Consider the following 72089-nt stretch of genomic DNA (forward strand, 5'->3'; position numbering starts at 1 on the left):
GACAGGTGCATGGTGAATGGTCACCAACATAACCTTCCTCCCGACCCTAGAGTCGTGCAATGGACAGCGTCCCTGGCCATGTGACAAACAGTCACCGGGGTCATACACCTTGGCCATAAACATCTGGTCGTAGACCAGGCAAGCGCTTAATAGTTCTTCGACCTTAGGGTCGGTCTGGCATTAATACCATAGAGCCATTCAATGCATGATTCTCGTCTTAAGCTTGATTAGGACAGGTGCAAGGTGATTAGTCACCAACATAACCTTCCTCACGACTCTAGAGTCGAAACTATGGACAACGTCCCTTAGCCATGTGACAAACGGTCACCGGGGTCATATACCTTGGCTATAGTCATCTGGTCGTAACCAGGCAAGCGCTTGTAAGTTCTTCGACCTTAGGGTCGGTCCCGCATTAATGCTATAGAGCCATTCAATGCGTGATACTCGACTTTAGAGTCAGTCCCTGACTAGTCAGTGTCTTTCACTAGTAAGACATGCCACCAATCACATATCACATATTCCATATCCATAAACGAGGTATTTAGCATGCTTACTAAACAAGTATTAGTACTATTAGGGCCATGCATCAACACAGAGACTCAAGCTCTGAATGATATCATACTCAGTATATAAAGCATGTCCCAATCACATGTTTCACATGCATCATATGCAATATCCAGCAATCTAACATGCATCAATAACAACCATGCATGTCACGTTTAGTAATCAACCAACATGCATCAAGAATAGCCATGCATGTCATACATAATAATCAACCGACATGCATCATATAATAACCACGCACGTCATACTCATTAATCAACCAACATGCATCATAATAGCCATGCATGTCACATATACACAGGGTGCAGTTTTCTTACCTCAGATTCGAGCTAGTACCGATATAAGAACGATCCTTGAGAACGATCAACCTTAAAGCCCTTAGCGGTCACCTAATCATAACCAAATATGGAACATCATCAATAACATGATAATAAAAGGTTCCACACCAATATCTAGCCCCCAAGAGATCAATCCAAACTAATCCAAGTAGTAGGGACACTCCCGAGGCCCATAACTAAGTTCCTGGGGTCAAAACGAGCAAACGGGGCGAAAACAGGGCAAGGGCTGCGGCCCTAGCACCTTGGGCCGCGGCCCCCAGGGTTCTCTGAGGCAAGGGCCGCGGCGCCCTCCATCTAGGGCCGCGGCGCCCAGCAAGGTTCACTTTCTGACACCTGCTTCTTCGAACTAGGGCCGCGGCGCACAAGAACAGGGTCGCAGCCCCCAACCCTGGGCCATTCCCAAGCGTGTTTTAAACACTCCAAATCCTCCAAAAACATACCCAAACATTCCCCAATCATCAAATCAAAGTTCCCAAGCTTCCCAATACTCCAAAACCCTCAAAACCCAAAGCTCAAACCGACCAAAAACTCAACAATCAACAAAGTCCAATTCTAAGCTTTAAAACTTTAAAAACTTAAAACTTCAAACTTAGATTACCTTCGATTGGGTTGTTTCTCGTCAAATCCTTCGGTTAAGAAGCTTTTAATCTTTCCTAGTATCGCTATGCCTCGACCCTCGCTTGATTCCGACTCCCAGAACTCAAGATTTCCTCAAAAAGGCTCAAACGGTAAAACGGACTGTTTTGAGAGAGAACGAGAAGTTTCTAACGTACGTTCTTATCTGTCAAACTACTTCAAGCTTAAGTAACCTTATATAAAACCTAGTGCTCGGGGTCCCGAAAACACCCCCGGGGACACTATAGTCAAAACTTCCAGAATTTCACCCTGATCTCAAATATTCCCAATCTATCACCAAATAACATTTCTATTACCCCAAAATTGACCCCGTTATGGTAAAACCGCTAACTCATAAACTAAGATCGTCTCATGCCACATAGCTCGAATATATCTCCATAATAATGAAATCTCATTCACATATTACAATATGCACCCAATTTACAAATATGCCCTCAACAGGCCAAATTACCAAAATGCCCTTATCATTTTAAATACTCCCATACGCATGCATTTATCATCATATAATAATATAATTCACATTAACATGCATATATTCATTTTATAACATATTAAATCAAGTATGGCCCTCCCGGCCTCCTAATCAAGGTCCTAAACCTTATTAGGAAATTTGGGGCATTACAGGCAGTCAGTGTACTCAGAGAAGAAATGGCTGAGCTGTCTGCCAAGGTAAACCTGACCATGCGAGCGGTTGGGAATGCCCCTGTAACAGGGCCGATAGGTATGGAATATGGCCGAGCCAAAGTACCCGAGCCGAGGCCCTATAATGGGGCCAGAGACGCAAAGGATTTGGAGAATTTCCTCTTTGACATGGAACATTACTTTAGAGTCGTGCGGGCCGATTCGGAAGATGGAAAGGTCGCCATGGCTACCATGTATTTGTCGGGGGATGCCAAAGTGTGGTGGAGGACCAAATATGATGATATAGAGAATGGCAGGTGTACCATCACATCTTGGGCGGACCTGAAGAGGGAATTAAAGACGCAGTTTCTGCCAGAAAATGTAGCTTACATAGCTCGTCGCCAGTTACGAGAGCTTAAACAAGTCGGGACAGTCCGAGAGTATGTAAAGAGATTTTCGGGACTGATGCTCGATATTAAAGACATGTCCGAAGTGGACAGGCTCTTCTGCTTCCTCGAGGGATTGAAACCATGGGCCAAGCAAGAACTTCAAAGACAGCGGGTGTGTAACGCCCTAGCTACCCCAGAACAGTTACGGTGAACGGTGGACCGGAAATTTGACTCATTGCCTGAGTCCTTTGGTCAAAAACGTGCTCTAAGTATGATTAACAGGTTAAGGTACAAAACTAATAAAAAGGAAATGGAAATTTTATTACAAACTGCTCTGCAGAGCTAAACAAAACATTTACAAGAGGTTCTCAGTACAAAATGGTCACTAGTGTTTGAAATTTACAATCCCGCCGACCTAAGCGGCAAAAATAGGGTAAACCCCCTAGTTCCTCTGAGAACGCCTTGGCCGTGGTGGTCAAGCGGCCGCATATGTACACAACACCACATCAGCTCTCCACTCAAGGCTAGGTGAGCTTTTCTTTCCCTTTACCTGCACCACGTAGCACCCATGAGCCAAAGCCCAGCAAGAAAACATAACTTTTCTCATAAACATTATCAAATGATTATCATTATAATCATACTGAACATAAAGCTTTCAAACAAGCAAATGAACATCACATGATTTTAGCGGGAGAGTGGCTGTTGAGTAAGCCACTAGCCTCCAAGCTCTCTTTTCTAGCGGGAGAGTGGCTGATGGGTAAGCCACCAGCCTCCAAGCTCTGTTTTGTAGCGGAAGAGTGGCTGATGGGTAAGCCACTAGCCTTCAAGCTCTGTTTTCTAGCAAGAGAGTGGCTGATAGGTAAGCCACTAGCCTTCAAGCTCTGTTTTGTAGCGGGAGAGTGGCTGATGGGTAAGCCACTAGCCTCCAGGCTCTGTTTGTTCATCGACCCTCAGGGTCGGTCAGGCATTAATGCTCCTTGAGTCATTCAATGCTAAAGGTCGATTAGATCTAATCTCTGTTGGCTTGCGTGATTCACGCTAAGGTCGTTCTGACAAGTAAGTCAGCGCTTCCTGACCTGTGTCCAGTAACACTGCCGAGCATGACAAGTAAGTCACAGCCTCACAGCTGATACTAACACTTTTGTCGATTCTGTATTCAATCCATGTCCATATTTATACAATCAACATGCCTCACAAATATCCATGCATGTCACACTTTGGGTGCAGTTTTCTTACCTTTGATTCGAGCTAGAATGAACAAAAGAACAACCTCTGAGAACGGTTTAGCTTTTAGTCCTTTAGCGGTTACCATTAATAATCAAGATAATCAAGGGTCTCAAACCATTATTTAACCTACAAGAGATCAATCCAAGCTAATCCAAGTAGCAAGGACACTCCCGAGGCCTAAAACTAGGTTTCCGGGGTCAAAACGAGCAAACAGGGCGAAAACAGGGCAAGGGCTGCGGCCCCCAGGGTTCCCAGAGGCTAGGGCCGCGGCACCCTTCATCAAGGGCCGCGGCGCCCAGCAGGCACAAGGCCTCCACCTGCTTCTTCAAAGAAGGGCCGCGGCGCCTCAAGAACAGGGCCGCGGCACTCCACCCTGGGCCATTCCCAACCGCGTTTCTAACACTCCAAAGCCTCCAAAATCATCCCTAAACATTCCCCAATCATCAAAACAAAGTTCCCAAGCTTCCCCGTGCATCAAAACCCTCAAAACCCAAGGCTCGAACGAACCGAAAACTCGAAAATTCACAAAATCAATTCAAAGCTTAGAAACTCGGAAAAACTCAAAACTTAAACTTCGATTACCTTCAATTGGGTTGTTTTCTGTCGAATCCTTCGGTTAAGAAGATTCTAATCTTCCCTAGGATCGCTATGCCTCGATCCTCACTCGATTCCGACTCCTAGAACTCAAGATTTCATCAAAAAGGCTCAAACGGTAAAACGAACTTTGAAAAGGGAGAACGGAAGGTTTTCTATCGTATGTTCTATCTGATAAGCTACTTCAACCTTAAGTAACCTCAAATAAAACCTAATGCTCGGGGTCCCGAAAACACCCCCGGGGACATTATAGTCAAAACCTCCAAAATTTCACCCTGATCTCAAATATTCCCAATTTATCATCAAATGAACATTTCTATTACCCCAAAATTGACCCCATTATGGTAAAATCGCTAATCCACTAAAAATAACCGTCTCATGTTGCTTATCTCGAATATATCTCCATAATAATAGAATCTCATTCACAAATCAAGTTATGCACCCAAATACACAAATTACCCTCAACGGGCCAAATTATCATCATACCCCTGTAATTGTAAATATGGACTCATATGCATGCATTTCACATCATATCATAATATAATCAACATATACATGCATTTAATCGATTAATAACATAATTAAACAAGTATGGCCCTCCCGGCCTACTATTCATGCCGCTAAACTCCTCGGAGAATTCGGGGCATTACAGGGTGACTGATCTAGCCACCGCTCAAGCTGCTGCCGAACGCTTAACAGACTACACTCCGGAGAGTAGCCTGCCGAAAAGGGCTACCCCTCCAGCCAGCTCAAGTAGCGCCGGGAGTAAGAAGTCTGGGAAGTCCTGGCAGGGTAAGAGTGGGGGAGAGAAGAGGACAGCTGAGTCCAATTCTTCCAGTGGGACAGATACTGCTGTAGGGAAGAAGCCGCTTGCTTGTTGGATTTGCAAAGGTCCACACAAGTCGGCAGTTTGCCAATTCCGGGGCAAGATAAATGCCCTCATTGGCCAAGAACAACAGGGTGAAGGAGAAGAGGAAGAAGAAGAGTACGCGCACATGGGCGCTGTCCGCTTGTTGAACGCTCTCAAGAAGCATGGCGAGAAAGGGAAGAAGACCCTGGGGAAAGGGCTAATGTTCGTGGATGCCGCTATCAATGGCAAACCTGCCAAAAGCGTGATGAATGATACTGGCGCCACCCACAACTTCATCTCTGAACTCGAAGCAAAGCGACTGGGACTAAAGCTGGAGAAAGATGCAGGCCGCATGAAGGTGGTCAACTCCAAAGCCTTGGCCACATCTGGCGTGACTAGAGGGGTAAAAGTGAAGATCGACACGTGGGAAGGGCAGACTGATTTGGTGGTCGTCCATATGGACGACTTCGATGTAGTTTTGGGAATGGACTTTCTAACCGAGAAAGGTGCCATTCCAATTCCTGCCACTGGAAGCTTACTCATAATGGGAGAGACTCCTTCAATGGTACCTGCAAAGGTGAAGCCACCCCCTGCTGTGAAGCTTCTATCAGCTTTACAGTTCAAGAAGGGTGTGAGGAAGCAGGAGCCGACTTATGTAGCTGTACCCACCGTGTTCGAAGAAGTAGTGGAAGAAATTGTTCCACTAGAAATTACGAGGGTCTTGAAGGTGTATGGGGATGTGATGCCAGATAAACTCCCCAAAGCCTTGCCACCAAAGAGGGGGATTGATCACCAGATAGAGCTGGTGCCTGGAGCGAAACCTCCAACAAAAGCGCCATACAGAATGGCACCCCCTGAGCTAGAAGAATTGAGGAAGCAATTAAAAGAGCTATTGGAGGCAAGCTTCATCAGACCGTCGAAGGCGCCATATGGTGCACCAGTGCTATTCCAGAAGAAGCACGATGGGAGCTTGAGACTGTGCATTGACTATAGGGCTCTCAATAAGGTGACAGTTCGCAACACATACCCCATTCCTCTAATCGCTGATTTGTTCGACCAGCTAAGTGGAGCCAAATACTTCACGAAGTTGGACTTGAGATCGGGCTATTATCAGGTGAGGATTGCAGATGGGGATGAACCAAAGACTACGTGTGTTACTCGATATGGAGCATTTGAGTTTCGAGTAATGTCGTTTGGGTTGACAAATGCACCTGCTACCTTCTGTACACTAATGAACCAAGTATTCCACGGGTATCTAGATAAGTTCATGGTGGTGTACTTGGATGACATCGTGGTTTATAGCGCCACGATAGAGGAGCATCAAGAACACTTGGCTCAAGTGTTTCAGAAGTTGAGAGAGAACCAGCTATATGTGAAGCGAGAGAAATGCTCGTTTGCACAGGAGAGCATCAAGTTCTTAGGCCACGTGGTGGAACGTGGCCGTATTCGTATGGATCTGGATAAGGTGAGGGCAATCCAGGAATGGAAAGCCCCCACAAACGTGAAAGAACTCCGCTCCTTCTTGGGCCTAGCCAACTACTATAGACGGTTTGTGGATGGATACTCAAGAAGGGCGACACCCTTGACCGAGCTTCTGAAAAAGGGTGTGATTTGGGCGTGGACTGACAAATGTGCTGAAGCGTTCAGAAGTTTGAAAGAAGCCATGATGAAGGATCCTGTTCTTGCCTTACCAACTATTAGCAAGCCCTTCGAAGTACAGACAGATGCATCAGATTATGCCCTGGGAGGGGTACTAGTACAAGAGGACCACTCGGTTGCATACGAAAGTCGCAAGCTGTCTGAAGCTGAGAGGAGGTATACTGCCCAGGAGAAGGAGCTCCTCGCAGTTATACATTGCTTGCGAGTATGGAGGCATTACTTGCTGGGGTCAAAGTTCGTGGTGAAGATGGATAATGCAGCTGTGAGTCATTTCCTTACTCAGCCGAAGCTGACCCCTAAGCAGGCTCGATGGCAGGAGTTTGTGGCGGAATTCGACTTCCGTTTTGAGCACAGGGCGGGACACTTGAACCAGGAAGCTGACGCCTTGAGTCGCAAAGCAGAGTTGGCGACTCTAAAGATCATGGCTAGTTTATCGGCTAGCGTGGTGAACACTCCACTCAAGGAACGCATTAAAGAAAACCTAGAGAAAGACCCAGTTGTCAGGACCATCCTGAAGCTCGTAAAAGAAGGCAAGACTCTCCAGTTCTGGGTGGAGGATGACCTTCTGTGGGCTAAAGGGGGGCGCTTGTATGTTCCAAAAGCTGGAGATTTGCGAAGGACATTACTAAGCGAGTGTCATGACACTCTGTGGGCAGGCCATCCAGAGTGGCAGAGAACCCATGCCCTCTTGAAGCAGGGATACTACTGGCCACAAATGCGGGACGATGTAGTGGAGTACACCAAGACCTGTCTGGTCTGCCAGCAAGACAAGGTCGATAGGAACAAGACACCTGGGTTGTTGGAGCCCTTGCGAGTCCCAAGCCGACCGTGGGAGAGCGTGTCGCTTGACTTTATCACCAGTCTTCCGAAGACAGGAGATTTAAGTGCGATCTTGGTGGTCGTGGATAGATTCTCGAAGTATGCAACATTCATCCCAGTGTCGAAGTACTGTTCGGCAGAAGAGACAGCCAGACAATTTTTCAAACATATTGTCAAATATTGGGGAGTGCCCCAGAACATAGTCAGTGACCGAGATGGAAGATTCACGGGGACGTTTTGGTCCGAATTATTCAATCTCTTGGGGTCACAACTGAATATTTCCTCGAGCTACCATCCGCAGACAGATGGGCAGACAGAAAGATTCAACGGGATGTTGGAAGAGTACTTGCGCCACTTTGTCAATGCCAATCAGAAGAATTGGCCGCAACTACTCGATGTAGCTCAATTTTGTTTCAACTCTCAAAAGAGTTCTTCGTCGAATAAGAGCCCTTTTGAAGTTGTTAATGGACAGCAGCCACTGTTACCCCACACAGTGGATGAATATCGCGGTCGAAACCCGCGAGCCTTTCACTTCACAAAATACTGGAAGAAAACGACAGAGATTTCCCGAGCTTATTTAAAAAAAGCATCGAAAAGAATGAAGAAGTGGGCTGATCAGAAGCGCAGACCACTGGAGTTCAAAGCAGGTGACTTAGTGTTAATCAAGCTGAGGCTCGAACAGTTGAGATTCCGATGGGACAAAGACATCAGACTCGTCCGCAAGTACGAGGGTCCAGTCTCAATCATCTCAAAAGTTGGCCTAACATCATACAAAGTCGAACTACCAGCCTGGATGAAGATACACCCGGTCCTTCATGTCAGCAACTTGAAGCCGTATCACGAAGATCCAGCAAATCCAGCGCGCAACCAGTCAACCAGAGGAGGAGTCATCGTTCAGCCAAGGAGCAAGCGTCAACCTGAAGAAATCCTGGCGGAAAGGACGGTCACCACTGACCGTAAAAAGCATAAAGAATATCTGGTAAAATGGAAGGGGCTCGCTGACGACGAGATCAGCTGGGAAAGGGCGGAAGACTTGAAGAAGCTCACGCAGAAGATTGAAGATCTACAAGCTACTTCGTCGAGGGCGCCGAAGGATTGAGTGGGGGAGAGTGTGGCGTGCTGCCCCTTTGGCACACCCACATGGGGCCATTTTGTAATGAGCATGCCTTGGTGCTTGATCATTAGTCAAGTCTTGCACCAAGCAACCTCATGGGATAGGGTAGTGGCAGTTTTGTAATATTGCATATGTCTCCCAGACAAAAATCATATATGTTCCTGGGAAGACTTTATTTCCCTAGAAGGCTCCTTAGGGGGAGGTGACCTGGTGACTTAGGGAAGCACCATGGCCATCAGCAGATAGGGGCCAAAGCTGTGTACTCCCTTGCCCTATCAAGGCTATATATTAATGAAATAACATTTATCCATACTTGCCCCTGTGTATTTCCTTGTTGCTTATGTGTTACTTGTTTGTTACCTTCGTTGGGCCTTTGTGTGCCACTTGCCTTGTTGTATGCTTTGTGTTGTGTGGACGTTCCTAGGAATGACTTGCTTTGTGCTTGCTCATACTTCGTTATTGCCCGTTGCATGTCCGAGATGTGTATGTGGCTAACCGCTGAGTCTGTTTGCCTGTAGGTGTGTGTTGTAGGCTGACTTGCTAGCTTGAAGAGTCTGCAAGTGCCGCACGTTCCGTCTAGTTGGAATCCCCAAATAGCCGGCCCGTGACATCAGGCGTCCCGCGAGGCCTATCCGCCTCGCGTGCCTAGCGTCTTGCGAGGCCAAACCTGAATGCCTCGCGCACCAGGCGTCTCGCGAGGCCCCTTCGCCTCGCGTGCCTAGCATCTTGCGAGGCCACACCTTAACGCCTCGCGCACCAGGTGTCTCGCGAGGCCTCTCCGCCTTGCGTGCCCAGCGTCTCGTGAGGCCACACATGAACATCTCGCTTGCCCATGCGTCCTGCGAGACCCATCCATCTCGTACGCCCCCGCTGGCACGCACACGCCTCGTGTGCCCAGGCGTCCCGCGAGGCCCATCCATCTTGCACGCCCCCGCTGGCACGCACACGCCTCGCGTGCCCATGCGTCCCACGGGGCCCGTCCGTCTCACGTGCCCATAGTGCCTCGCGCCTCGCGCCCATGTTGCTTCGAAGGTGTATATGACACCCTACGCCTCGCGGGTGCACATGGTGCCAGGACCTCCCCACGTCCTCGTGAGACCTCACTAGCCTTATAACATGCTATACCCACCTCGTAGAAAAGGCCCTACGTCACTTGGTGAGGTTAGGGCCACCAACGAATTGCACTCCATTCAATTAGCCAGTAGGGACCACTTATAAGAAGGCCAACCAGATATGTCGTTCAAGGTGGCCCACAAGAGGCAAAGAATACAAACAAGGTACCTCTAAATAGGCACGTACATGCCTGTAAGGATTAAGGGACAGACCTGACACATGTACCCGACAAGTAGTGGCGGTTAGGAGTAGTACGAGAAATGGCAGCACCACCTCCACGTCTCTGACACGCACCAGAGCCGACCACCACTCTCCCAACACCACTACACTTGATACCACTCTCTTGAGAATGTATTTGTGTACCATCTGGTCCCCTGGACCACACTGTATCAAGGGTCATTAGAGCCCACTATAAAGGGAACCCTTCTTCAACACTGTAGGGGGTTGGAAAAAAATATTGTAGCACTACACCATAAGAAATACAATTTCAGTTCATCAGTTTTCTTCTGCAAGTGTTCTTTGAGTTTCCAATTAGATCTTTAAAGTTTTTCTTTTGATAATCTCTACAATTCTGTTTTTCTAACTTAATTTGGTTGACGAGTTCTCACCGTCAACAATATGTATGTTTTTTCTTACAAATAATAATTAAATCCTTAATAAATAAATAAAAAATTAATTATCAACAAATAACTTTTTTTTACTTTTTCTTTTACAATATTAATTAAAACTATTTTAGAATGAACATTTAAAATAAATAATAAAACAAAGAAAAAAACTTTTAATTAAAAAGGTGGACGAAAGACTTAAATAAATAAATAAAAATTTTAATTTAAGAGGAGAACAAAGGGGGAAAACTTTGTTTTAGGATTTATTTTTTAATTTTTATATTAAAATATATTTATTTTATATTGTAAAAGAAAAGAAAAAGTAAAAAAAAATTATTTGCTATTATTAATTAGATTTTTATTTTTTGAGTATTTGAATTTTATTTAATTAATTTGAAACTTTTAGTATTGATTATTTTCTTAATCTTTTGAAATGATTTTTTTTTAATTTTTAATGATTTAATTATCAATTTAAAAAAAATTAATCTTAATAAAAATGGTACAATTTGGTAGTGGTCAAAGTTCGGGGGCAAAATTTCTAATTATTCTACACATGGTACTTTTATATCAAGAGACAAAATGCTACATCATCAATCCGTTAGCCACTTAGGACGAAATCTAACAGAAGTTCCATATTTTAGTAACGTGCATAGTTCGGGAGAATTTTTAACATCACAAATTATTCGGAGAACACGATCATACAGTGGTCATAGTTTAAGGGCAAAAATATTATTTATTCTAATAATAATAAAGACTACTAAGGATACATACTTAATGTCACAAATCCCTCTAGTCCTTTGTCCACCCAATAAATATTTGTCATGTTGCTAATACTTCTGAACTTGTAATAACAGAAGTCAAAAAACATTATTTTCCGAGCTTGAAAAAAGAGAAACAAAAAACATTTTCATTGCAACTTCTATCCTACACCTTTTTCTAAGCCAATAATTTAGATTTTTGAATTAAGATTATATATAACCTTGAATATGATTGATTTTAATTTTTACACATTCAATTTTTATAGTGTGTGTAAAGTAAATATTGGCCATATATATACACATACGAATGCGTGGAAGTAAAAATGATAAGTTGCAATCATTTCTTCTTCTTTTTTAAGTGATTACCCTCCCATTTTACTAATAATAGTTACTTACATAACGAGAAAGATAAGTATGAGTAAAGTTACAATTTACAAATTACAATCATTTCTTTAGTATCTACAAAACTTTAACTATTTATTTGTTTTGAATAGAATATCATTTTACCAACAATAATTAATCATTTATTTCCATTAATGTTGGCTGTATATATTTCTTTTTTAATCTTGATGCCTAATTGAGACTATAAGATCCACAATACAAAGAAATTTCAGGTTGGTTTCAGCCACGAGTAATAATACGTGCACTTAAAATATGCATCTAAATATTACACACAGTAACGTGGCAGATTAAATTAGTCAATCATATTTATTAAAATTGAAACCCACTATTTTAAAAAAATATTTTAACGTCACTGTGTGTATAATGTTTGGGTGCACATATTATTATTTCTCAGTTTTTTTTTTTTTTGCATTTTTAGTTTTTTTTTTAATTTCAATAATTTTATTTTATTTTGTTTCAATAATTTTTTAGAAAAAAAACTCTTATTTTAATTTTTTTTTGTTTAATTTTTTTATTTAAATATATATTATTTATATGTATTTTTTTTAGACTATGACAAAGAAAAAAAATAGAAAAATACGAGTATAGATTGAAAAAATGTATACCATATATTAATTTTTAATAAAAAAAATAACGTCTCTTAATCAAATTTTGAGTGTAAAATGAAGAATAAAATTGAGGAAATTATATTTTATATAGGAATTTTAATAGAGTGTGCAAAAATATGATTTTTTTCAAAAGAAAAATTAATCTATGACTTTTTATAAGAATTTTCACTTTTATGGGTTTATTTTCTCATATTTTTGTATAAAAATTTGTTTATGCAATAGTTTTACTCTTAATCAAGTTTTATTAATTTCTGAGGGTATGTGTTGTAATTTGATTGTTATTTTTTTACCTTGTTCGTTTTTTTATATTACTAATTTTATATTATATTTTTCTTTGGTTATTTTGCAATTTTTTTTTTAATATGAATTGTGTTTAAAATTATTTTTTATTTATTATAAACATTTTTTTTCATTTTTTTAGATTGTTTGTTTCTTTTTTTGAATCCTAGGTAAGGTAACCAGTAACCAGTTATCCTAATAGGAGTAACTTTCTGTCATAAGAGCGGCAACCAGTTACCATAAGAGGGGTGACGGGGTACTCATATTAAATATGAAAATAAACACCAAATTTGAAGGAAAAATATGAAGAACATTTCATTAAAAAAGAAGAAAAAGTAACTATGATTTTAGTACCATTGGTAACCAGTTACCATAAAGAACCCAAAAATATTCACACACATCAGAAAGTGAAGGTAACCAGCTACCTCCAGAAATATATACACAAAGAACGTGAATGTAACCAGTTATCCCCAAAAATATACACATAAGGAACAGGAAGGTAACTAGTTACCACAGATCTTAAGATAGAAAAAAAAAAATCAGATCCACCCTCTTTCCCTTCTCTCCCATCCTCTTTATATAATTTTTTTTTCTAGATTTGAATGTTCCCTTCAGGGTAACTGTTTACTCATTCACGTTTTCATATTTTTATTAATTTTCTTTCCGAATTTTGGTGTTCCTATATAAGTGTTACAGTAAAAGAAAATACTGAAAAAAATTGATTTGAATTTTTTTATATATTGTGGAAAAAACTATAAAAAAATTACAATAATAAAAGATAATAAATTAAAAAAAATAGTAAAATAATTATGTAATGTTAAAATATGTGTAAAAAAGGAAAAAATTGAATGAGAAAAGAATAAGTAAAAAAATAAAGAAAAAAGAAGGAAAAAACTTAGGAAAGAAAACTAAAAAAATATGAAAAAAAAACAAATAATTGAATAAAAATGAAAAGAAAAAGAAGAAAAATAATGAAAAGTTGGAAAGAAAAAAAATATGAATGAAAAAATTGGTAAAAAAAATGAAAAAAAAATGGAAGAAAAAAAAACAAAAATTTTCATTTGTGAAAAATGAAAAGGAAGATGGAAGGATAAAATAATAAATACAAAAATGAAAAAAAAATAGAAGGAAAAAATGAAAAAAAAATTATTGAAAAAAAACAAAACAATGTAAATGAAAGAAAAAAAAATAGATAAATAAATAAAAATAAAAATAAGAAGAATGGAAAACTAAAAGAAAAAAAAATTAAGAAAAAAAGTAGTAGAAAAAAAAGAAATAGGATAAAATTGAAGAAAAAATAAAAATATATATATTTTTAAAATCAAAGAAAACATATATAAAAAAATACAATATTTTTATATTTTAGTCAACTACTAATTATATTTTTAATATTTTAATTTCTTTTAATAAATTTTCCGGTAAGAATTCTATATTTTTTTAGTCATGTTATAAAGGACATATTTTAAAAAAATTACCAATACGAGAATTGTCCAATTACAGGGGTCAAATGCCAAATTAAACTTATTAGAACACGTGTATGTCCAAAATCACTCTCCAAATCCGCGAGGCTTCCAGACCGTTCTGTACCTTTGCGCTCTATTTTTCTGGAACTTTCCCGATTCTTACCACTCATCTTTTTATAAAGAAATCTCTCGCTCAATTTTCTCGGCCACCAAACAGCATTGCATGCTTCTACGTACTGATCACTTTTACTAACACTTTCTCTTGCTTCGCCACGCGAAATCGTCGAGCACTTTCTGTTCTTCTTCTTTGGTTTGTTGATATAATATAAGAAAGAAAATGAGTAATGGAGTCGCAGATTCGAGCGTCTTCAATGGCGACTTGGGTTCGGCGGTGAATCATATCTTCCATTTTCCGGAGACCATTGAGAGACTGATATTCCCTTCTCGAGGTCAAGAAACCCGTGAGACCAAAGCCTTTTCAGCCATCCCTGTTGACATTTTGGATACTCCAAAAGACTATATCTTCTACATGGACGTCCCTGGTTTGTCCAAGGCTGATATTCAGGTACTTCACTTATTCTGTATTTTCAAATGAATCGTGATCGTATTCATTTATGATGAAAAAGAAGTCATGAAAGTGGATTGGAGTGCAGGTGACGGTTGAGGACGAGAACACTCTGGTTATTCGAAGTGGTGGGAAGAGGAAACGTGAGGAGGGTGAAGAAGAAGGCTGCAAATACTTAAGACTGGAGAGGAGGGTTCACAACAAGCTCTTGAGGAAATTCCAGTTGCCTGAAAACGCCAATGTCGCAGCTATATCGGCCAAATGCGAAAATGGGGTTCTGACTATAGTGGTTGAGAAGCTTCCTCCGCCTCCTAAGCCCAAAAAAGTTGAGGTCACCATCTCTTGAGAAGGAGTCTCCTTCTTGGTGCTGGTATCTTTTGCTACTTATGTACTCATTACTATTATTATTAAGCTTGTAAAGTGGTTAGTTAGCTCACTGTTGGGAGTTTCATCGGGTAATTGTAATGAATGTCTGTTTAGATTCAACAAATTGAGTTGTCTAAACATGTTTGGCTTCCTATTTCTCCTTTATTTTACGGCTGCCAATGCCAATGCCAATGCCATCCGGACAATTTAAAACTGTCAAATTGAATCAGTGACTCGCGAACCCATAACAAAACACAGACTTACGCTGGAATTTGAGAATCTCTGTTATATCATTATTGGCAAAATTGTATATTTTTAACTAAACAAACCTGATAGTTTAGCTGCTGCTCCTGCTGCTTCTTTTTATCTGGACCCATGGCTAGTGTTTATGATGAATAAATAGAAACTGGTCTACCATGCCTTTCATTAGTGTACACATCGAAAGCCTAATAAACAAACATCACCTACTTTGCAAAGGCAGCCACACGCCTCAAATTTACATCACTTTTCATCGCTCTGAGAAGAAGTCCAGCAAACATTTCTGCCTGAAATAAGCATTATTCACGTTTTCCATTTTCATCTTCACCTTATATAAAGCATGACCAAACACCATTAACATTAGAGTGGTGATAATACACATTGCACTTGCCTTTGAAGAATTCATGGCGGCAGGAAGAAGTAATTTCGCGTACAAGGCCTGATAAAACATGTCACTTACAACTTGATTCTTAGATGAGACCTTATCAAGAAGCATTAACGCTTGAACTCCCACATTAAAATTGTTTGAATGAACCTGCATCAGATCATGTTAACACTTAGTATACGTGTAAAGTGCCTTGAAAAAGAAAAAGGAAATTGTATAGACAAACTACAGAACTGGACAGAGTCCTTGAAGCATAACAATTATCAAGGTTTGGGGTTACCGGTTGGAAGAGCATTGGCGTTTGGGTCTCTATAATGCCATCAGCTTCTGTACTTGAGACATATGGAAATGCTCTACTGACTCCCTGTGTAGCCCACGATGGATTAGCAACAACAAACTCCAAAGATAAAAAGCATAGCCAAAGCACAACGGGGTCCTCCAATTCAACGGGGGATTCTTACAAATTCTTTGCTTGGCCATGCTTATCGGATTTGGAAGCTTTTCCATCCCCTTGTTTGTCACTCTTCTTTTTCATGACCAATCCCTGCCTCTGTAATCAGAACCTGAAAATTGTGATTTGTAAGACCTTTCTCTCTTCCTTTCTTTTCGTTATTTTTCGAAAATGAAAATCAAACTGATATTTTGATTTTTGCTGGTCTCTTCAAAAACTGCTCATCGTACTTAACACCATCGTACTTGACACCAATATAGAGAGCTCGCAAGTGTCTTTAAGAAAAAGTACATAAAAGAATACAAATAGAGACCAAAATACCTTGAAAAGTGCAAAATATACATCCATCTCCTTTATGAGTGAGAAGAATATGGGTCAAAAAGTTAACCTGCATATGCATAAAGGACATTTTAAGTTTACAGGTTGGGAAACGTTAAAAACAGTTGCAGGCAACATGTAGTCACAGAAGTTTTGAAATTTAAACATGACTAAAAAGGCTTAATATTTTGTTAAATTCCAAAATCCATCATTTCTATTAAAATAAATTACACTAAGTAAGCAAGCACCAGTATTAAAGCTACATTATGATTTCATTATCATAAGAATACCATCAGTAAAGATGCTGAAAACAAGAAAAATGCGACAAACTTACTTCAAATTGACTAGAAAAGATTCAATTATATGCGTGTAAATTACAGAACTTACAGCATGGTACTTGGCTCGTAATACCAAATGAGACCGAAAGAGAAAAGAGTCCACCATCAATCACTAGAACCTGTGACAAGGAGCTGTTAATGAATAGGATACAAAGCCTCCACAAGAGTATTTAACATCTTCATATAGTCATCATTTTCCCACCATCATTGATATCATGTAGAGTGATGGCACATCAAAGAGCTAAGTGCTACATGATGGCATGATCCATCCGTAAAACCAGCTAACCAAATGGCTTTAAATTTTAATAAAATATAAGTACAATCACAAATATAATGCACAAGAACACATACGAAAAAAGAAAGGCTTAGATGTTATGGTCAGACCGTCATATCTGTGTGGTCAGGCAAAACTTTTGACAAGTGATAATCAGCATTGGAAGCGCCCTTATTTTCTGGATCCCCTAACTATAAAGAATCTAAGTATATGTAAAATCAGATATAATCAAGGATGATAATAGAGTAGAAACAAGAATTTCTGTAACCTGATTGTGTAAGAATTCATGGTGAACTTACTTTGTTAACTAATGCAGAGTAATCTGCGCTATTGTTTCGATTTACTCTTCAGCAATAAATAAATAATCTGAATGCAATAAAAAAATATGTTAGTATAGATGAAAAGTTTCACATCATCAAGACAAAGCTCAGACACTCAGACACGAATACAAAAGAATTACATGTAGAAATTTTAAAATTTGTTATGCAACGTTATCATGCATATCCCAAAAGTGTTTCAAGAAACATTATTAAGTATAAACTTCAATAAGGTTCAGTAAAATGGGAAAGAAATTATGGTGATTACGGATTGGGATGGAGGAAAAGGAGGGCAAATAACATAACCTTTAATGCCTTGTCTTTTAATACAGGTAACATATCTCTAGATGCTTCCTCAAGTGCAAAAACAAAACCTTCATACCTGAAACATTACATAAAATCATTAAGTATCTTGATGAAAAGACCATTTTTCGTTCAAAATTTGAACAACTTAGGACGAGTAGAGCAATTGATTATAATTACCATGTTTGAAACATTCTTCCCAATACCAAAATAGCAAGAGGGAGTAACCATCTTTTGTCTCAGGAAGATGATTCAATGGTCGCTGTATTAAGCTTTTGATCAGGCAATAAACTAAAACAGGATGCATGCATGGAAAATCAGTGAAAACGTATCAAGTATGAAGGGATCAAGTCTATATAACGTCAAGCCGAAAATGTATTAGCTTCTCATTATAAATTTTCCTATCATTGTAGTAGCTTCAAAAGCATTTTATATGATTTGTACTTCTTCCTCCCTAAAACCTAATATTTTTGGATAGGTTTGTTCGGTTGTTTTCTGTACACTGACATTTGGATAAGAGGTTGGTGATTTTTCATTTCTGATTCAAATTATTTATAACTGAACCTCGTTTCGTTTTTACTCTTCTTCATCCCCGCAAACTGAAGCCTTCATGCATCAAGAGACCACCAAGTGATCCGGGATAATAGCTTTTAAAATAAATAACATTGAAAAGAGAACAAGTGATGAAATATTGACCAGGAGACAAACAACTCTTCAGTGCTTCAAACCCTGTAAATGCATGCCGTCAATGGACCTCAAATTTGCCATGGGGTTGTCCCCAACCAGAACTGAGAATGCTGAAACCTTATCACTCGTAGTCCCTGTGACCTCTGCGTGGCAATTAGCATCTTAATATCCCCACTCTGCCCTCTTGAAGACTCGTAATCCTTAACGTATTGGGCCATCAATCTCTCTGCAAGCTTTCTCTTTTTCTTAACTACCTTTTGCCAGTCCTTCACCTTTGTCTCCTTCCCAATCACCTTCGGTTCCAATTCCTCCGCATCCATATACAATACTCCAAGCCCACTAGCTTTCATCGCAGTTTAGACAAGCTCTTGAATTTCTCAAATCCCAAAGGCTTGACATTGCTGTCCTCGAGTGAGAGAACAGGGAGTTTAGGTTGGGCTTTTCATTAGGTTTTAAATTCTGGTTCAGTGGCTTCTGGGTATTCGTCGATTTCGCACTAGGAGCTTGAATGTGGTGCATAGTAGAATGTGGAATTTGGTGCAGAGTAAGAAGTATCAGATTCAACTCAAAACTAATTGGTAAGGAGAACTAATTGCTAATGAGAGAAGGAAATCATATTCTTGTAAATTGTTGAATATACCTACAGTTTCCATGTGGGATATTTTCTAGAACATCCCCTCAAGATGTTGATTAATTTTGTTCAGCAATCTTGGACGATCCCCTCAAGATGGTGATTATTTTTGTTCAGTAATCTTGGACGACTCGATTGCAAGTGGCTCGTTGGCCCTTGTGGCTTTTTTTTAAGAAGTTTTGGATTTGGATCGTATCTCGTTAGAGTTTTCCCTGTCTCTTGATACCATGTTAGAATGTGGAAAGTAGTGCATAGTAAGAAGTATGGAGTTCTATCTCAAAATCAATTGGTAATGAGTGGAGTAACTCATACTCTTATAAATTGTTGAATATACTTACACTTTCCATGTGGGATATTTTCTCGAACATTTCTCCTTCTTATGAGGTTTGCCGGTCTGGAGACGACAAGTTTTGCGAAAATCGGCATCGTTGAAGTCCGACTGAGAAGAATGGCCTGAGGACGAGAGGCCGAGTGAGGAAGCGAAAGAAGCTATGTCCGACTTGAGAATGTCCAAATCTTTCGATTTGTTTGACTGATTCTTTTAATTTGAGAGCACCATTGCTGCATGAGAAGGGTGAAGCGCAGTCTGTAGGGGGGTGTTTGGTACGAGTAAAGTAAAGTTTGGATCGATGATCTAAGACCATTTCTCGGTTCAAATTCAAGGAATTAAAGTTAATAATTTTTGTCAACTCAACTACTCAAAAATAACTTGTTTAACCCTTCTGACAATGTTTTTTGTGTAGGGTATTTTGGACTAATGGGCCGGACTCCACCAATTCTAACACATGGGCCATGTTATTCGGAAGAAGACATGGGCATGTCCCAGGAGTTTAAGAGAATTTTTCATAAATTCGACTCTTATACTATTACTTGTAAAATTATGCAAATTATATTTTTTTTAATTTGAAGGGAAAATTTCATTAAATAAAAAAATAAATTATGAAAAACACAATTATTAACTAATTAAATGTGAAAACTAAATTTAAAACCAAAACATATCTGTAAAATATAGATACTATTGTAATTAGCATTCCAATATTCTTCTCAAAATCCACCTACACAAAAGCTTCTCCAAAAACACAATCAAGAACTTCCACCCCAGCGCAACCACTTCTAGCTTCGATGCTACCACTTCCAACTCCGATGACATCATGAAGATTTTATCAAGAACAACAACGAACCAACCTCCCCTTCGACAAGAGAATTCTTGGACTCTCCATCGATCTCCACCTCTTGCACATTTGGCAACTCGTCATTAGAAATCTAACGGCGATCTCCACCTCAACAAAAAAATCAAGACTTCGCCCACCTGCACATCCGGCAACGGAAATCTCCTAAAGCTCCGATCGACTATTCTTACTCTTCTTTTCAATTTCCAGATCTTATATTTTTATAAATTTAAACATTTTTTTTTAGATTTGGAACTAACTTATAAAAAAATTTAAGTTTAGGTAAATAATTACTCATATTATTATATGTATACTTTCTTCTTCTTGTGTTGTAGATCAAATCTCGTTTATTTTATTTGGATCTGTTTTTTTTCTTTTTTTCTATCTTCAGATCTGCAATAGGTAACTAGTTACCTTCACGTGTTGATATGTATGTATATTTTATTTCTAGGTTTTTTATGGTAACTGGTTACCTTTACGTTCTGATATGTGTGTATATTTCTGGTTCTTTATGGTAACCGGTTACATATATTACTAAAATTATAGTTACTTCTTCTTCTTCATTTTTTAATGAAGTGTTCTTCTTCTTTTTCTCCAATACTTTTTTTAAATAATTTATAATTGCTTATAATATCTAATCAGATATTTTTTTCCCTTGGTAACCGATTACCTATGTTACTAAAATTATAGTTATTCTTATTCTTTTTTTAATGAAGTGTTCTTCTTCTTTTTTCTACAATACTTTTTTTAAAACCATTTAAAACTTCTTATAGGAACAGATCGTCTTTTTTTTCTTCAAATTTGATGTTTCTTTTCATATTTAATATAAATAACCTATCACCCCTCTTATGGTAACCGATTACCCTTCTTATGGCAGAATGTTACTTATTTTAGGGTAACTGATTACCCCTCGTGATAACATGTTGTTTAACCTAAATCTAGGAATTTTTTTTTACATATTTGGAACTGTGGAAGGGTAATCAATCAAGTAATTGGTTACATCATCATGACTTTGAAAAAAAGCGTACAATCTAAAAAAAAAAAGAAAAAAAAAATTTATAATAAATAAATAAAAAACTAATAAACACAATTCATATTAAACAAAAAACTTTGCAAATCAATCAAGATAAATTTTAATATTAAAATAGATATATAATATTAATATAAAAAAATCAATTAAGCCAAAAAAATAATAATGAAATTACAAAAATATCATTCTAATTTAATAAAACTTGAATGAGAGTAAAACTATAGCCTAAACCAACTTTTATACAAAAATATAAGAAACTAAATCTATAAAATTGAAAATTCTTAAAAAAGCCACACAATAAGTTGTTTTTGAAAAAAAAAACCATATTTTTGTAAACTTAATTAAAAAAGCCATATAAAATGTAATTTCCTCTTAAAATGAAGGGAACTCTTTTGGACTTGGTGCAAAATTATCCTTAATAGTGTGTGATAGCAAATAAATGTCAATGTTTTCAATTTTGTAGTAAAATAGCTCAAACACCTTCTTAATATTACATGTTAGTCATTTAGCAAATCATATTCATGCTATTTCATTCTAAATATTTTAATATCATAGTACATGTATATTAGTTTTTATTTTAAAGTTATGTTGATTTTTTTCGTTTTTTTATGAGTTGTTAGTATATCATTTTCGAGCTAGTGTATATGTTTTTTGTGGGATGGTATATCAAAGTTGCATGCTTAATATTATACAAAGATTACATGTCTTCTTTTAATTATTGTTAACACAATATATGCATTATTTATGCTATAATATATCAAATTTAGCTGTTGTTATTTCATATCAATTGATTTTTTTTTAAATTATGCTACATAAGTTTATTAGCATGATATATTAATTTGATATATCATAGTACAACAAATAGAAATATCATGCTATTATTTCAACTGGTGTATATGTTTTTTGTGGGATTGTATATCAAAGTTGTATGCTTAATATTATATAAAGATTATATATATATATATTTTAATTATTGTTAATGCATTGTTTATGCTATAATATATCAAATTTAGCTATTGTTATTTCATATCAATTGATTTTGTTTTTTTTTTTAAATTATGCTACATAAGTTTACTAGCATGATATATTAATTTGATATATCATAGTACAACAAATAGAAATATCATGCTATTAAATATAATATTTTATAAACTACACAAAATCAATATACCATAATAATAAATTATATACTATAATTTTTTTAAACAAGAAAAAAAAATGTAGATTATTACTAAAAAATGTATATACCATGCTAACAAAAATATATATCACCATTAAAATAATTATATTATACTAATAAAATTATATATCATCATTATATAACAAGATTAAAACTAAATATCTTCTAAAAAAATAATATATCATACCACAAAAAAACATATATACTAAGTTGGAAAATAATACCAATACTTAAAAAATAAAAAAAAATTATTATTCAATATTGTACGCCCTGATTTTCCCACGGGCTGATTAGTGAGTTGAGTTGCGGCCTAATCATGATTATCTCGTGGACATCCCCAAAACCGGAACTGTCGTCGTAAGATCATACCTCCTTAGTTCGAGGTAACCTAAGGGTTCGCCTCTGATAACTTAAGGACAGAGTCCAGGCTCTGAAGGCCGAAGGTCGAGTTAAGTATCCAGCTCGTAGTACGAGCTGGAGTGGAGGCTATGACCCTTTATAAAGTCAACCACGCAAGGTAAACGTGCATATATCAGACATCACGTGTTTGATATATTCCTAACTTCTCGGACACGCAGCAGGAACGTGCGTATTCAGACACCCACGACTGGGTTGGGCCGTGCGGCCCATTATCTCCTTACCTATTGATTTGACCACACTTATGTGTCAAGTTTAGGAATTAATCATGAATGTCACAGAATTGACATGATAGGTAAGAAGGTCACGGGATGACCTTCTTACCAACTCCCAGGTGCCCTCTCCTATAAATATGGAGACCTTGGGAGTTAATAGGGGTTGGATTCTCAATTGTAAGAAATACCCTGTAATCAAATATCCAGGATATAGCAATAATACTGACTAGTTGAGTAGAAGGATTTTAACCTTTGAATCACTCAAAAAACGTACTTTGAGTCGCCATTTCATTTTCTTAAGATCATATATCTGTTTCGGTTCAACATAAGTACTAATCCCTTTCTATTTTTTCCTTAATTTCCTGTTGGCGAAGAACCGCGTCAACAGTTTGGTGCTTTCATTGAGAGCAAGTTCGATTAGTGCTGTTGCAAACATCCAACTATGGTGACTACTCGATCCAGGCACAGTAATGAGATAGAGCAGCATGATGGGCAGGAGGCTCATCATACTGCCATCCCTGGTGAACAAGTTCCTGAAACCCAGCAGCGGCCAGGAAAGCAGCCAGTGGGCCAAGATGACACCAGAAGTTCGGCGCCCCGGCCACCTAATCCGAACCCATGTTATTACACGGCGGTGGAGATGGAAAATGCTCAGTTGAGGAGCCAGCTAGCAATAGCTAACCAGGAGATCAAAGATGTTCTAGCCCGACTACCCCCTCTCACAACCGACGCTAACGTCGGAGAGAGGCAAGGCGAGGCTCCTAAGTCTCGCCGGGGTAACCGGTCCAGGCATAGCCGCTCAGACAGATTTCTGACAGCCAACTCCACTCTTTCATCACACCATCGAGAGGCAAACTTCGAAGAAGTGCCTGGAGCCAGGCAGCAGCAATACAGTCGTCCGGTCAGAACGTCGACTCCTAGCTCCCAAGCATCCTCGAGAGCGCCCAGGGGAGCTCGAGGAAAGTCCCGAAGGAGGTCTGGGGAGGGCTCTCAGTGTCAGCCCGTCTCCAACAGCCGTCCTGCGCCTCAACCAGATCGCCAGGTGCGGGACCAGCGGGTTGGCAAGGCCGAAAAGCCCCCACCGAACTTGATCCGATCTGACGGAACCAGGATCGCCTCTCCGGTCAGGCATCCTCCGTCTCCAATCAGATATCCATCTCCTCCTCGGCCCGTCCGAGATATTCCAGCCCACGGAAGTAGCAGGAGGGATCCGCCATCAACTGGACCTTCCCGGCGTAGCAGGGCACCAAGGGAAAGCCCAGGTCCTCAGCACCAAAGGAGAGCTCCAAGCCTCTCTAGCAGGAGCTACTGGACCGGTAGTCGCCGGAGTGACCTTTCTGGCGGAGACCTGCGTCAACGCCTAAGTTCAGCACAAAGCCCACAAGCCACTCGGGGAGGCGATCTGCGGGATCGCCTTAACTCCCATAGAGGGGAGCAGGTAGGAGGAGACAGTCATGCTCGCTCAGGGGGGGCCCTGTCCGAAGTACGTAACAGAGGGAATGCCCCAAATAACCTATCTCAAGATAGGAGGGGCAATAACCCACCAAATATGTACAATGGATCCGGAGCTGTTGAACAGCCCCGGAATAACCAATGACATCAGGACCAAACCCTCGAGCGCCTGGCCCAGATGGAGGAGCTGATGAGGAAGCTCCTGTCAGAAAAAGAAAAAGATGAATATGATTCTGGGGACGAGATGGAGCTCTTTGCCCCCAGCATAGTAGCAACGGCTTACCCACCTGGTTTCCGTATGCCGCACCTGTCTAAGTTCAATGGAGACGGAGACCCGTCGGATCACCTCAGGATGTTTAACACCCTGATGATGGCCCACAACATTGGCCCCGAGCTGAGGTGTCTAATCTTTCCTTCCACACTGACTGGACCTGCCAGGCAATGGTTCAAGCAAGGTAAAAGACAGTCAATCAGCTCCTGGAAGACTTTCTCGGCAGATTTCAAAAGGGCATTCCGAGCCTCCCAGGCTGCCCGCGTTCAGGCCGACTCTTTGGCTAACGTGAGACAACAGCCCGGCAAAACTCTGAAGGCCTACCTGAGCAAATTTGCGAACGTCGCTGCTCGGGCCAGAGACGCGGATGATAGCTCCAAGCTCATGGCCATGAGAACTGGAATCCTCGTCGGAGGGGATCTATGGAAAGACATACAAAGAAAGGGAGTCAGCTCGGTTAACGAATTCCTTAACAGGGCCCAGGAATGGATAAACTTGGAGGAAGCCGAAGCCTCAGCTGCAGGAACCAGCCAGGTCCCTGATCAGCCCGCTGGAGTGGGGACGGAGGTCGTGGCAGCGACCCAAAACGTCACACAGAACAACCAGCTCGGTCAGAAAAAGAAAAAGATGAATATGATTCTGGGGACGAGATGGAGCTCTTTGCCCCCAGCATAGCAGCAACGGCTTACCCACCTGGTTTCCGTATGCCGCACCTGTCTAAGTTCAATGGAGACGGAGACCCGTCGGATCACCTCGGGATGTTTAACACCCTGATGATGGCCCACAACATTGGCCCCGAGCTGAGGTGTCTAATCTTTCCTTCCACACTGACTGGACCTGCCAGGCAGTGGTTCAAGCAAGGTAAAAGACAGTCAATCAGCTCCTGGAAGACTTTCTCGGCAGATTTCAAAAGGGCATTCCGAGCCTCCCAGGCTGCCCGCGTTCAGGCCAACTCTTTGGCTAACGTGAGACAACAGCCCGACGAAACTCTGAAGGCCTACCTGAGCAGATTTGCGAATGTCGCTGCTCGGGCCAGAGACGCGGATGATAGCTCCAAGCTCATGGCCATGAGAACTGGAATCCTTGTCGGAGGGGATCTCTGGAAAGACATACAAAGAAAGGGAGTCAGCTCGGTTAACGAATTCCTTAACAGGGCCTAGGAATGGATAAACTTGGAGGAAGCCGAAGCCTCAGCTGCAGGAACCAGCCAGGTCCCTGACCAGCCCGCTGGAGTGGGGACGGAGGTCGTGGCAGCGACCCAAAACGTCACACAGAACAACCATCTCGGTGGAGGCAAAAGAAAGGGGAATGGTGAAGGCAGCCAGCACGGCCAAAAGAATAATAAGTCCGCAGACAAGTTTAAGCCCGTCCACACTACTTACACAGAGCTCACCCAGTCTAGGGAGAACATTTTCCTAGCTAATTCTACTCGCCTCCCCTGGAAGAGGCCCGAGCCGTTGAAGCACCAAAAGGGGAAGAGAGATACCTCCAAGTTTTGTCACTTTCACAACGATGTTGGCCACAACACCGATGATTGTAGGCATCTAAAGGATGAGATCGAGACTCTCATCCGAGCCGGCCCATTAGCTCAATACGTGCGGAATAGAGTCCCAGCAGGTCGACCCGCTCCAGAAGTCCCGGCCAGTCAGCCCGGGTCTCGGATAGATCAGGACATCCCTCCTCCCTTGGTTGGGGGGGAGATATCCACCATCTCTGGAGGTCCGCATGTGGCTGGCGCAAGCAGGGGTGCCCAAAATAGGTACGTGAACGAGCTTAAGGCACACAATGGAGAAGAGTTCGTCCCGGAGCAGCGTCTGCCAAAGCAGCAGCGATTGGAGAAGCAACCGATCATTTTTACGGAGGAAGATGCGGGCCATGTCCAGTTCCCTCACAATGACCCTTTGGTCGTGGCAGCTCAGCTTGCTAATCGAAGAGTGAGGAGGGTGCTGATCGACAACGGGAGCTCGGTGAACCTCCTATTCCAGTCCACGTTAGAGAAGATGGGTATGACCGTCGCCGAGCTGAAGGCGACCTCCATGATGTTATATGGTTTTTCGGGAGAAGGATCGGCGGCCATAGGGACGATCGAGCTGGTGATCACCCTGGGAGAAGGACCTCGAACAGTCTCGAAACTCCTCGAGTTCGTGGTCATTGACTGCACCGCTGCGTACAACGCAATTTTGGGATGACCTACGCTCATAACCTTTGAAGCCGTCACTTCCATTCGCCACCTCGCGATGAAATTCCTTACTTCCACGGGAACTTGCACTATCCATGGCGATCAACTCGCTGCCAGGGAATGCTACAGCATTTCCATGAAAGGAAAATCTAAACCCGGGCAGCTGGCAATGGTCATCCAAAGTGGTGAAGAGGAATCTCAGGAACCCTTAGCTGATCTTGAGATTGAAAAACCTCAAAGCGCCGAAGGGGAAAATGTCGTCTTAAGTGAGGATATTGACACCCGAATAGGCGAGGACAGATCCGAGCTCCAGGCTATTGAGGAGCTCGAGGAAGTGAACATTGATCCGCAGAATCCATCACGGATGGTCAAGCTCGGGAAAAACCTCTGCAGCGAGAGGAAGTCGAAGCTGGTCAGATTTTTGCGGGATAACCTGGATGTGTTTGCGTGGTCACACGAAGACATGGTGGGAATCAGCCCGAGTGTTATCATGCACACACTTCATCTGGATAAAAGCGTTCCTGCAAAGTCCCAGAAGCAGAGACGCCTAGGAACAACCCGGGCTGAAGCCTTGGAGGAAGAGGTAGCCCGGCTAAAAAAATGTGGCTTTATCCGTGAAGCCAAGTTTCCAATATGGGTCGTCAACCCCGTGCTGGTCCCGAAGCCCAACGGAAAATGGCGGACCTGCATAGACTTCTCTGACCTGAATAAAGCCTGCCCCAAGGATTGTTTTCCACTGCCAAGGATTGACCAGTTGATAGATGCCACGGCGAGGCACGAGCTCATGTCCTTTATGGACGCGTACTCGGGCTATAATCAGATCGCCATGAATCCGGCGGATCAGGAGCACACCAGTTTCATGACCCCGACTAACGTTTATTGTTACAAGGTCATGCCCTTTGGGCTAAAGAACGCCGGAGCTACGTATCAAAGGTTGGTGAATAGAATGTTCGCAGGCCAGATCGGAAAAAACATGGAAGTGTACGTCGATGACATGCTAGTCAAGTCAAAGAATGTCGATAACCATGTTTCCGACCTGGAAGAATGTTTTAAGATATTACGGGAGTATGGTATGAGGCTTAATCCCCAGAAGTGCACTTTTGGTGTCGCGTCAGGGAAATTCCTGGGGTTCATTGTCAATACCTGAGGAATCGAGGCAAACCTCGACAAGATCATATCACTGCTCGAGCTTCCTTCGCCCAGGTCGCGAAAAGATGTCCAAGGCCTGACAGGAAGAGTGGCGGCCCTCAATCGGTTTATTTCCAAGTCCACCGATAGGTGTTTGCCATTCTACAACCTGCTCCGAGGAAACAAGAAGTTCGAATGGACAGAAGAGTGCGAAAGCGCATTCCTCGACCTGAAGGCACATCTGGCCGAGCTGTCCGTACTATCCAAACCAAAAGCAGGAGAGCCTCTTTTTCTCTACCTGGCTGTCACTGAGGATGCAGCCAGTGCCGTATTGGTCCGGGAAGAAGACCGAGTTCAGAGACCAGTCTATTACATCAGCAAGAGACTTCTCGGGGCTGAATCCCGGTACCCGTTGATGGAGAAATTGGCGTTCTGCCTTATCACGGCCTCGCGAAAGCTCAGGCCGTACTTCCAGTCCCACTTGATACATGTCATGACCGATCAGCCTTTAAGGCAGGTTTTGCAAAAACCTGAAGCATCGGGACTTTTGTTATAATGGGCAATCAAACTCAGTCAGTTTGAGATTTTGTACACTCCGCGAACTGCTATAAAAAGTCAGGCCCTGGCCGATTTTATGGCAGAATGTGCGGGATTCCAGGAGGATCTCGCAGAAGACTCACCCTAAGTCACCTCGCCCCAGGCGTCGTGGAGGATCTTTGTGGATGGTTCGTCCAACGAGAACGGCTCCGGGGCTGGAATCATTTTGATATCCCCCGAGGGACATAGATTCCACTCGGCCCTGAGATTCGGATTCAAGGCCTCCAACAACGAGGCTGAATACGAAGCTTTGATGGCCGGGCTAAGGATAGCCCAGGAGCTTAAGGCGAGCTCCGTCCAGTGCTTCAGTGACTCCCAGCTCGTGGTAAACCAGGTTCTGGGTGAATACCAAGCGCGAGGGCCCAAGTTGGCTGCCTATCTGGCAAGGGTAAAGGTTGAGCTGTCCGCGTTTAGGCGAGGCTCGATCGAACAGATACCTCGGGAGCAAAATGCTAACGCAGATGCTCTTCCCAAGCTCGCCACCTCTGGGGAAACGGAGACCTTGGGGTTAGTACCAATAGAATTCTTGGAAAAACCAAGCGTAGAAGATGTCAGGACAGAGGTCAAGATGATCGATGCCAGGCCGACCTGGATGACCCCCATCCTTGAATATCTCGTCGAGGGAAAGCTGCCTGAAGGGCGTAATGAGGCACGGCGAGTCCTGTATCAAGCACCGAGGTACACGATGGTTGATGGAGTGCTATACCGACGTGGGCACTCCCTACCTCTCCTCCGATGTGTTCTTCCAGGCGAAGCAAAGGCCATTCTGCAGGAAGTGCATGAGGGTTTTTGCGGAAATCACACTGGGGGACAGAGCTTGTCCCTAAAGGTCCTGAGGCAAGGATATTACTGGCCAACTCTATCCAAAGACTCGATTTCATACGTGAAAAAATGCGACAAGTGCCAGCGATTTGCCGTAGTTGCCCGAGCTCCTCCAGTCAAGCTGAAGATGATCTCGTCCCCATGGCCGTTCGCTGTTTGGGGGATCGACTTGGTGGGCGCCCTCCCTACTGGAAAAGGCGGGGTCCGTTACGCCATGGTGGCCATCGACTACTTTACGAAGTGGGCTGAAGCGGAACCTCTGGCAACGATAACTTCCGAAAAAGTTCTTGACTTCGTGGTTAAGAACATTATCTGTCGATTCGGGCTGCCTAAGAAGATTGTCTCTGACAATGGGACTCAGTTCGACAACGACTTGTTTACCGAATTTTGCGAAAGGTACGGAATTGTGAAAAGTTTCTCCTCCGTGGCCTATCCTCAGGCGAATGGCCAGGTCGAAGCTGTCAACAAGACTCTAAAGGCGAGCCTCAAGAAGAGATTAGATTAAGCGAAGGGGGTCTGGCCAGAACAGCTCCCCCAGGTCCTATGGGCATACCGGACCTCGCATTGGACTCCTATGGGTCATACTCCTTTCTCCCTAACTTTTGGGAGTGAGGCAATCCTCCCCGTGGAAATTAAGGTGCTTTCGCATAGGGTCCAGTCTTATGACCAGGACCGCAACCACGAGCTACTGTGCAATTCCCTTGACCTCGTTGATGAAAGGCGAGAAGATTCGCAACTCCAGCTCGCCCATTATCAGCAAAAGATCACTCGCTATTTCAACTCCAAAGTCTAAAAGCGCGCCTTTAGCATTGGCGACCTGGTCCTAAGGAGAGTCTTCTTAGCCGGTAAGGACCCCAAAGATGGAGTCTTGTGAACGAACTGGGAAGGACCATATCAAGTCATCGAGGTCATTAAGGAAGGAACTTATAAGTTAGCTCGGCTTGATGGAGGGGCAGTCCCGCGGACTTGGAATGCCATCCATTTAAAGAAATACTATCAATGATTCATTTGTAAGGCCTAGAAGGCCATTTTTTATGTATTAAGCAATGAGAATCAGCTTTTTGTTTATATTTGTACATGTTTTCAAGTGTAATCTAAAGTAACCACGAAAGACCCTTTCCCAGTTACTTGAAGGGGCATATGGTACCTGGATATAACCAGGTCACCTTAACGACTTAGAAGTTGATTCATATCGATTGATCGTTGTTTTTCTTAAAAAATGCGAGATATTGGTAAGGATTAACGCGAACTAAGTCCTATCCTGGATATAACCAGGTCAAAAAACTTAGAAGTTGATTTAAATCTGTTGATCGTTGTTCTTCTTAAAGAGCTCGAGATATGGATAAAAATTAACACGAACTAAGTTTTCAAATTAAGTTCGTGGATATAACCGGGTCATAAAACTTAGAAGTTGATTTAAATCTATTTGATCGTTGTTCTTCTTAAAGAGCTCGAGATATGGATAAAAGTTAACGCGAACTAAGTTTTCAAATTAAGTTCCTGGATATAACCGGGTCATAAAACTTAGAAGTTGATTTAAATCTGTTGATTGTTGTTCTTCTTAAAGAGCTCGAGATATGGATAAAAGTTAACACGAACTAAGTTTTCAAATTAAGTTCCTGGATATAACCGGGTCATATAACTTAGAAGTTGATTTAATCTGTTGATCGTTGTTCTTCCTAAAGAGCTCGAGATATGGATAAAAGTTAACACGAACTAAGTTTTCAAATTAAGTTCCTGGATATAACCGGGTCATAAAACTTAGAAGTAGATTTAAATTTGTTGATCGTTGTTCTTCCTAAAGAGCTCGAGATATGGATAAAAGTTAACACGAACTAAGTTTTCAAATTAAGTTCCTGGATATAATCGGGTCATAAAACTTAGAAGTTGATTTAAATCTATTGATCGTTGTTCTTCCTAAAGATGATCGAGATATGGATAAAGATTAACACGAACTAAGTTTTTCAAAAATTGTAACCAAAATGCGTAGGGGCAAAAGAAAAAATCAATTAAATATAAAATTAAGTTAAATTGTCTCGAGGTGGAAGCACCTCATGCATAGGTTACACAAAAAAAAGGGGAGTTAAAAATGTTGAAAGAAAGGGCACGAGAGAAGAAGGCCCTAAGCTCTGCCAGGTGGCCCCTTGGAGGTCACCGTCTCGCCCTGCTCAGCTGCGCCGGAGCCTTCCCCGGCCTCGGAGGGCGCCTCTTTATCAAGGCGAGCTTGGAACTTCACCAGCAAGCGCTCCCAGAGGTTCGCTGATAGGAAGGAGAAGTCAGCGTCTGGATTGTAGGCCCAGCGGTAGAACAGGTCTTCCAAGGCCTTCTCCGAAGTTGTCCGCTCGGCCTCCAGGGCGGCCTTGGCCTCAGCCTTCGCGGCATCTAGGTATGTCCGCGCGGTGGCAAGGGCGGTCTCGAGCTCTTGAACCTTTGGGCGGGTTTTTTCCAACTCGGCCTGCGAGGCCGCCAGGGCATCCTTAGCCGCCTGCAGAGAAGTCTGGTGCTCGCTCCTCATGTCCTCGAGCTGAGTTTTGGTCCTGGAAATGCTCCGATGAATGGCAATGGCGCTCTGCGAAGGCGGAAAGGCAATTGCCTTAGAAAAAAAGAGAGAAAAAACAGGGCAAAGTGTAATAATAAAAAGCCATAAAAGGGAAAAGTCAGCTTACCGTTAGGGTCATGCCCAATGAAGACTCCAGCACGCCCAGCGGGCTCATTGACTTGATGGCCCAAAGCTCATTCTCATTGAGCTTGTATATGTGGCTGACGGCATAGTTCGCCGAATCATACACCGTTCCCCGGAAAGCCTCTGGGATCTTCTCCAGGTCCTGGGGATTGACTGGGATGCGTACCTCAGAGGGTACGATCGCCGAAGCCCCGGGCAACACCCCTGCATCCTGGACAAGGGCCGGAGCACGCGGAGGAGGTGGGGGCATGTTGCTTCCCCCTGCAGCAGGAGGAACCGCTCCCACGACCTGGGCAGCTGGGGCTTGCTCCTTCTCCTTTGCAGGAGACTTGGTGGGGGTCCCGGCAGCGTGCTTGGACGTCCGGAGCCTTTTCATTCTTGGCCCAGCAGCCCCAGCTGGGGGGTTCCCCCCGGTGAACGCACCTCACAGGCTCTCTTCAGACTGAGACATCTCTTCTGTCAAAACAAAGACATGGTTAGTACAAGAGTTAGCAATCATACAAAAACAAAAACAAAGGGGGAAAAAGAGAAATTAAAGTATATGTATACTAAAAGGAATCCTACCCCCCGGGCTAGAAGAACCTATGGTTACAACCATCGGCTCCGGAGCTCCCGCGGGAGAATCTAAGTCGATTATCTCCTGAGCTGGTGCAAGTTCTGAATCTGACTCCGGTTCTGAGCTAGATTCTTCTACATATTGCCTAAGCCCCGGAGCTACAGCACCCCTCCGGAGTGATGGCCATGACCGAAGGTTGGTCCCATACTCCTCGAATAGGATCGTCCTAAAGGCTAGGATGTTATCAACTACTACGGTACCCCTAGGCCGGCTATCTTGGTAGTCCAACACAAGCCGGTCGACACAGTGGAGCAGGGTTGTGTTCAGGTCCGGATCACTTTGGTGACGATGGACGAGCTGCCTAGGATTGAACCTAGCTAGCCGGGGGTCTGCTGTGGCCCTATCTAAACTCCTAAACAAGTAAGGGTTACCTTGGCCAGAAGGACCCGCGGCTGCTCTGGAATGGATCCTCTCCTCGCCCGTCCTCGGGGCGACCTTCAGCGCCCGCTTCCTGTTCCTCACGAGGGGAACTTCGTCGTCCTCGTCCTCCTCATCTTCGTCCCCCGCGACCTCCTCCATGATGGTAGGTCTGGTGTCGCGGGTTAGGGGAAGCCCCCGGGGCCTCCTTAGGTTTAAAGTCTAATTTGGGAAAATCAGCTTGCAGGCCACCATCGTCTCGTCCGTTACGAACACGCGATAATCCTTCTCGCTGGGGGGCAAGCTCGCCAGTCTCTCGTATTGGGCCCCGAGGCTGCAGGATTAATCTAAGTCAGAAAAGGATACAGGAGGAGCTAAACGATACTTAACTTACGAGCTAAGGATGAAAAGCACTTACGAGGGCGATTGAAGTAGTGGAGCTCGTAGTTTCTAAACCCCGTCGACATGAAGAATTGATCCTTAAAGTCGTTGGGGTGGCTGGGCAGCTCGATGACCGCAGCCGTGTTGGGGAATCGGGTCAAGTAATAAAACCCGTCGCCTCGCCCCCGCTGATCCGGGCTGGCCTTGAGGCAGAAAAAATACAAAATATCCGCAGGAGTGGGGACCTCCCACTCGTGCTTCAAAAATAAATATCTCAACCCCGCCAACAACCGATAAGAGTTGGGGGGGAGCTGGAAGGGGGGCAACTTCACATAATTTAGGAAGTCAGCAAAATACTGGTCCAGCGGGAGGAAGGCCCCTGCCTTGAAATGCTCGCCGCTCCAGGCCGCGAATTCCTCGTCGAGCGGCGCGCAGCTCCGCTCGCCTTCCGCGGGAGGTTGGGCATTCACTGATGCTCTCCCCAGCCCGATGTTGTGGGAGAGGAATAGCTTGTTGATCTTCGTCTAGTCAGTAATCTTTGAGATGATCCTCTCCGCCTCAAAGAATGCATCAGGAGCCACCTCGAGCTCCTACTCCACTGCCGGCCCAAAGTTGGTAATTAGGGAATCCAGCATCACCGCCTTTCCTTTGTCTTGCTGAGAGGCCGAGCTGCCGACGGTCTTCGTTGGAGTGTTCCTCTTCAGTGCCATTTGGTCGCCTAACGAACAAAAGAAAAGATTTCAGAAAAGGCGACCTAAGCATAAGGAAGAATCAAAAGGAGTGTTCTTTGCACGAGCTAAGTGTTGCGATATTTATTTGCTATGCAAGTGCACACAGTCGCAATTTGTAATAAAATGGTAAAAACCAAGTATCGTCCTCAAGGACTGATTTATCAATTACCAGTCAATTAATTTCTTGTTCTATTTGATAAATTAAAAGTCTTGATTTTTGTAAACACAGCAAAATAAACTATAAAGTGCAGAAACAATAATTGAAAATTAAATGGAATAACAACTAATAGTAAAACTTTTAATTTAACCACTTAAGAAACAATTAGGATATTTAATTTCATCAACTATCCTCCCTATTATTCCCTAATGCAAAGTATGAGTTCTTCTTCTTTTTACCTAATTCAATTAACAAGTTGATACAGCAGCCTATAATCATACTATGAATTATAAACTCAACCTAGGTGACAATTTCCTATATTTCTATGGTGAATTGAACCACAAAGGTAGCATTAATCTTGACAACTTAATAAACAGTTACACAATTAATTCAGATACTTTCGTTCTATATTAGAATTATGTCCAATATAACCACAGCAGATTTAAATCTCACTTCTCAGATTTTGACTTAAAAACATGTATGTCTGACTATAGATGGCCAATCAATAATCAGTCTATAAGAACAGGTTATATGGAATTGAATAAGATTGAAGAAGAAGAGAATTGAAATTGCATTAGTTCATAATAGGGGTTCAAGTGATTCAATTAAACATCCTAAACAGAAAATTAGTTCATAATCATAATGCTAATCACAACAAAAATTAAAGATGACATCAGGAAGAAGAAGAAAAACATGTAAAAATACTCCAAGCCTTCAGCCTTCAAAACCAGAACTCCTCCACAGTCCGTACGTCCCCTTCTATCTATTTTTTCGCCCTAATAAAACCTAGGCTTTAATTTTTAAAAGAGGCGGGCCGCGGCTCTACATACACCATGCCGTGGCCCGTGTCAAAATTTCTGGGCGAAATGCTCTTTCCATGCCACGGCCCGTGTGAACGAATTCTGGGTTGAAGCCCAACTATGCCGCGGCCCTCTCTAGCCATGTCGCGGCCCAAGGTTCTCCTTCAAAACAGTGGTTCTGTTTCACCACCTAGCCGCGGCTCTACTTTGCTCATGCCGTGGCTTTTAAGGGATTTCTCAATTTTTCAAGTTTTCATCCAAAAAATTCACCAACACTTCCAAATTATGTTAAGATCCATTCTTTCCTGAAATATGATGAAAAACTTGGTTATTTCTTCCCTTTCTTTGACATTTTCTTCCAAGTGCTCAATTCTTCCTGATATTCACAAAGACAGACAAACAAAGCATAAACCCACACTAAATGAAAGAAAAACGAAATAAAAGACTACTTAAAACATCACCTAAACATGACAAAAACTAGACTCAACACTGAGAAAAGCCCAGCCCGTGGAGAGTGAGACCACGCAGTTCAATGAACACGCGCCTATGCTCCCAACAGATCCCCGATTACTGGGAATTCGTGTGTCAGGAAGGTCAGGTTAAAATTTTTCCTTGGAGGGAAAGTTCCAATAGGCATGAAAGGCAAAACCGCCTGTGAAGAGTGTCCCCTAAGCTACCCGGTTTTGCACCCAAAATTCCAAAACTCCTACCCATAAATTTTCCCCAGAAAATGCATCCTGTAAACCATACTCCTAAAACGATTTCCTACAGCAAAAATACCCTAACCTAAAAGGCTTTCACCCTTCATACCCACAAAAACCAGTAAACCCTTGCATGTGGCTACAGTAAATATTTACCTAAGCTACAGTGAAAAATATTTTCAAAACACGCATGGTCAGAGGACTTACAGAGTGCTTGGTTGGGAGGTGGATGAAGGTGTCGCCTAGGTGGGAGCTTCGCCGGAGTATTTGTTTCCAAAGCTTTGAAGGAGTCCTTACGCCTGAGCTTCTTGAACGCTGAGAATGGCGGTCACAAAGAAGAGGGTTTTTGCTTCTAAGATAAAGAGAGAAGAAGGAGAGAGTTTCTGAGAAATTTCAAATAAAAGGGTGGCCCATGCGTAGGGTGGCCACCCTTGTTATATACGTGAAGGATCACGTAAAAAGGGCCGTTGGATGGCCCTGATGTGGGATCCAAGGCCCTCCACTTGAAATACGAAACGACGGCTGGGCATAGGCTAGGCCATTAAATGCGGTTCTCGGAAGATGTACCGTCACCAATCATGATGTTCCACGTATCAGGCGCCTGCGTAAAATGTGGAATGTGAAGAGTTCACGGGGAGGCCTAAAAGTCCCTACTGTGGCCTTATACGACGTCGTATACCACGAGCAGGGGCTTGGGGGGCAGATGTACGCCCTGATTTTCCCACGGGCTGATTAGCGAGCTGAGCTGCGGCCTAATCATGATTATCTCGTGGACATCCCCAAAACTGAAACTACCGTCGTAAGATCATACCTCCTTAGTTCGAGGTAACCTAAGGGTTCGCCTCTGATAACTTAAGGACGGAGTCTGGGCTCTGAAGGCTGAAGGTCGAGTTAAGTATCCAGCTCGTAGTACGAGCTGGAGTGAAGGCTATGACCCTTTATAAAGTCAACCACGCAAGGTAAACGCGCATATATCAGACATCACGTGTTTGATATATCCCTAACTTCTCGGACACGCAGCAGGAACGTGTGTATTCAGACACCCACGACTGGGTTGGGCCGTGCGGCCCATTATCTCCTTTCCTATTGATTTGACCATACTTATGTGTCAGGTTTAGGAATTAATCATGAATGTCACAGAATTGACATGATAGGTAAGAAGGTCACAGGATGACCTTCTTACCAACTCCCAGGTGCCCTCTCCTATAAATATGGAGACCTTGGGAGTTAATAGGGGTTGGATTCTCAATTGTAAGAAATACCCTATAATCAAATATCCAGGATATAGCAATAATACTGACTAGTGAAGTAGAAGGATTTTAACATTTGAACCACTCAAAAAACGTACTTTGAGTCGCCATTTCATTTTCTTAAGATCATATATCTGTTTCGGTTCAACATAAGCACTAATCCCTTTCTCTTCTTTTCTTAATTTCCTGTTGGCGAAGAACCGCGTCAACAAATATATATATATATATGTATAACATGCTAACAGAATTATATACCACCATTATATATATAAAAAAATAAAAACTAAATATCGTCTTATAAAAAAAAATGATATAGCATACCACAAAAAACATATGTAGTAAGTTAGAAAATAATATACCAACAACACTTAAAAAATTATTACTAAAACTATATATATCATGCTAACAAAATTATATACCACCATTAAAATGTATATATCATGTTAGCAAAATTATATACCACAATTACATATAACAAGATAGAACTTATATATAATCTAAAAAAATGATATACCATACCACAAAATACATATACTGATTTAAAAAATAATATACTAACAAAACTTACAAAATTATTACTCAAAAATATATATACTATGCTAACAAAATTATATACTACCATTAAAATGTATATACCATGATACAAAATTATATACTACCATTAAGTATAACAAAATAGAAACTAAATATCATCCGAAATAATATACCAATAGCTCATAAAAATGAAAAAAAATAAATATAACTTTAAAATAAAAATTAATTAAACAAAACTAATATACATATACAACGATATTAAAGGCATACGCTTCTAAATAAATACAAAAATGATAGAAAAAGATAAAATTGGAAAAATAAAAATATAATAAAATTAAATTTAAAAAAATACTATTTTTCTCTAACTTAAAAATAAGGGACATTTATTAATTATTATCCTAAAAAAAAAAAAGTCATTTGTTATGGGTATCAATTTAATAAGATGCAAATGAGAGACTTATATAACAAGGAAAATTTAGGTAATCAATAATGTAAAATTATTATTTTTCTACAATTTTTCAAATGCGACACTAGCTTCTTGATGCCACTGTTTTGGGCAATTTACTATAATTCAACAACTTTTTTTTAAAGGAATAAAGGCAAATTTTAAAAGAAATAGCCTTTTTAAAAAAAACAAATGTATACAAGTTTAAGTATCGCTCTATTATATTACTAGTTTCTCAAAATATTTTTTATTAACAAAAACTATATAATATATGATATTTTAAATAAGTAAATTTCAAATTTTATAACTTAATTATATAAAAATTATGGATTATTTGCTACATTTATATGGTAATCTAAGAGTTATATGTTTGAAAGAAAAAAAAAGTGATATTGAATATAATTTTCACTAAAATAAAAAGATTACAGGCCTTCTGATTGCATATTTTAAGAGAAATAAGGTCGCTAATAAAGAACAAACTAAAGAGATTCTTTGGCTGTTGAAAGATGAGTTTGATTTGCAGTCCCCAGGACCCCTACCACGACCACGAGTAGTTACAAAGGCAGTAGGGCGGGAAGAAGTAGGAAGAAAGATTTGGTTATTTTGAGTTGGAGTCTTTAACATAAAGCATAAGAGCATTCTTGATGGATGAGGTAAAATACTTTATGATCTAAAATATAGAGAAAAAATAGTGGAAGTAGACTTCCAATTGGTGAAGTCAAATTGAGCTAGTTTACATTTTTTTTTACCTTAATGAATAGTGATTCTTCATATTTAGAGAAACATTGTTCATTAAGCTATAAATATTTAATTAATTTTTTATAAACTTTTGTATATATGTGTGATAATATTATATTTAATTATTTTATTTTTAAAATTATTAAAATATAATATTTAGATGATGCAGAGAAAAAATAGAGAAATTGATGAATGGTGTTATGTAAAAGTTTGAGGTAAAATAAAAAAAGTTGTGTTTTGGTTAATAATTTTAAAGTAAAGAGTAGATTTGGGAGGGCAAGGCACCATTTTGACATCCAATAATCTTTTATCTTGATAGTTTAAGTAATGATATAGGGTACTTTGTCTATTACCACTTTGTATTGATTGATATTATTTATAATCAGGTCTCGTACATTATATTTTACATTAAAAATATGGGACATGATACTAAATTACACCGATATGCCACGTTAGGTGATATTAAGCACTATCAGTGCCCTTAGTAATACTCTTCTAATCCATTATCTATTGGTTAGCATTTTTAATAAAAGATTTGCAGCCCCTTCCTAAATTGAATCAACATAATTTTTAAGGTTTACACATACATATAACTTATTATAGTGAACTTGCTTAAGCTGTAATTTTAAAAACCATCTCCTAGTTTATGTGTTATGTTTTTCCTTAATGACATGTTATTGAGAAGATGAAATTTGTATCAACTATTTAAAGTGATGCTCGAAAAATTCTTTCTCAATCTAACCTAATTAAAAATCTACAACCTTCCAAAATCCATACTCAGAGGCCTTCGAGTATATATAAATTGTCTTAAAAAATTCTCATGTCATCTTGAATTTTAGTTTTTATCACTTCTAGGATTAGTAACTCGTACTTGTTTAAAATAGACATCCAAGATATTGCTCAATAACAAACCCTTCTAATAATGTCTTTGCCCTTGCTTTTGACTTGTAGAAAGCCTATTTATACTGCCTAATTTTTTATGTCACTTCCTTAAAGGTCATATAATCTATATTATATATATGGATTCATCCTCACATAATCAACATGATTTGTCAACCAAGATGTTTGTTATTGAACACTAAACCACACAAGTGGTTATCAACTAAGGTGTTCACTTAAATGTTCATGTCATCACACATGATATGTGCATGCATACAATTCAACCACAATCCAGTAGCACAATAGTTTTTCCTCTCTTGTTAGTGGCCCAACAAAGTTTATGGTCTATGTATGTGTAGATTTAGGGTAGATAAATCTATATATATTAATGAATTCATGTATTATGTATGCATGTGTATTTAAGATTTATAAGATCACTTCCACAATACCCATTAGAAAAATCCACAGCTCAAACTTCATGAAATCCAAGATCATTTCAAACTCGTTCGATATTCATTTCCTCAAACTAGAACCCACCAAATATGAACCCGAGCTCCCAAAACTCACAAAACTCATTCGATGTGTAGTCCTAGACATACAATCGGGAATTCACTACCTTCATCATCCATCTCTAACTCTAACTCACCAGGATTTCTAGCTCCTTTCAACATTTTCATAATTATTTTTTGGTGATTTACTACAACATCAAATGCAAAATTAATGTTATTTGGAAGCTCATAGATGGTGCAACATAACATGCCCATTAGGCTAAGCTTCTATAAGATGTTTTTTTAACTTTTAGGATTAAAAAATCCTTTTGGATGTAAAATAAAAAGTAATTTTTTAATAAAAAGTCTTTTTCAAAGGTAAGGTCCAAATAAAAATTTGAGAAGCTATTTTCTAAATTAGAAAAAAATTTACAATTCATAATTTACTCATTAAGGATTTTTATTTATTGGTATTTAAACATTTTTTAAGAAAAAAAATACATCAAAAAAATGTTTTCATATACTAATTATAAAAAAAAATCAAATTTTTTACATATTGTATTATTTATAAAAATATAAATTTTGCTAAATTGGGTCAATGATCACGATGGTCACCATATCATTATCCTCTTTTTTTTCATTCTTTTTTTCCACTATGCACTACTTATTTTATTTAGGGGTGTTCGTGGTGTGGGCGGTACAGTTTTTTGTCAATTTATTAGACCGCACTGCATATGGGGTTTGAGCAATTTTCTAAACCGCAACTTACCCCACATAAATCTTAAGCTACATCGCAAAAATACGATGCGGTGAGGTGCGGTGCAGTGTGGGCGGTTTATATATATCGCCAAATGATTTAAGAATTAAACATTATAATTAATAAAGATTTATTATAAAACTCATAACTAAAGAGAGTTTAACAAAATAATAAATATACAACAAACTAATAAACTTTTAGCAAAATAATAAAAATACAACAAACTAATAACAAAGAAAAAAATGTGACATAGAAGTAATTTTTTTAATTAATAATGAATATCATTAGGTAGAAGTAGAATATGCGTTAGCAACTTATGAAACATAATGATTTTTCTAGATATTGTGTATATTATACTATATAAATATATATGTATAAAGTTTAAATGTAGTAAAATTAAAAGAAAAATATATAAAAATTTATATACATTACGATGCGTGCAGATTGAACCGCATTTACAAAATTCAAAACCGCAAACTGCAGCGCACAGTAACCCTTAATTTTATCCATGAACCTTCTTATTCTTATTCTCTAGCCTTCCTTGTACCTTCTCTTGATCATGTCTTCTCCTAATTGAAATATTTGACATATTTTTAAATTAAAAGATGAAGAAAATGAAAGAAGAAAAAATAATTAAATAATAATGATTTTAGCCTAATAATTGATTATATAGAAGCATAAAACATAAATTAGAAAAAAAATAGTGTTTATAGCAAGTAAAATTAAAAGAAAAATTGTAAAAAAGATCAAAATTTGAAAATAACCACATTAGATTAAACATAGTGATTAGTAGAAATAATATCTATTATTAAAATTATTGTATATTATTTAAATGACGGAATAGAAATAAAGTATTGATTTAATATATAAAGTTTTAAAAATTTAGAAAAATTTAATTTAAAAGAATTAATTAAAAATTAGAATTGAGATATACTGAAAAATCCTAAAATTTTATAAATAGATTTAATAATTTAAAAGAATATATTTTAGTCTTTTAATTTAAAGATGTATATGTAACATAAATATATTTTAAGAAAATAAATGTCTTTCTATTATTTGTTATAACCATTACGAGAAATACTTTACATTTATACACCTCTATTATATCTAAAATATATTTTTTAATCGCTAGGCACTATAATTCTTAATATATATTTTTTTTTTTTGAGAAAGTGCTATAATTTTAATAAGATGGAAATAATAAAATAAAAAATAAAAATAGTGTAAAAAAAAAATAGAAGGGCAAAAGGGTTGGCTTGGCTAGGGTTTCGGGGAGGCACATATATAAGATGCTCTAAAACAAGCATTCCAAAATCTCTAGCAATCGTTTGTACTCTCTTCCTCCATCAGTACCTGCGAGGCTGCGACTGTGATTGCACTTCTCAGCCATGGCGACCGGAAACACCACTGCCCCGCCGCGTCAGCTCTCTCAGAAAGAAGCTGACATTCAAATGATGTTGGCTGCTGAAGTCCACCTTGGCACCAAGAACTGTGATTTTCAGATGGAGCGTTACGTCTTCAAGCGCCGAAACGATGGTATGTTCAACTTGTTTTTTATTTTTTCCGTTGAAATTGTTTCGTGGCTAAAATGTCGAGAGAAAGAAAGGGGGAGAAAATGGGTCCTTTATTTTGATAATGCATTAGTAGAGTCGATGAAGTAGTGGGTAAACTCTATTTTAACCTGAAACGATAAAGTGGACGTTTTGTTGTTTATCTTCGCAAATGGATTTGTACCGTGCTTGTTTTGTTTCATTTTCAGTCTAGTTTTCAGGTATTCTATAGATCTCTATTCAATTTTATTGGATTTGATTCGCTTGGTTTTTGTCACCATGGGATCTGACTAAGGGAACTTGTTGAAAATTGGCGTTTGGGAAATCCTGTAATTGCTTTCATTTTCTATATATATTTTTTTTTACATTTTTTTATGTTATAATTTATTGTTAAAGCTAGTTGAGGGAGAACACTATAGTTTCCCACTTTTGACAAAAACGCTGTGTCTTATGGATTTAGGGATTTACATTATCAACCTCGGGAAGACGTGGGAAAAGCTCCAGCTTGCTGCCAGGGTTATTGTTGCTATAGAGAATCCCCAGGACATGATTGTCCAGTCTGCAAGGCCTTATGGTCAAAGAGCAGTACTTAAGTTTGCTCAGTACACCGGTGCTCATGCAATTGCTGGAAGGCATACTCCTGGTACCTTCACTAATCAGCTCCAGACATCTTTCAATGAGCCTCGTCTCCTTATTCTTACCGACCCAAGAACAGATCACCAGGTGATTACTACACTCCAAATAGCGCTTTGTTCATCTTTATTTTATAATGGATAATTCTGAATGTTTAACTATAATTATCTAATAAATATGACTTTCCTGCAGCCCATCAAGGAAGCTGCTCTTGGTAACATCCCCACCATTGCTTTTTGTGACACTGATTCGCCAATGAGGTATGTTGACATTGGTATCCCTGCCAATAACAAGGGGAAACACAGCATTGGATGCCTCTTTTGGCTTTTGGCAAGAATGGTTTTGGAGATGCGTGGCACAATTCGTGCAGGGCACAAATGGGATGTGATGGTAAAAAACTAAACATTAGTAGTTAATAATTTTAAGCTCAAAAGTTAATTCGAGTCTGGCCTTTCTAAACATATTTGCTTTGGATTTATTCTTCTTTCCATTTGCAGGTAGATTTATTCTTCTATAGGGAGCCTGAGGAGGCTAAACAAGAGGAGGATGAAGAAGCCATTGTTGGTGCAGACTATGGAGTTACTGATTATGCAACTTCTGGCATTGCTGGCCTTTCTGCTGAACAATGGCCTAGCCAAATAGCCGATGCTCCTTGGCCCGCTGAAGTTACAGGTGCTATTCCAGCTGTTCCTGCTGTGGGCTGGACTACCGAAGCAGGTTTAGTATACTGTCATTTCTTTTCTGCCCCATGTGCTTTTATGCTAAGAAGTTTGTGTTAGTTTGTTTCTTAAAGGTTTGTTTTTTTAACTATTATTATCTTTGCCTATTTTTATTAGCTGCAGTACCTTTGGCTGCGGAAGGATGGGATGCTGCAATTCCACCTGCTCAATTACCCACCGAAACTGCTCCTACAGGCTGGGAATGAGATATCTCTGCTGCCTTACAAAACTTCTATCCCAACATCATTGCAAACCATAGTTTAAGTTAGATTTTATGTATTATCCATCCTTTTTGGGATGTGAATTTTTGGTTGTGACGCCCCTCAAGTTTTAGACTTTTGAGTTTTTGTACTACTTTTAACGTGATATTTAAAATGTTTTTCAAGTTTTTGAATTGGAAGAAGGCACGGTTAGATACAAATTTTGATCATATTGGTCAGTTTCACAATTTTACGATGATTATGTTTCTCTATGATTTAAAATTGGCGGTGCCATTGTGAATAGTCATTTCATGCTAGAATAGTACATTATCAGTCTACATTTATTTGGTTATCCAATAAAAATGTGTTAGTTTGTGTATCTTGATGGTGCTAGTGTTCTCGAGTTCTGTAATATCTTTTGACTAGTTTTTCTTGTTTCGATGATCATCTGTTGGCGATGGTTATTTCCAATATATTTGTATTGCACCTTTTAAATTAGTTTGTTTTTTTCTTTTGGAAGATAAAAATGCTATTATATTTATCAAAGAGAATGATTACTAGGGAAAATTCTCCAAACCATCGCCTTTAGACAACCATTTGAGATTAAATGTCAAAGCCATTGCTTTGCTTTCATCACTTTGGTTAATAAAAGCAACCAATTGTAGGGTTGAATGAATGAGCAAGAGTGTACAGTGCAACCTTTGTGGTATGCTCAAGGCACCGCTGTGGTTAAAGTAACTAATGAGAGGGTGGAAAGTGGCGAACAATGTGACGGTTACTAAAAAGTCGAGATTCACCCAACAAGACCATTAACCATTTGTATGTCATCACTACAGCCAAATCGAATGAGAAATAAAGAGTCGTGGGCAAACAAGAAAAGGCAGTATCGGAATCGCGTAAATGAAGTTGTGAATCGATGTGGAGAAATGATTCGGGATGGTGGAGAATGCAGGGAAAATGGTGGCTGGAAAATGATGTCTCAGAGCACATACATTAATGCATGCCAATTAAAAAATATACTAGTTTTGTTAATTCTTTGAAAGATATGTTATAGATTTTCGTTCATACAAAAATACTCATTTGCACTTATTCTTCTTGTCCTAAAAGTAAAAATTGGGGATACAAGTCCAACAAATTAGAAACTTTAGAACTTTTATTGCAAATTTCTCATATTCTAAACCACCCCAAACATATTGATTATGCAGAGAAGCTCTGTGTTATGTCCCTCTAACGCCTTTATACACCTCCATTTTGTATTTACTACCTTTCTCTACACCATTTATGGAATAAAGGGGAATTATTTATTAAAATAGGAAATTGTTTCTTTTCAATCCTAAATTATTAAGCCTAATCCGGTTTAATTACTAATTTATCGGAATTACTAATTAAAACAGGAAGTTGTTACTTATTTGTTTATTTTCAATCCTAAATTATTAAGCCTAATTTGTTTATTACTAATTCATAGGAATAAACATGTATTACTAATTAAAACAGAAAGCGTTACTTATTTGTTTATTTTACAAAAATTGTTACTTATTTGTTTATTTTCAATCCTAAATTATTAAGTCTGATCCGATTAATTACTAATTCATCACGTGGTACTGTGTTATTTTTATCATAAACTAATAATATGTAGGGTGCTCATCTAATACAATATCATATTTTTATCTCTAACCAATCCAATTCAATTAAATGTTGGATGTTGGATATCATCATCCAATCCAATCCAATTTTGCCTTAAAATACAATCAAATCCAATCCATTTGTAATTGGATTGGATAGGTTATTTTATCTTTGAACCTAAATTTTAATATTAAAAGCTTAACAAATAAAAAAAACATACAAAATACTATACATTATTTAGTAATAATATTCAATTAAGTATTTACAATTACCACAGTAAGTCGTTAAAGTCTTAAGTTTACAACACAACCATTTAAATTTAAAACTAATATATCAAAACCAACAACTAAAATACTTAGATAGTAACATAACATGAACACAACAACAATATCTCAAAAATGCTAACATAGCATCCAAAAACAACAACAATCCAATTAAGTATATTTATTTATAATATCATATGCATTAAAAATACATATTTTAATTGTAATTGGATTGGAACGGTTCCTAATTAGATTTTCACAGTCTCATTCTCCATCTCTGATCAAATCCAATTAACATTCAACTTATCAAATACAATTCAATTTAATTTTTTGTAATTGGATTACTTCGGAGGAATTATATAGGTTTAGATCCAGAACCTAGTAATATGCACATTGCTTACACCAAATGTATATCTCACATAGCCCCTATAAATAATTATACTTTGATGGAAAATAGCCCCTATAAATGTCGCTTTGCAAATTAGCGTAGTTAAAACGTTTGAGCATAGTTAACCGATATGGAATATGACAGGTTGCTCAAATTTACTATAGAGGAGCCAACCTTCGAGCATACTAATTGTTTTGTAAATTAAGGAAAACGAAAAACTATGCCAAAATAAAAACGAAATGTTAAGACATTGTCAATTGGCAGATCTAAAGATATATTACAATATTTACAAAGTTAAAAACTTGTAAGTTCTATACACAGAAGAAAAGAAGTTTGGTCAAGTTAGGGAAAACTGAAAGAATTGTGAATGTTTGTTGGATTGTACACTAGTAGTAACCATGAGTATAAACAATGAAGGATCTCATATGAGAAAATTAATTCCGCTGAATCCCACGCACAAAATTTATCTCCATTTATTTGCTGAATTATCATTCTTTTGATTGTTGATCCCTTTTACCATTTATTTGCTGTACAGGAAACACATCCTTCGGATGATGTCATATAAGATGGTGCAGGAATTATTGTTTTTTGATGCGATTCTAGTTACCTCAATTGAAGAGTAAACCTCCATCAGAAACCCAGCTTTCGAATTTCTCACGCAATTTATCTAAGTTGCAGTCCCGATTGACCACCGGTTTAGCTTGATCCCTTTCCTACAAAATCAGAAAGAGAGAACATAAATCACCTACCACAATGCAGAAAAGGGTTAATTTGAACATAATTTCAGTTTCATAAGCATAGAAGATTAGGAAGTTTTGAACAAATCTAGAAAACAGAATTAAGGCTGCTCGCTAACGAACACAATGAAACACGTTCACATACAATGGAATCACTTTTACTAACTGGGGAGCACAATGAAATTAAATGATCGAGTAACAAAGAAACAAAATACTCACCTTATCAGTGGACCTAGATTTACTTGCAGTTTCATTCATATCAATTTTTAGACCATTCACAACATTCTCTGATGAAAGGTTGCCAAGAGACCTATATAATAATAGAGACCAGTCACTTGTCATCAGCACTCAGCAGTTGAGTTTTAAAATTTTAACAAAAACAAGAAAAGACTATGGTCTATTCTAAGAGGTACTAATCCAGCAATATTTTCATCCAAGTGAAAGAGATGTTAGGACATAAGAGAGAGCCAACAATAAAGAACAGGTGTAAAAGCTAAAAAACAGCGGACAACCTAATTAGAATGAAACATGAAAATTACCTTTCATTTACATCTCCTTCACAAGAATTTCCAGACGAAGACAGCCAATCCGCATCCATAATATTTGAGAAGTTACACTCATCGTATTCATCATAAGAAATATGGTCACGTTCAAGAAATTGCTCCTCTTGCATGAATTTGAAAAACTGCTTTTGAGGCATTGACGGGATATACCTAGAAAAAGGCAGCAAGTATCAAACATACAATTTTTGACACCAAAAGATCACCACCCTCTGATCACTTAACAATCTATAGGAAACAACATTAACAATAATACTAAACTGGCGAGTTTGGCAGGAAAATACTTGAAATTAAAATTGAAGACAACAAGCAAATGAAATGTGTATACTGCGGACCTGAAAGAAGATATACTATCCTCACAAGATGGAATTATTGGTGTAGAATCCGATAGACCATCGTTTGCTGCTACTTTTTCAGACAAAGGCTGATTGCACCCAATTAAGGTGTTCGCGTCAGGCGTGTCACTTTCACAAGGAATACTGCCAACTGAAAGGGATCTTTTTATACTCACCCTACAAATACAGCAACTTTCACCGTAAGGTGTTTTTGGAGGATAATAAATCTTCTGTTGTTACTCAAGAGAAAGGAAATAATTTATTGTGGCTTTCTCTAAATAAGCCTTACAATACAATATACATCTTCTTACCTAACACTCTCATCTGCAAAATTAGAATCACGCTTTCCAACATTGTGATGCTGGTCTGAACCCAATTCCCACAGTGCAGGTTTTCCCGGATGTGGTTGAAAGTGCCCCAAAAATCTGAAAATTCAAGCAAACATTAGATGACTTTCACTTCCTCTGTCATGTGTCAATAAACCTTTCAGCAGATTCCTGAAGAATCATATGCAACAGACTGACAGTAACAAATTCAGGTATCACAAGACAAATTCACTTACACATTTATAGCATCTTGTTTATCTCGATCCCAGTAGGCATTATTGCAATACCGTTGTAGAGTTCTGATGAGTTCTTGCGACTGCGTTGCAGGCTTCCATTGACCTCTTCTCTCAGAAAATATCTGTTTATAATGAAGAATGTAAAAAAGTAAACGATGAAAATTGTTTTGACATAATGTGGAATTTAAATAAATTTTTGAATGGGATGAAAAATATGACAAAGAACAAACAAAATAAAATAAGTTAGCCAGCAGTTGGGTAGGTGGAGAGGATTAGGCTCTTCCAACTCCTATCATCTGCATTTTTATAACACAAGCAACGCAAAAAAGATTACCTTATTGTGTGCTGCAGAACCACCATATTGGAATGCAAGTGTGTCTCCCATTGTCTCGTAAATTTTCATCAGCTCATCAGCCAAAGGCTCACCTAGATTGATTTTTGGAGATTCTATAAATCCCAAAGTAAATAGCTGACTTCCAAGAGCAACTAGACCGTAGACGTATTGGGCAACATTAGTACGATCTAGACAGTCGATACAATTGGTCCTCAGTACCCCTTTCTGATACATTAAGGGTTTGACATTGCAATTTCTATTGGAATCACCAGTAGAATTACTGTTGCAAAGTTCTATTTCCAGGTTATCAGCACTCTCATTTCGACTAGAAAGGTTCTCAGAAGAGCAGTCATCGTTGTTATCGATCCTAAATCACATTTTAGTAAGAGTTATAAGAATAAGAGCATTAAGCAAAGCCAAGAAACTAGGTCTATAAGAGATGTGTTAAACAGGTTCTAATACAGAAAGCTGAATCAGCCATTAAAAACAAATGTTTAAGACAAAGGAAAAATAAAGGATGTACAATAAGTTGGTGATCTTTGGATATAACTTACTCAATATCTAGAATTTCCGGGGGACTTAAAATTGGGGCTACTTGACAATAGAAGATCCCAGTTAAGCTTAAAGCATATGCAGCCATGTTTGCAAGCTGTAACAAAACACTAGTTGCTTTGCTGCAAAAGATAGAAACCGATTTAATCACACTAAACTTGCAGAAATTTCTACTCATTATGTAAAAAGGGGAAAAAAGTACCTCCTAGAATGTCTGTGCAAATCCCACTGAAAAAACATAAGACGATTCTCCTTTGACAAACTTCTATTTATATGTTTTACAGCATCTGCAAATTCTGCACGAAGAATAGTCTCCCTAGGCTTCTTCTCACGTGTCTGTTAGTTATACAATTGTAACAAAAACAAGAGAAAATGAGGGGCTTGAAAAATTACTAGTTAGGGGTTGACATATTCATGTTGGAAAGCAGAGAAAGTAGCATCGTTCAGTATTTGATGTTTGGCTCTTAGAATAATGAGAAAAAACTTACCTTGATCAAATTTAAAATGATGATTGGATTTCCATATCTCTTGACAAGATTCTGAAAATGAAGTCTTGTAGCTTCATAGTTTTCGTCCTTTTTGGATACTATAGGAAACCAAAAAATAAAAAATATCAGAAAAAACGTCTAAAAAGAGGGAAAAAGAAAAGAGGATTGATTTTGGAATTCATACATATAATGTCAGGTTTTATATTTATTCGTGATGTTTCCTGTGACCAGAAAAGTGGAATTGAACCCCGAATCTGTACAACAGAACTAATTTGAGTCGGGCAACCTTCAGTAGCATTTGCAATAACAATCTGTTCTGTCTCAACATCATTAGCTACTCTACCCTTCTCATTTACACCTCGTTTCAAGTATCTGGACAGAGAAAGGGAAACAATCATTGAAAGCAATCTAGAAGAGATAAATGCAGTGAAGATTTGAAAAGTTTTTATGAAAGAAATCGAAACAACTGACACCTAAGACAGGCATTACAATTTCCATTGAAGATTAAATCAGCTATCCTAATCAATCATTTGAATGCATTCAAACCTGGTGCCAGCATAATGGCGTGAGCGTCTAGCAATGAGAGTTAACTTGAATTCCCGCTCAGAAACAAAGAGGTCAACCTGGATGGAATGAAAGAAAATTATAAAAATCAGATCTTATAAAATTGAGAAAATATACTGAATATTAAGGATTGATCACTGCAAAATAATTACCAAGCATATAAATATTGTAAAAGCGGGTATAGTAAACAAATAGTATCTGAGTGTTTGCAGTACTAATAATGGCATAAGCTATAAGATTTCAGCAACTTTGCCTCGTTCATTTTCAAATATTCCCACACAAACAGTCCAACTAAAATCATTATTCAGATTATTTCATTAAAGTAACCTGTTTTCAAATTTTCTTACACATACCTGTTTAAAGAAACCATACACTAAGGCAACTGTCCATAAAGTATTATTCAGATTAATTCGGATTTCACGAGTCAAGTACTCATTCCAAACAAACATCGATTCGTAAAGAATCTGTCCTGCCTTACAGTCATTCAAGTTCCTTTGAAGACTATGCATGACATTGTATGAGTAGCTGTAATAGAAATCTTTTGTGAGATCCACTGTGCATAGTAGCCTCTTGTATCTAAGGCAACAAGAAAAAGAAAAGGACATATATTAGCAAAAAGAATCAGTTAATCCAATAAAAAAATGGAGATTAAGAAACTCTGTAAGCATTAAATTTATATGAACAAAGAAGAATAAAAATAAATAAATACAATGAAAAAGATAAAAACAAAACAATACAAAGAAAGTGTTTTCCCCCAGCAAAACCCTGTGATACCTTGTCTCATTCAACATGTTATTTTTACATCACTACAGCAATGGAGTTTTGTCCCTGTCAATTTGCAGGAAAATAACCAGAACTATACAAACAGTAATAACAATGAAGGATCTAGTATTTAAAGTACAATCGTTATTAAGATCCGGAAGATACATTAAGTGTTTCATCTTTAGACGAAAAACTAATGTACCAGAAGAACTTGAGCTGGTTATGATTCAGAAAACTCAACTCATCACCTTCACATTGAAGAAGTCTCACCAAATACAGTACAAAGTTTACCTTCTCTGGATAGAAGTTGTGTACTACTGAAATGATATAAAACCAAACTAATTTACCCCAAAATATTAAATTCAAACCAAAACGAAGTAGCCACACTAGAAAACAGTTCTATGTACATTTAAAGAATGTCTAGTTCTTGATGCTACTCTCTTATTTTCTCTTTAAAAGTACCATGTACATATTACATTTACATGCATAATGGACAAAAGACCTGTTCTCATCCTTAGAATAAGGCAAGTTTGACCGCACTGTAGAATTTGGTACTGGAATCATCTTGCTCTTGGAAATTCCATATATTGTATGACCACAAATTGTTCCAAGCTTCCTTCGTTTTGTGATAACAAGCATGTAGTAAGGTCCCAGAAATCTAACAAAGCCTACAACCAGCAGACAACATTTTAGTTCCATATCAAAGAGAAAAAGATCTAAAAGTATGAAAAATGCAGTAAATTGTACCAATTATTCCATAACATATTGCTATAAGCTTAAGTCCACCGATTGCCTTGTTTCCTTCATGTAACCGTCTCAGAAGGTCATAGCAATCATTTTCTGAGTATGTAGTAGCATCTTCAAAAATTTTCAGCTCAGATGGCTCTAACCGGTCAATTTTTAGTACTCTCCAACGTGTTCTGCTCTTGTCTCTTCCTATCATATAAAAGTTCTGTTGAAATATGATTTGTTTGTTAGTGCTGCATCATAAGTTTCTTAATAACAATCATTCAAGGACTTGTGCATAGAAGAACATGAATGACCAAGTATAAGAGATTTGAGCAAGAAAATTCTATTTGTCTTTCCTGCATCGTGAAAAAATTAATAAAACTGGTAATTGTGTACTGAATTCGGGAACATGTAACATAATGTTTTTGAGGAATGATGATAGTAGTCCTCTTTCGTAGAGAAGTCAAAATTGTCATCAACACAATCCACCCCACAATGAACATGTCATTTTAAAGAAGAATAAACTTGAATAACACATCAAAAATCTATGATTCATCTTCATTAATAAATAATAAAAAAAAATGATTTTATTCTTATTTTTCTAAATGTCTACCAAAAGCTGAATCAGTATGAACATATTCAGGCATTCTGTCTGATACCCAACCGAACAAAAATCAAAATATTGTTTCAATCAATTCAATTCAAAACCATTCATGTTATGTCAAAAAACCCCATTCCTACCTCTACCATTATACAAATCGTTCTCATCAAACGAAAGATGAAAAGTCCCTAATAAATAAAAATAAATAACAAAAAAATTAGGCATAATTCATAAAGAATTGAGGAACAAAAATTGAAACAAAAGAAAAGAAGAAGAAGAAGAGGAAGAGGAAGAAATCAGAAAATACAAAAACAATAACAAATAACGAAGAGACAGTACCGAGGGTGTTTCGTAGAGTTTGAATTTCTTCAAATAGCAATTCTCACGGTGAAGTTTCTGACAGAGGTCTTCCTCGGACGCCATTGATTTAGGATTGAATCACCCCGAGCCTCAAAGTGCTCGGGTTTTGTTTATATAACTTATTACTAATACAATTCTATTCCAGAAAAAACAAAAACAAAAACAAAAATTGTTTTTTACTGTGTTCTGAATCTATACATACACCAAACGCATAAATCTATCTATATGAACGCAGATACATACAACAATGACACAGACTCACAAAACGAAATACTGACAGAAGAACAAGATAGAGAACAGGTTCAGAAAGCAAATCAGAATACGTAGAGAGCTCAGAGAAGAAGACCGCAGGAGAATAAGAAGGTCAGATCGTCGTCCCCGGAAGCTGAGAATGGCATTTGACAGCTATGGCTTCTGTATCCACACAAAAATAAAAATTGAACGAAAATATTTTATATTTATAGTCACATTAATACGTAAACTAAAATTCAATTATATTATGGTTTTCGATATTTACAGGGCGGAATTTTTATGCAATTTAATTCTAAATCTAGCCTCTCTAATTAAAAAAACTAAAAAAAAAACTATTCAGCTTTTGACTGTGGTATAACGCGGTTCTCCCGCTCATAGCCGATGAAAAAATATAATTAATAAAAAATAAAAATGAAGTAACCAGTTTTCAAAATTAAAGTTACTGTTAGCATTCAATTTTAATTTTATTTACTTATATTACATGTAAAAAAAATTTGTCATTTTGGTTACTAATTTTTCTATAAAACTAATTGTATTTCCTTTCATGATTGTGAAATTATTCACCAAAAGAAGATCTATTGACCTAAATATATGAAAGGAATAAATGAATAATATAAGATTAGAAAGTATGTACTATAGTGAGTGGGAGAATACCGATTACCGTATATGCTAACATACCTTTCTTTGCACAACTTGTAGACAAGTGATAATTATTCGCATAATTATAGGTAGCTAATAATCCTATAAATGAAACAATAAATTGGGGAATTTTTTTGGTAATGAATATTTAGAAGATCTTCATGCTACTATTGTTTCACTAATATTAAATAGTTCTATATTGGTGTTATCATAACAAAATAAATAGTTAAATTGTATTTACGGAGATCATATCTCTGTCTTGTTTTTACTCTCTGTTACAGTCCTGTAATATCTCATAAATATTATATTTTAATACTAATGAATGATGATAATTTTTTTTTTAAATATATATATAATGTGTGGGTCTAATTTATTTTCTCATTTTTTTCAATATTGTCGGTCAAAGCATTACATATTAAGAGCTCAAATTTTGGTCTAACTTTTTTGCTAGAATAAATTACCCCACCTTTGGATTCGTTTATTAGACTGACACATATTAAAATAATACAAAGTCAAAACGCTGTTGTCCCACTTGAAAATTTGTGCCAACATGCTAATCTAATCAAATTGGAAGTAAACAAAAATTGGTATTTATTTATTTTTATTGCAACTGACATTAATTTCCCACCTTTGAAGGGAGGGGAATGAGGTATTTAGTCAGAGAAAATAAATGCATATTTTTTCTAGAAAAAAAAAAAAGAAAGAAAGACTTTCAGGGTGAGTAAATGAGTAATGTGCATATGTTTTGGGGGCTGCTTTTTTTTTTTCAATACTAAAAAAAATTGAAAAAGGAAAGGAAAAGGAAATGATTGAAGCAGCCACGTTACAGGCACCTAGTTGACCCTTCTAATATATTTAAGCAATTAAATAATATTATTTGGTGTAGACAATGATAGGGGAGAGTACGCTTAATTTTATCTTCTCACGCTTGACTCTAAATTCCTCGGTGGGTCTCCACCTTTGCGGCTCTATAATTTTGTTACTATTTAATAAAACATTAAATGATGGTTAAAATTCATAATATTTTTAAAATGGTGAAGGTTTATCTTCAATTTTTTTTAGTAAATATATTTAATATTTTCAAAATGTAACATTTTTATATTAAATTTTTGTTTAACCGAAAATATAATTAATGTTTTTAAAATATTATATTTGTATACCTAATTTTTAAAAATATTTTAAGAAGTAATAAGAAAGTGAAGAAAAAATATAAAATATTAGTTATTTTTAAAATTTTAAATTATTTTTACTTTTAAAATACTTAAAAAATTAAAATCGGTCAAATTAATAAAAATAATTAAAAATTATATTTTAAATTGATGAAAATATATAAGTTTTTATTATTTTAAATTATTTTTATTAATTTTTGTTATCCAAAAAACTGGCATTGATGACGTGGCAAGTGATCTCTGGACACGTGGCTGGCATCTGGAGGAACTCTACTAGTGTATCGACCAGAAGGCACATTATAGGCAGTAGGCGGCCCAGTCTTTCCTGCGACCAGTCTGGTCGATGGTTCCGCATGCAGCATGATGTTCCAATAAAGATCTTTGTATATCCTGAAATTAACTCCCACAATCTCCTAGTATCTGATTATTTAGGAGAGAATATCTGTAACAAATTCATGTAATCCCCCTTGAGCCTGTAAATAAAGAAAGATAGCTCAAGGAATGGACTTTTGGCTTTGGAATCATTTGAGACTAGAGTAATTCTACCGGAAATATTGTATTGTTCTTCAGAGGTTAGTGAAACTCATTGAACCCTAGTTCTTTGATCACTCATTTGATTCTCACATCAATAACAATCTAAGTGGACGTAGGTTATTACCAGATCATGGGGCCGAACCACTATAAAAGATCGTGTTCTTATCCTTTTCGCTATTACGTTATTTTCAACGCATTCATTCACATCAAACATATTTTGACTCCGTGTCAGTTTACCAAAATCAGGGTCAACAATTTTAATATAATAGTTATTTTGAAAAAAAATAAGAAAGAGAAAATAATTTAAAATTTAAAAAATAATTAAAATTCAATCTTTTTTCTTCACTTTCTTATTATTTATCAAAATAATAAAAAAAATATGTATAAAAGTGCAATATTTTAAAAATATTGAGTATATTTACCACAAAAAAATTTAGGTATAAAAGTGCAACATTTTAAATACATTGATTATTGTAATGCCCCGGGTTCCCTATTATGGTTAATGGCTGGTTTAGTAGGTCGGGAGGGCCATAACTGTTTAATTATGCCATTTAAATGTGTTTATGCATGTTTATGAGAATTATATTATAATATAATGTTAAATGCATGCATGTGAGTCCACATTTGTTTACAAGGGTGTTTTGGTAATTTGGCCTGTTGAGGGTATAATTGTATATTTGTATGTGCGATAATGATATATTGTGAGACCACATTATAATGTGGATTGGTTCGAGTATTTCGACATGAGACGATCTTTAAACGTGATTTATCGGTTTGGTCATAACATGTTTGAGCTCGGGGCTTGGGGTGAGTCTCGGGGTGATATTAAAGGTTATAGCGTTACCAGGGATTTTAGGGTAACGGGTTATGAAATATTGGTGTTTGAGGATTTTGAGGTTAGCGGGAATTAGGAAGCGTTAATTATGATTAACGGGTTAAGCTAGAAGTACCAATTTTGCCCTTGGGTTGGTTTAAGAGGCTTGAAATGGTATAAGGGCATTTTGGTCATTTTAGTGAGGATTTATATAAGGTTTAGTGGCTGAAGGCTGTAGAACAAATAGAGTAAAAAACAGAGTTTGCCTCTTCCATTCCCGTACATCCTCCTTGCTCCATCTCCTTCATTGCTTCTTTGGGAGTTTTGTGTTCTTGGTGATAATTCAAGCTAGAGGAACTCAAGGCTGGGTTGGAGCACTTGTGTTAGCCTATGTGGGAGGTTTAAGCTAGTCTCAAGGTGAGTTTTGGCCATTAATTTCAGTTAGTACTCTGTTTTCGTTCTGGTTTTTAACTCATGGATTTTGATGTGGGGAGTGAGGATTAAAGGGAGTTTTTGGTGTTAGATGATTGGGTTTTGGTGAGGAGGTGTTATAGGTAAGGTTTGGGGGTTCAATTACATGTTTGGAGAAGGTTTTAAGATGGTTTGAGGGTCTGGTTTGAGAGGGAAAACGCAGGGTTGAAAACTGGTTCGTGTTGGGCATTCTTGCTTTTCTGGGCTGGGTGCCGCGGCACGGCTTTTGTGTGCCGCGGCCCAGGTGCGTCTGGCAGATGAGGCTTAGGGGCGTGCCGCGGCACGGCTTTTTGGGGCCGCGGCCCAAGAGGCAAAATTTGCTAGAAAATGGGTTTTAGTTTAAGGATTCAAACCATAGGCCTCGGGGTTGGACCTAGTACCCGGTTGGGTAGTTTTTGAGGTCTCGGGGGCTGGGATTTGGTTTGGGAAACCCCGGTTATCATTTTTATTGATGATTCCTATATTTTGGTTATGACCAGGTGACCGTCGAGGAATTTAAAGGTTGATCGTTCTCAGGGGTCGTTCATATAATTATTCTCACTCGAACCAGAGGTAAGAAAACAGTGTATGAATACAGTTGCACCCTGTATAGGTATATGACATGCATGGTTTGATATTAAGGCATGTTGGTTGATATATGTGGACATAGATTGCATGTTAAATGCTATTGAACGTTGTTTACCTGTTTGAGACACTGACTAGTCAGGGACCGACTCTAAAGTCGAGAATTATGCATTGAATGGCTCTATAGCATTAATGCCTGACCGACCCTAGGGTCGAGAAACTTACAAGCGCTTGCCTGGTCTACGACCAGATGACTATAGCCAAGGTGTATGACCCCGGTGACCGTTTGTCACAAGGCTAAGGGACGTTGTCCATAGTTTCGACTCTAGAGTCGTGAGGAAGGTTATGTTGGTGACTAATCACCTTGCACCTATCCTAAACAAACTTATAAGTGAAACACTTATTGATTAAGCCCTGGTGACCCTATCGTCACATGGCTAGAAGGAGCGATGCTCATTATTGTGACTTTTGGCTATTGTCACCTATTTGTTGGACTGATAGTCCTGAAGGAATAACTATGATTATTGTTGATATTATATCATGCTATATTGTGTTTTCTTGCTGGGCCTCGGCTCATGAGTGCTACGTGGTGCAGGTAAAGGAAAGGAAAAGCTTGGCCAGCCTTGAGTGGAGAGCTTGGGCGATGTAATGTACATACAGGGCCGCTTGACTGCCATGGTCAAGGAGTTCTCAGAGGGACTAGGGGTTTACCCTATTTTTGCCGCTTAGGCCGGCGGGGATTGTAAATTTGAAACTGTAGCGACTCTTTTGTATTATGGACATCTTGTAAACATTTTAAAAGCCTCATGAGCAGTTTATTTATTTAATGAAATGTATCATTTCCTTTTTATTGATTTTCACCTTAACTTGTTAATAGTACCTAGATCACGTTTTTAACCAAATGACTCGGGTAGCGGGTCAAATTTCTCGTTCACCGTTCACCGTTCACCGTAACGGTTCTGGGGTAGCCAAGGCGTTACAATTATATTTACTGGAAAAAATAAAAGATTGAGTATAAAAGTACAACTTTTTGAAAACATTAAGCATTTTAACCGCCTTTTACTTTTAATAATTTTTTTTTATGAAATTGGTTTTTTGTAAGGTTGTTAATGTGTGTATATAGATCTTCGAATTTTCATTAATTATACATTAAAATTTATTTCATTAGTGAGAGAACCAAATACTACCTAAATAAATATCCAAAACACACTATAGTGTTGTATTAAGAATTAGGCATGACTTTAGGCATTGGCAGGTCTGTGTCTAGGTCCTACATAATGAGGCTCAAATTTTATGAAAAATACAATTTTGTTTAAATGTATAAAAGCCCCAAAAATTTTAAAAAAATATCATTTTAAATATAATTATTTTAAAAATAACAAATTTTGTATATGGCTCCTACCGCTCAACACCCTGAAGTCCCACAAAAAATGTACTAAAGTTGATTATTCCAAAAACTACTTGAAAATAAAATAGAATAAATGGAAAAAAAAATTAGGAACTGATTACTGTAAACTGAAAGATTCCCAATTAAAGTAAGAATAATTTTTTCTAAAATATTTTATCAAATAAAATAAAAGATAAATATTTTAAACGAATTTATTTGAGTGTTAGAGTTCTTTTCGTATTATTGTCCAACAATTAATTATTTTTTGTAAATTGAACGTAGCTTAAAAAAGAAAAGGAATTGTTTTTATAAATTGAACAATACTAAGTTAATATTACACCTTTTTTTTACAAATAATAATAATAATAATAATAGCCCCTTAAATTTATTGTTCTCATTAGGAATTTAATTATTTTATATATATTTGGCAAAATTTATATTTATTTTTATATCATAAATCTTCAAAGTAAATTATTTATTGAGAAATTTGAAAAAAAAATTATAACATTATTGACCGTTTGGTCTAAATTTGTTCAACTACGATAAACAGTGATATTATTTTATATAATATAATATTTTATATAATATAATATTTTGGATCAAATAATATTTTATATAATATAATGTTTTAGATTAAATAATGTGATAAGGTGATTGTCACACATTGTAACATAATAATACTTGAAAGTTACAAATTGGATAGTATGTATATCCAAGTGTGTATCATATTTATCACTCAATAATGTGTAGATTGGGAGTTACAAAGTTTATTTGATTTTTCACAAAACCATAATTTGATATGGATGTTGAATATGTGATTTTTAACTCTCATGATGTGTATAGATATTACACAAATCAAATGGGAAAGATTTTGAAACATTTTGGAAAAAAATTGAAAAAATTGAGAGGTTGAAACAGGCTAATGGTTGCGGCCTGGGAATCAGGGACCTGTGGCCATGAATGTTCCTAGCCGCGGCCTGGGTGATGACAACCAAATCTCATTTTTCCAATTTTTAATTTTGAACGATTAACATCACAAGTAACTCCCAAATCTTTATTTTTATTTCATAAACATCAAATTAAACATTGGTAACAACCAATAGAGTTTGTGGAATTTAAAATTCAAATGATGTCTGAAAACTCTATAAATATGAGTCTAATGCTCACTTGCAAAACACACAACTTCTTTCTAGTAGAACACTTGGCTATAAATTAACCAAATGCTTGATAATTTTCAGAGAGTGATTTCTTGCAAGATCCCTTAGTGCTTGAGAATATAGAGAAATAAACTTTTGGACAAATGTCTTGAATCTTGTTCAAGTTGGTGATCTCCACTACTCCTCATTTTGGTTGTGTGAGTGAGAGGTTACTTTTGTTTTTCTATTTTTTTTATTCTTATTATTTATTCTTTATATATTTATATGTATCTTTTGTTATATAGTTGTATTTTTTACTTTATTTTACATTAATCTAGTTTATTTGTATCTATTACACGATAAACTTATAACTTTTATTTCTATCATCTTATCAATTGTATTTTGCATAGAATTGTAATCTTATTTTTCATAAATTCGACTGAGACAATTATATATTCTCTAACATAAACCAATTGAAATAAATGATCAGCTTGATTGTATTTTCTTTATATATAATTAAATTGCTTAATAACTAAGCAATTAGTGGCATTAAAAAACTTCATTGATAAGAAGAAAAAAAAAATCAAATACCATATTGTCGGTCAAAATAAATAAATGTAGAGAAATTGTCACGAAGATATGTATATATATTCATATGAAAGAATGATGTAAGAATTAATGGGCATCATATAAATATAAATATATATTTATTTATTTTAAAAAATGTAAGATATAATTATTGTCATGGGCATTATGTAGAACCTACCAAACATTATTAATGACTTCGTTTTGGGGGTGGACAACCCATCACAAATAAGTTATTTATTTATTTATTAATTAATTTTTGATTTGCCATTACACATGAATTAATAGCCTAAGACGTGTTAGCTGTATCCACCGGGACCGCTTCCAAGTGCTTTTAAAATTTAATTTAAATCTATCTATATTTTCCACCATCCCTATCTCACCTGTAAAATCCAATTTTTTAATTTTTAATTTTTAATCTCTGCCGTCCGAAATGTGATCCAACGACTGAAGAAGAAATATGAAGAGGTCTAACGTGAGTGACCGCATCAAACGTGGCACGATCGTAATCGTAGCTGGAGATAGTTGGGGACGATGACGTGGCAACACAAGGGCTATTCATCTCTCAACCACGTGAAAATGCATTTCGTTCCATTTTGAATCGATAGCGACTCCACGTGTCCTGTCTGTGGTTGGTCAAAGCAATCATTTAACCGAGTTAGAGGATCCAATCAAGGATTTAATCTGGAAACACATAAAATAAAACTGAGTATACTATGGATTGTACGCGCCAGGAATACGGCGTGTACAGTACTCGCTTCTCCTTGCTTATACGCTTTTTTTTTTAGAAAAAGCTTATACGCTTTTTGGTTATAGCTTGAGAATACAAGATTGCCATTATTGGAAATCTTCTTTCCTCCATAAATTACATGATTTTTTTATTTATTTTTTCAATTTGAAAATATTCGCTTTGTTGGCCGTAGTCTTCTCTTCGTTACATAATTTTTATATGAAAATAAGTCATCTAGAGAAAATAAAAGAAGGCGGTTGCCTCCACTTAATTTTTATAATTTTTGAAAGCTTCTTCATTGCAATTAATGATATCAATAGTTTATCAAATATAAAGATCAAATTACGAATAAATTATTTAATTTGATTGGAGTAGAGAAATAAATTTAGCATAAAATAGAAGTAAACATGAATATAAATACAAAGAAGATATAAAATGAGTTGGGATAGAAATTTATTGTGCTCATTAAGATCATATCCACAAGAAAGATAACACAAGTTGACTTTTTTTTTCATTAACAAATATGATATGATTTTGGAAGGGTTCAAATCTAAAAATTGCTTTTCTAAAAAAAAAATCTAAAAAATTGCGGGATACATTTTATTAAAAAAAACTAAATTCACACAAATATTTAATATAACAAATATACATGACAGCAAAACCTTCACACAAAAAGAAATTATATTGACATATGTAATAATTTATGTTCTCATTTTTCAATTAGACGAAGAATTCTGTTCCAATAAAAAATAGGGCCGCCAGAAATTATTTCAGGGGCTAAAAGATGAAAAAAAAATTAAAGAGGGCTTTTTTTTTTTCTGAGAAATTATCATAAAAACTTATGTAATTTTTTTTTAGAGGGCCCGATAATGTCCTCCTCCCCCATAGCTGTGGCTCCATTCCTGGCTCCCACAAAAAATCGACATTTTGATATGAAAAACGAAAGAGATAAGAAATGACTAATAAGGTATATTAGAGAAAATGAATGAAGGGCTACAGATTAAGATAGAAATATGAAAGATGTAAAAGATTCAACTTCACAAATCAAGTTACTTTTTTTTCATTATAAGCCTTTTTAATTATTTGTAATTATTTCTATAGTTACCTTTTTGTATCTTTATTGTATAGTTTCCAGATTATTTCCTTTTCTCATTCATGTTTTTCTTTGTATATATATATATAATAATGTGATGTTTTGTGTTTTATCGAAATACAAACTTAGTACTTTATATTTTTAATAATGCTCATCTGATACTAGTAATTTGAAATCATACATATTTAGTACATTTAACTCAAATTTGAACAATAAAATTTTATCAATTTGACCAAACTGTCATTAGTTATATGTAATTAAATTTGAATTTGAAACTCATATAATTGATAGTAATTTGATCAACTTGATAAAATTTTATTGATAAAATTTGAGTCCAAAATATCAAATATGTACGATTTCAAATTACATGGTACCAGATGAGCATTATTGAAAATATAGAGTACGTATCAAGTATGTATTTTGATAAAACACAATATACCAAATAAATATTTATCATATTTTGAAAGAAAAAAAAGAGAAAAATATTGGGTATGTTTGACATTGTTATCTGTTTTTTGTTTTCAAAATTGTGTTTTCAGAAACGATAATAGAAAATAATTTTTGTAGTTTTAAAAAAACATTAGGTATTTGGTTAATGTTTTCTAAAAATATTTTTTAGTTTTATTTAAAAAAATCTTAAATAAAAAGTTAATAAATATATTTACAAATAGAAAAATATTTTAAGAGTATGTAATAAATAATGAGATAAAGTAATGTGAAAGAAAAATTGATGAAAAATAAGGAGAGAGAAAATAAGGATGAAAATTTTGAGAAAGAAAATTTGATAATAGAGAAATTGATGCAAAAATATGATGAGAGAGAAAATGACGAGATAGAAAAAACGAAGAGAGAGAAAATGAAGATATAGTAAGTGATGAGAGATAAAATAATAATATAATAAGTGATGAGAGATAAAGTAATGTTAAAGAAAGTAAAGAAAGAAAAAGTGATGAGAAATAAATTAATGAGAGAGAAAGTAATATGAGATAATAATAATAATAATTAAAAATGTTATATGAGAAAAAAAAATTGAGAATAACTAAAAATAATTTTTTGTTGTTCTCAAAATTTTATATTTTTTGTAACTTTGTTTTTAAAAATTGTTTTATGAAAATAGTGCCAAACAACTCTATTTGTTTTCATAAAACAGTTTTTAGGTTTTAAATAAAAAAATAATTTTTTAGTTAAGTAGCAAATCAGCTTTGTGATGGGATGCTTGCCAAACAGTATATTTGTTTTTCAAAATGTCAAGATTTTGAGCCTATTTGGCATTATTTTCTGTTTTTTATTTTCAAAATTGTGTTTTCAGAAATAAGAACAGAACACAGTTTTTGTAATTTTCAAAAAACAAATTGGTGTTTGGTTAATGTTTTCTAAAAATAATTTTTAGTTTTTTTTTTTAAAATTATTTTTTAGTTTTTTTTTTTTTTAAATCTTAAATAAAAAATTAATAAATATATTTACAAAAAAATTTAAATAAAAAATTAATAAATATATTTACAATAAGAAAAATCTTTTAATTGTTTGTAATAAGTATTGAGATAAAGTAATGTGAAAGAAAAAATAATGAAAAATAATTAGAGAAATTTTGAAGAATAAAAATTGAGAAGAGAGAAATTAATGTAAGAAAAAAAATGAGAGAAAAAGTGATAAAAGAAATAATAGCGATATAGAAAAATGAGAAGAGAGAAAACAGGGAAATAAAAAATTATGAGAGAGAAAGTGATGCTAGAGAAAGTGAGGAGAGATAAATTAATGAGAGAGAAAGTGATGTGAGATAATAATAATTAAAAAAGTTATTTGAGAAAAAAAAATGACAAAAGAAATTGAGAACAACTAAAAACAACATTTTGTTATTTTCAAATTTTTTTATTTTTTGTAACTTCGTTTTTAAAAATTGTTTTATGAAAACAATGCAAAAGACTCTTATTTGTTTTCAAAAAATATTTTTTAAATTTTAAAAATAAAAAACAACTTTTTAGTTAAGAATTCGAATACTCTCTTTATTTTTGACTCGAAAGAAATTAGGATAACTTATTCATATAGTCTTAAATTTCAAGTTTTAGCAAATTACTCGATTAAAATTAAGTTGATATAAGAAAGATCAATGTTTTGTCCTTGAAAAAAATGTGAATGTTTTGATACTATCTGCAAAATATATACATTCATATATTTTACTGCCCATGCTAAACATTTTTTATTTATTTTTGTTGCTATGAAATTTACTGCCCATGCCCATGTTTAAGAGCACTCCTAATAATGTGTGTTCTACTTTTTTCTTTAAAATACATCTTTAAAACACACATTTTTCTATTTTACTTCTAAGTTTTACATTATATCATACATCAGCTTCTCTATATATTTATCTACATCATTTAAATATTATATCTTTAAATATATTTTATTACTTAAAATAAAATAAAATAATTAAAAAAAAGAAATAATAAATATATACTAAATCGAGAAAAAAAGCTTATAAAAAATAATAATAATATTAAATTATTATATAAAGAATATGTAAATGTAGATATAGATTAATTAGAGTTTGTGTATAACTATTATAAATATATGTATAAAGGAGTTGATAGAAAATGTTTTTATGAGTTTTAGCTAAATATTATAGAGAAAGTGTATTACAAAATATATCACAAAAATATACATTTTTATAATTTACCTCAAACTTTTACATTATTAACATACATCTGTTTCTCTATTTTTTCTCTACATCATTTATATATTATATTTTTTAAATATTTTATTCATTTTAAGAAATAAAATAATTAAATATAATAGTATCACACTCATATATATATATATACAAAAGTTTATAAAAAAATAATAAAATATTTATAGCTTGATGAATAATATTTCACTAAATATAGAGAAATACTATTCATTTAGGTAAAAAAATATAATTTTACATCACCTATTGGAAGACTACTTAACTATTTTTTCTCTACATTATAAAGAATAACACATTTTAGCTCATCCATTAAAAGTGTTCTAACATTACATACATGTCCATGCATAAAAAACTATTTTGCAAGTAATTTTTATATTACAGTTTTTTTTTTGTTAAATAATCATATAGCAATTTAATTGTATAGTTCTCCATATTTTCCTTAATTTTATTCATTGCTAAAATAAATTAAGGTGACTTATTACGTTGCTATATATGACTTTTCTAGAAGCAATATATTAATTGCTAATATAATTTTCTTTAGGACTAAGTATTTTGTTTGTGATTAATATAATATTCAATCTTTCCTTCGATCGGTCTATAAACATGTGCAATTTAAATTAATCCGAGTATTGGTTAAATAAATTATTCTATGTCTATGTTATAGTGTCCAAATTATACATTTAAGTCTTAATTGAATGATGGATTGTACTCTATTCTCACTTTGTTCGTTTGTACCTACGCAAACATAAATAATATTGATTAATTAGTCTAACAAAATTATAATCGAATAGTCATATTTGTATTCTGCTAATGTAAGCACAACACCTGTAACTTGTTAAGGATTTAATTAATTACGATTATGGTAGTCGGCAGAGGTGTCAATCACGTGGTTGAAACTTTTACTTTTTAATTTTTATATAGATTTAAAATTTAGGATGTGTAACTATGACCTATGCGAGTATGCGCATACATAGGCTTTTCTTTTTATAATATTGACTTTATATTTGTTAATTAAATTTACTTATGATAATATTAACAAATAACAAAGATTTTGGATATATATATTTATATTCATCTGTAAATTATTTACTTACCCAGTCGTTGGGTTTGGGGTGTTCACATAATAATAAATGTTCAATTAATAATAATATATATATAAATAAAGAATAAGTGCAGCAGCAATTGTTTAATAAATTTAAATATGAATTGATATAATATATATTTTTTTGGTTGAATAATTGCTATAATAATCTGAACATGGACGATGATTATGATGCAAGTAGTGATCTGTGATCATAGGCTGATAAATGTTATTAGTAAGAAGAGTTATTGTACTGTATCGATAGTATTAATAATATTTTTGAAAGTATGGTGTGCTTATCAATCATGATAAAGTTTCTTATCATTAAACCAATTTTGCTTTTAGGCCCTCTCCAACTCAAATAATGAATTTGTGTAACTTTCACACAATTTTATTTGTATTTTTTTTTCAAACTTTAACAACAACACCAAATATCACATAACCAGAGTACACTTAATTTTTTTTTATTAATAGGCTATTTAAGATTTTTACCAACAAATCATAATAATTTAAATATTTTTAAAATACACATGTGGCGCTAACATAACTTGAACACATCAACAAGTAAAGAATAAAGTTTTGAGAGAATTTTTAATCACCTAAAAAAGTTAAAAGGTAAAAAAATTTATAAATCATAGTTCGAAGCAAAAATCTTAAACAATCTATATAATATATAAGTATATTATTGAATTAAAATTAAAGCAAAATATACATAAATTTAAAATTAAAAAAAAGATTATGTATATTAAAAAAATGCTAAATCAAAATTGTTGACGCCGTTTTTCGTCAACAGATAAAAGAAGAGCACAAAAACAATGGATGACGATGGCCAAACGGAACAAACAAATCAAACACACGATTTTTTACGTGGTTCAGCAGTTAATTCTGCCTAGTCCACGAGTCTCTATTATTAATCTTAAGATTATCACTGAACAATTCTTTAGCATGAATTCTCCAGAGTTTTCTCTCAAGGATCAGAATTTCGGTCCATTACAATGGTGCATGGCTTCTCTATTTATAGAGAAGGATGTAGAATACTATCCCACATATTTTGGGTAGTTACTCTTTTGTGAGTAAAAATAAATGGCTTTAAATGCCTTTAATCAGATAAAAAAGGAAACGTCCCTGAAGACCAGGGAATGCATAACTGACTAAATAATATCCCACGATTCTTGGGGATTTACATCAATAAATGAGGATTACATCTCATGTTTACAATACTTGTAGATATTCAAGGTGGTTATAGCGTATCTCCAAGGCTTCAGCATCTCAGGTTTCGTGTCATTGTGCGAGCCACTGACATCTCCCGAGCTAACATTGCTTTCGAGGTAGTACACCGAGCTCAAGACCCATGCTCCGAAGTTCCTGAAGATGAAGGTGTTCTCGGAGCTACCTTTCGAGATCAAGATCATTTCGAGGTCATCGCATTCGAGATCATATATCATACCTTGCATGCTCGATTTACAATCCTAGATCATACTCTAATCCTCACGAGACCATTTATTGCGAACTCAACTTTCGAGATCATATTTTCCATGGCTCGAAATCTGGGTATAACATCTTGCCCCCTCAAAAGTATTTGTTCGAATCCTAAGAGAAGGAAACTTTTGAACTACTTTCTCTGGGAACCGTACCGTCATACGCTCTTGAAAACGGACACGTGCCAGATGGGTATTGCTTACTTTGAGTACCTTGGGAACACGCCCACGATCGTCCGTCTGACAACTTTTCGGCGCCATCTTGTCATTGATCCCCATCCGTTTGATCTAGTGAAAATTCCATTCGACGCTCCTGATTAATTCCATTTTCCCACCTATATATACAAGACCCCCTCTTCGTCTTCTTCTTTACGCTTGTTCATCGTAAACCAGAAAGAAAAAGAAAAACAAGAAAACCAGAGACTTTCTCAAGAAGCTTCCGTCCCGTGCATGTTTTCTCGACCCAAGAAACAAAGAAATCCTGGTCTGTTCGAGTCAGTTAGTTCTTTCTTGCAACCTCTCCTCCAATCGACGATTTCGCTGCAATCACCATCACTGTGTAAGTATGCCATTTTTGTTTTCAGCTTTTTACCCATACTGTTCTTGTTGTGTATGCTAGTTTACGTTCTTAGAATGATACGATAGGACGTTTTGAACCAATGGGTTTTTATGCCTTCTAGATTTTTATTTTGGATGTTCGTCTCTGGTTTGTACCCAGTTTTGTCGTTTGAACGAAGTCTCAAATTTCTGGGTTTTGAAAATTTTAGGCCATGTTTCTTGTATGCTAAGTTTTCGGGTAAAAACCCTTGTTCTTGACAATTGCACGAAACCCAAAAATGCCCTTTCCTGGCTAACCGCCACCTTTCTTTCCCTTGAATTTCAGGATTTTCAAAAAATCATCCACGCTCCTTTTCTTTCCCGTGGAACACACGCTCTGACTCTTTAGTAAGGGTCTTAATACTTAGTTTCTTGTCCTTAAATCTCCGAGTTCTTCCCATCGAGCTCGTGATTCTTGCATGCATGGCCCTCACCATATTTTCTTTCTCGTTAGATGTCACAGAATCTGGAAAGACGGTGGGGGTCATTACGAGAAATCCCTTACGAGCCCAAATCTCCGAGCCCGGAATCGGTCTTTGCCCGGAACCAACGTCGGATTAAAGAATACGAGATCGCACGCGAGCAAGAAGACATTCGAGCCCACTATCGTCGCCAGATAGACGAGGTTATTGAAAATAAGAGAAGAGTTCTTCGGGAAGCCATCTATCCGGAGCCCAACCCAGGACCTAGGCCAGTTCCCCTCGATCCTGCGTTAAAAGTCACGGTTGCATACCAACCAGGGGAACTTCAGTTTTCCTTAATGGCGGAGCCTTCGTCTTGGCAGCCTAGGAGGGAGATGTTTGAAGCCGAGTTCTACCAGAGCTCGGTTACCACCAGCGACTAAATAACTGATATCTTGGCCCTCCATGGCCTTAGTTCATTGGACACACTGAAGTGTCGAGCTCCGACTAGGCATGAACGGAGCTGTTTCGCCCCTGGGGGCCGCGATTCCAGTGTAAAATACGCGGCCTGGAGCCAGGAACATATAAGGGCAGGAGCTTTACTGCCCCTGAAGTCCTTTTTCAGAGACTTCATTGATTTCGTTGGGTTGGCTCCATTCCAACTCAACACCAATTCATACAGGGTGCTGTCTGCCCTGAGGTCCTTGTTCCACGAGCTGGAGTAGACAGGGCCTTCACCCCAAGAGATCTTATATCTCTTTTGTTTGATGAGTAATCCCTCCCGAGCTCGGGGAGGGGATGGTTTTTACTATCTTTCGAGCTACCCCAAAGAGACGAAGATCTTCTGAACCACCCTCCTGACTTCAAGAAGGCTTTTTTCTGGACAGACGGTCTGTCCCCGTCTCGACATCGTTCGTTTAGGCGGATTCGTAAGTATTCTCGTTACTTTTCATTTTTGAGCTCGGAACTTTAGCCCTTAAATCCATATTTAGTTGAAGTGTCTTGCCTTTCAGCTAACTTCCAGCGTCCCACCCCTGACAAGACAATGAAGGGGCACAGAGAGACCTTGCTCCGGCTCCCTTACGGTAGGAGATCTCTCTCATTTCTATTACATGAGGACAAGCTACGAGCTTGTGGGTTGTTGGGACAGGGCCAGTCAACCTCTGACTGGTCCAGTAAAAAATATGAACGCTGGGAGGAAGTGCCACTGCCCACAGGCATCCTTCCTCCGAGGAGAGAAAGGAGGGCACCTCTCCCAATTCGCTTGAGAAGTCCGCGGTCGGGGAACGAGGCCAATGACGAAGCCTCGAGTTCGGACTCAGATGGAGGTAAAACCCTTCCTACTTCGCGAATGTGGTCCCCCACTTTATTAAAACACCGGCCCAATAGACTAGTCTCGTGCCCACAGGATAGATACCACTTCTACATATGAAGTTGGGTAGACGACTGTGTCCATAGGTTTGATAGTGGGCTCGGGAAATACGATACCATGTACACCACAGACGAGGTGTGGAATGGGATAGCGGTGCAGTATGGGACCAATGATTATAGGGACCTCTCGAGGATATCACCAACTTATAGGGAAAGCACTCCCCCCGCCTCTTCTGAAGACGGGGGAATTTCATGGTCCCCAAGCTCGAGCTCGGGGGAGAGTTCCAGTTAGGTTTTTTCTTCAACTGGTTTCCATCTTTTTTTCAAAGTTATTATTATTGTTTAACTCACTGTCGTTGTGCAGGTGCCATGAATCCCGACCTCGACGCCGTGCTTTTTAGTGATGGAGGAGCTGGCGCCCAAAAGAGTAAACGCCCGAGGATACCCAAGAGATCCGACCGACCGTCCAAGGTACCTAAACACCGCGAGACGACTCCCACGGCCCAGACCACTGCGAACACCTCCAAGGAACCGACTGCCCAGATTGATGGGTCAGGCCCGACTGCATCCATCTCGCTGCTTCCCACCGACACCCGGTTAACAGTTGTTCGGCCCCCGAAGAAACCTTCTACCTCAACGGTTCAGCTGCCAACGGCTCGAACCCACACTGAGGAGTATGTACTTGATGGTGCCGCTGGGACAGAAGGGGCTTTACTCAGCTCGGACGTCCTTTCTCGGGTAGGTCAGAGCTTTTCTGGCTTCGGCGCCGACCACTGGGATCTCGTGCGCAAGGCTTCGGACTACAACACTCTTTATGAGAAGAGTATCGAACTCACCGCCGCGGTAGCCTTCTCAACTCTATTTTAAGTATTTATGCCATAATTCGCAATTCTGATTCGTTCTTTGTGTTTCAGGCCCTTGTTGTTTCAGCACAGCTTAACTATAAACTGACCAACGAGGTGCAAACGAGCTTGTCCCTGGCTCAGAAGTCGAAGGATCTCGAGCTTAAGTTGATTGACGAGCTCAAAGACTCGAAGTCTGAACTTGAAAAACTGAAGATCCGTCTCGAAGAGCTGGAAAAGTCAAATGCTGAGCTCGAGAAGGCCAATGCCAAGCTCGAAGAGGAGAAATCTGCTACCCTCGACCTCATGGAGAGCGAGAAGGTCCGCCTCCTGAACGAGTCTAAGGAGCAGAAGGAGAAAGCGGCCGACCAGACCATGTACAAGCTTTGGGTCGACAATGCCGACCTCGACACCAGCTTCCTGGGTCCTCTCGAAGCCACATATGTTGAGCGGTGGAATGCCCGTCTCGAGGCAAGTGTAGCTACTCGAGAGGCGGCCCAGCAGGATAGCCATGCTATTCGTCCTGGAGGGTCTGGTGATACTGATGCTGAGAAGGCCAAGGATACTCCTCTTCCTTAAATCCGATCTCGGAGAAATCAGTCATCGGGAAGAAATCAGTTGTCGGGGCTGCGTCCCCTTATTTCTGTAACTATTTAAATTTGTGCCCACGGGGGTGACACAATTTCTTTAATTATCCATTTTCTATGCTTTACATTTCTTGGCTCGAAATATTTTGCATATTCTTATATTGATGAGCTAGTTATGTTTATTTAATTCATACAAACACAATTTGGATTTAGGCTCGAAATTCGATGCATTCATGCATAGTTTATTCGAATTATCCGCTTCCGACCTCGTTATTTGTCAAGGTCGGATATTACTTTAACCATGAACTGAAAAGTACTTATATGGTATGTAATATGAATGATTTGGTTCTCTTTAGTCACTTTTCCTCATCCTCAGTATTTTGGCTCCGAGGTTAAGAGTTCGAAACTATTTTTCTAAGATATTCCAGCCTCGATTTTGACTTATCTCGCAATAGGTTTAGGCTCCCATTTATCGTCGATCGATTAATTTGGCTGGTTTGTTCCAAACCTATTAAGCTTGCACATCTGGTTAACTCCAAACGTTTTAGGTTTTTGGAAATTCGGTTTTGTCCGAACTATCTATGCCCGCGTACTTGGTTACTTCCAAATACTTAATGTTTTTGATAACTCGGTTAAGTCCGAACTATCTAAGCTCGCTCGGTTAAGTCCGAACTATCTAAGCTCGCATATTTGGTTATATCCAAATACTTAATGTTTTTGATAACTTGGTTAAGTCCGAACTATCTAAGCTCGCTCGGTTAAGTCCGAACTATCTAAGCTCGCGTATTTGGTTAGTGTCCAAATAC

The 72089-nt window shown here is 37.4% G+C and overlaps 3 protein-coding genes and 1 pseudogene across 4 annotated transcripts; 2 read left to right on the forward strand and 2 right to left on the reverse strand.

Annotated features, from left to right (window-relative positions):
- The first annotated feature begins 14249 nt into the window (after nt 1–14249).
- On the forward strand, nt 14250–15108 carry LOC133794594 (17.4 kDa class III heat shock protein). The gene is made up of 2 exons (XM_062231923.1): nt 14250–14604; nt 14693–15108. Exons 1-2 carry the CDS (start codon nt 14377–14379, stop codon nt 14948–14950), a joined length of 486 nt encoding a protein of 161 aa, XP_062087907.1. The 5' UTR covers nt 14250–14376; the 3' UTR covers nt 14951–15108.
- A 133-nt stretch (nt 15109–15241) lies between these two features.
- Nucleotides 15242–18904, reverse strand: LOC133795018 (protein SLOW WALKER 2-like; annotated as a pseudogene).
- A 23285-nt stretch (nt 18905–42189) lies between these two features.
- On the forward strand, nt 42190–44232 carry LOC133794595 (small ribosomal subunit protein uS2-like). Of its 2 annotated transcripts, none has more exons than XM_062231925.1 (5): nt 42190–42445; nt 42920–43182; nt 43285–43482; nt 43590–43809; nt 43929–44232. In XM_062231925.1, the coding sequence occupies exons 1-5, from the start codon at nt 42298–42300 to the stop codon at nt 44015–44017; spliced, it is 918 nt and encodes a 305-aa protein (XP_062087909.1). In that variant the 5' UTR covers nt 42190–42297; the 3' UTR covers nt 44018–44232. The 2 variants fall into 2 exon arrangements, with proteins under 2 accessions (XP_062087909.1, XP_062087910.1); XM_062231926.1 differs by having other exon boundaries at nt 43935–44232.
- A 2282-nt stretch (nt 44233–46514) lies between these two features.
- Nucleotides 46515–53330, reverse strand: LOC133794596 (phosphoinositide phosphatase SAC2-like). The gene is made up of 16 exons (XM_062231927.1): nt 52849–53330; nt 51927–52131; nt 51682–51847; nt 50771–50993; nt 50400–50476; nt 50038–50225; nt 49854–49951; nt 49568–49701; nt 49368–49487; nt 48814–49180; nt 48480–48601; nt 48229–48342; nt 47918–48094; nt 47562–47735; nt 47242–47332; nt 46515–46998 (listed from the first exon to the last, which is right to left on the reverse strand). The coding sequence occupies exons 1-16, from the start codon at nt 52930–52932 to the stop codon at nt 46894–46896; spliced, it is 2445 nt and encodes an 814-aa protein (XP_062087911.1). The 5' UTR covers nt 52933–53330; the 3' UTR covers nt 46515–46893.
- Nucleotides 53331–72089: the final 18759 nt, after the last annotated feature.

Source organism: Humulus lupulus, chromosome 8, assembly GCF_963169125.1.
Source record: "Humulus lupulus chromosome 8, drHumLupu1.1, whole genome shotgun sequence".
Classification (NCBI taxonomy): Eukaryota; Viridiplantae; Streptophyta; class Magnoliopsida; order Rosales; family Cannabaceae; genus Humulus; species Humulus lupulus.

Coding starts and splice junctions, on each gene's coding strand:
- LOC133794596 (XM_062231927.1), bottom strand. CDS start 52,932: ATGGCGTCCGAGGAAGACCTCTGTCAGAAACTTCACCGTGAGAATTGC. Junction 50,994..51,681: donor TATTCTAAGGATGAGAACAG/GTCTTTTGTCCA, acceptor TTGTTGCCTTAG/ATACAAGAGGCTACTATGCA. Junction 48,343..48,479: donor AAACAAGATGCTATAAATGT/GTAAGTGAATTT, acceptor TTGAATTTTCAG/ATTTTTGGGGCACTTTCAAC.
- LOC133794595 (XM_062231925.1), top strand. CDS start 42,298: ATGGCGACCGGAAACACCACTGCCCCGCCGCGTCAGCTCTCTCAGAAA. Junction 42,446..42,919: donor CTTCAAGCGCCGAAACGATG/GTATGTTCAACT, acceptor TTATGGATTTAG/GGATTTACATTATCAACCTC. Junction 43,810..43,928: donor GGGCTGGACTACCGAAGCAG/GTTTAGTATACT, acceptor TATTTTTATTAG/CTGCAGTACCTTTGGCTGCG.
- LOC133794594 (XM_062231923.1), top strand. CDS start 14,377: ATGAGTAATGGAGTCGCAGATTCGAGCGTCTTCAATGGCGACTTGGGT. Junction 14,605..14,692: donor TGTCCAAGGCTGATATTCAG/GTACTTCACTTA, acceptor ATTGGAGTGCAG/GTGACGGTTGAGGACGAGAA.